The sequence below is a fragment of the Cibotium barometz genome, chromosome 54, assembly GCF_041138505.1.
Source record: "Cibotium barometz isolate CiBa-2024 chromosome 54, ASM4113850v1, whole genome shotgun sequence".
Taxonomy (NCBI): domain Eukaryota; kingdom Viridiplantae; phylum Streptophyta; class Polypodiopsida; order Cyatheales; family Cibotiaceae; genus Cibotium; species Cibotium barometz.
Window position 1 is genome coordinate 19,994,419 of NC_141099.1, and position 72,089 is coordinate 20,066,507.

Here is a 72,089-nt window from a genome sequence, read left to right on the forward strand (position 1 = left end):
ATGCTTGTGCATACTGACCCAGATAGCTCAATTTTGGGCCTCATGTGGGTCTTTTCTTTCTTCTAACTGGTGATCCCGTTGCATTGGCTTGTGTCACTGTCGGGGTCTCTTCGGCTTTCAAGTCAGAGGAAGCTAAGGTCGACATCTGTAACATTGAGAAGAAGGTCAGTCTACTGATTGGTGTGGGCATGGGCCATGCCTTGTTGTTTCCTCTTCTTCTTCTTCTTCTTCTTCTTTTTTGAAAGTGTCTCAAGGTTATATTTGATGAGAAGTGTATTAGTGGTGTGAGTAAATAAGGAGGTATGAATTTTAAATTGAGAAGGTGCACATCATGATAGTACTGTGAGATGACAAGGTCCAAAATCCATGAGATGGGTAAACACCAGGAAAAGTGCAGGTTTTAAAGCTGTGAAATGGCTAAAACTATGAAATGGTGTTTTCATGAAAGTGCAGGTTTTAAAGCCGTGAAAGATGTTTCTGTGAAATGGCTAAAATCGTGAAATGGTGTTTCCGTGAAAGTGCAGGTTTTAAAGCCATCAAAGGTGTTTCCGTAAAATGGCTAAAATCGTGAAATGGTATTTTCGTGAAAGTGCAAGTTTTAAAGCCGTGAAATGGTGTTTTCATGAAAGTGCAGGTTTTAAAGCCATGAAATGGCTAAAATCGTGAAATGGTGTTTTCGTGAAAGTGTAGGTTTTAAAGCCATGATGAAAGATGTTTCCATGAAATGGCTAAAACCGTGAAATGGTGTTTCCGTGAAAGTGCAGGTTGTTTTAAAGCCGTGAAGATGTTTTCGTGAAATGGCTAAAACTGTGAAATGGTGTTTCCGTGAAAGTGCAAGTTTTAAAGCCGTGAAAGATGTTTCCGTGAAATGGTGTTTCCGTGAAAGTGCAGGTTTTAAAGCCATGAAAGGTGTGAAATGGCTAAAACCATGAAATGGTGTTTTCGTGAAAGTGTAGGTTTTAAAGCCGTGAAAGGTGTTTCCGTGAAAGTGTAGGTTTTAAAACCATGAAATGGTGTTTTCGTGAAAGTGTAGGTTTTAAAGCCGTGAAAGGTGTTTCCGTGAAATGGCTAAAACCATGAACGTGTAGGTTTTAGTTCCGTGAAAGTGCAGGTTTTATACCTTGTTTGAAGAGTGAATGGGCGAGTGTAATTTATGAATTGGTAAGTCATGGTATAAAAGATTCGTATGAAATAAATAGTACCGTGAGAGTGCATGATGTGATTTACCAATAGATTGCGGGTGTTGTGAGATGATGAGAATGTATGTAATTGAAGACACGGGGAGAAATCAATCATGCCTATATAATCAACCACTTTCAATTATGCAACTTATGCTCAAGAAGAAAAGAACTGAAAACACGAAAAGAAAACGCAACGACAAGGTACAAGCTCCCACCTCAACCCGGATATGTCGATTTCGCAGATAGATACTCAGACGAGAATCGAAATCGTTAAGATGCAAAAGCTCGAGGGGGTTGCACACACGATGTAGACGACGAACACAAAATGCATGAAAAGGGAAAGAGAATCAATTTTATGGCACAATCATCGGACTGGGCGGCTGCCTTAATGAAAAATGCCACATGGCTTCCCATCATTGGTCGAAGAAAATGTGACCATTTCATGATGTGAACCTTTGAGGACTAGTTCACAACGTGAACTGTTTAGATTGTTTCACAATGTGAACCTTTTTGAACCAATTCATGGACGTGAACTGTTTAGACTGTTTCACAACGTCATGAACCTTTTTGAACTAGTTCAAGAGACGTGAACTGTTTAGACTATTTCACAATGTGAACCTTTTTGAACCAGTTCACGTCATGACCTGTTTTATGCCAAGTGTGTGTAAGGTTGATACCCTACGTTCCTTTCATACTCAAACACTCAATCGTGTATTCAAAGGTTAGATGAAATGAATGTTCCCAATTTTTACCTTGTATCCATTTTTGAGTAATGGATACCTTTATTTGTTTATTGCCATGGAAACCAAGGTGGTACTTGGGCACTTCTAAGCAGTTGTTGTTTTGCAAGCATTTTAACTCCGTGTGAGATTGCTTGATCTTTCCCTCCATCCAAAACTCAAGAGTGCTTCTACTGAGTCCTGTGGATTAGGGTTTGTATCTGTGTTCATTTGTTGCACCTTCTCCTTCTTCTTTTCAGTAACATTGCCCAGCTCCTCTATCGTGGTGGTTACAGGTAGCAGGTTTGTTATATTTAGCTCATCCTATTGGATTGGCTTCTTCCTCCATACCAATGTTTGTGCATTCCTAGCATTTGTTTTAGTTGGGATTTGGTTTTCTGAATGCCTTTACTGCCCTTTTCTTTGTATTTGTAAGGTATTTGCAAACAACAATAGGCTTTGAGTGGAATTGGGCACCCATATTGTTGTATTGCCCTGGTAATAGCGTTGTGCCACTAGCAATTCCTTTCAAACCCATTACTTGTACGAGGGACTTGTGGAGTGTTGTTTTGTTTGAAATACTGCCAGCTTACTTTTGAAGACCATTTTTGTCCCTTGTCTGCTCTTTGAATTTTTTTTCCTTGATTCCTTATTTACGCCCTTCTCATCTTTGAATTTTTTTCCTTGATTCCTTATTTACGCCCTTCTCATCTTTGTATAGCTAGTTTCCAAGTTGACCCTTAGGCACCCACTACTGAGTACCTTGTGACTTTGGCTGTTTTTGGTGTATGGATTGTGGGGTTGATGTCTTCTCTAGTATGTGAGCTGATGTTACCGTGCTTGGTGTTTCCATATCCTCAATCATGGCTTGCTTCCCTTTATTTATCGGGCTCCATAAGGGCACAAAAATGACGTTGTTACCCTCATTCAATTGTGCCATCCTCTTTTCCCATTGGATATTATAGTTACTGGTGCAAATCCAAGATCGTTGTCACGTGCATCCCGCACTTGGATGCCACGTAGACATTTTTGTACAGAAGGTGCAGGACCTGGGATGGTGAATTGGTCCCATGTGAGCCCAGTCCGGGACGAGTCAGCCAGGGATCCATCTCAGTCATCCGAGGTCAGGTGTGCATTGTCCTGCACATGAGTCCAAGGTCAGGTGTGCATTGTCCTGCACATGAAGCAGTGCCAGTCCGCGCTGTGAGTCTCCCTCTGGAATGATGTCAGATGTGCTGAGTATCTGGTTTGCAACTGGATGCCAGGCCTCTGTAGGCATGTAGTTTGCATGTAGAGATGGGGCCAGCCCATAGGGCTACCCCAGTGCAAGGATTTGCATTTGCATACTTAGTATGGGCATGGGGGAGGTATAGAACCATCCCCAAGGGGCCAGGAGGGCCCACATTGTGCCCACCAGCCATGGCTTGGGCTGGAAGGACAGTCGGCCAGTCCTAGGGCTGCTGGACAGGCAGCCGACAGGGGTAGAATCCCTGCCCAGCCAGTCGGCCAGGTGTGGGAGGCAGTCCCACACCCATGCGCATGGGGTCCAGTAGTTAGGAGGCTGTCCCAGAATATGTGCGCAGGCTGGACAGCAATTAAACAAGTGTGAAAACACTTTATTAAAGTGTGTGAGTATTTTATTAAAATACTCAGTCGTGCGCTGTCCTGAAGCCAGCCGACTGCATGAAGGGAGTAGTATAAAAGCCCAGCCCATAATTCATTGTAGTCATCTCATAATTCACCAAATAAGTGCTCCAAGCAACCAAGGGCCAGGACAACCAAGAACATTGCTAAAGCTAAGGGGGTGAAGGACTGAAGGTCAAGGGCAGGTTTTCCAGCCAAGAAAAGGTCAAGTACTTTGTATTTGTTTCAGATTTACATCATTCTAATAAAGCAAATACACCATCCGTGGTGGTGGGGGCCCTACAGAGGGTGATTGGGACCCAATACTGTGTCCTTCTCCATCTCCCCCTTCTCTCTCTATTTTTCTGCACATCGTCTTTCAGTTGTGCGTTAATTCCGTCGCGAAAAGAGTGCTGTTTTCTGAGTTTTGAAGTACCGATCCTTCTCCGAAGCTTCCGCATATTACAGTGGTATCAGAGCCTACTTCAAGGACAAAGATTCAGCAAAGAAAACCAGAAAATTTTTTCGCTCGTGTGGTTGGTTTTTAGACGCCGGTGGACTACCCCTTTCGGAGTGACTCCTGTCCCTCGAAGGACGGTTGGTTTTTAGCCTCCGGAAGCCTCTGAAAGTCTCCCACACAGATTAGTGGATGGTCAGATTGCGTTCCGGAAAGGAACTGCATTTTTCCGCTATGGCGAACTTCGGCGACGAGAGAGAACCAGAACCATGGGACCAGAGTGCACCAGGCAGCCCAGCTAGGGCACCCGGCTTGAGTGTACAAGACATGTTCCAGCAGATGATGCGAGCAATCGCAGACCAGACAACCAAGTTGGATGAGCAGAAGGCGCGGATTTTGGCTCTGGAGGAGCGTTCTCGCTCTCCAGCGTCGCGTTTTCCATCTCCTCCTCCCTCTCCTTCCGTACCCCAGATACCAGATCCTCGTCAGAGGGACCCTCTCGAGGGGTCACAGCCGCAGCCAAGCTCCTTGCTTGAGATGCAGTTGCGCGCATTGGAGATTCAACAACGAGAAGACGAAGCCATGCGACGAGTGGAACACGAGCGTTACCTCCGAGCTTTGGACGCCAGATTGACACCGGCGGCGCCCTCGAATCATTTTCTCGAGAAAATGAACTTCAGTAAGTATAATGGTAAACTCGATCCCACTACTCTGTATTCATGGTTACATCAATTTGAAGCTTACTTTGCCGCAATTAGGAAATCAGATATTGACAAAGTGATCTTAGCCAGTTGGTATTTGGAAGGTGAGGCCATTCCTTGGTGGACTCAGTGGGCTCATGCCCACACCAGATCAGGTATGGCAGCTTATGGGTGGGACGAGTTCGTCCGTGACCTTAAGCAGCGGTTTTTACCGCCCCACTACCTTGAGCGACTCGAAGACGAGTTCAGGGGTGCGCGTCAGAATGCGCAACCAGTCCTTCAGTTTGCCAATAGAATTTCGACCTTGTGTCTACAATTAGGCTTATCTGATGCGGACAAGAAAGGGCAGTTTTTGTATGGCCTGGACACGCAAATCCAATGGGAGGTGCGTATGTTTAGGCCAGCCACCTTTGAGGACGCACTCTCGCTTGCGCAGAGTGCAGAAATGAAACACAATGGTGGCAAGCCCAAGACTTCCCAGCCGGCTTCTCCTAAGGCTAACGCCTCGGGAGGCAAAAGCCAGAACCAGACGGGGTCTTCCCCAGGACAGAGCCCGGGAGCCTCTGGCTCCAAGAACTCGAACAATGCGTCTAAGCTTACTCCAGACCAGAAAGCGGAGGCAGGCAAGACAGGTGGCAAGTTGAGTGCTGAGGAGCTTTCTCAGTACAGGAAGGAGGGTAGATGTTACTTTTGTCACACAAAAGGACATACTTCTCGGGATTGTCCGAAGAAGCCTCCAAAGGCCGCCGCCGCCTCCACAGCTTCCGTGGTGAGCACAGCTCCCACACAGATCCCAGCGGCTACCCCTAGTTCTTCAACCCCCGGTGCTTCAGTTGGAGCAATTATTAGCCGGGAGCTCGAAGATAAGCAGAAGGGTGCCCATGACCAGGAGTATGAGCGCAACGAATTGCTCAAGTCCTTTGGCTACATAGGTGGCCAGAGAGTCGTTGTCTTGTTTGACAGCGGCAGCACGGAGGATGTGATCACGGAAGAGGCCGCTAGGCGTGCCCGTTTCGAGCTAACTCCGGTGGACAAACAAGTTGAGGGTTTTAGCACAGGTATGACAACGAGCGTCAAGTATGAAGCTCTAGGTGCTAAATTAGTTATTCAGGGCATAGAGTTTGTGCGTGACTTTATGGTTGCCCCTCTTGTAGGAGCAGACATAATTTTGGGTATCCAGTGGTTTCACAAGTTTCTTCCTGATGTCAAGTGGGACAAGCACACGTTCCAGATCGATCGGAATGTGTCAAACACCCCGGTGACCATTAAGTGTGAGCCAGGTATTCCAAACTTTCCGCTCATAAGCCACTTGCAGGCTAAGCGAGCAGTCAGGAAAGGCGCACAGTGTGCGATGATTTACATCCAGACAGCCCAGACGGTGGCCAGTGCTTCCGAGAAGTACTCGGTTCTCCATGAAAAGTTCCAGAAGATTTTTCTTCGGGACAGTCTCCCTCCCCAGCTTCCCCCGTCCAGACTGGAGGATCACAAGATTGACCTCCTCCCAGGCTCGGAACCCCCGAGCAAGTTTCCGTATCGCCTTTCTAAGGCAATGGAATCGGAGTTGGACCGCCAACTCCAAGAATTGTTGCAAGCTGGGTTCATCCGCCCCAGCGTGTCGCCATTTGCAGCACCGATCTTATTTGTCAAGAAGAAAGATGGGTCTTCTCGGTTGTGTGTCGATTATCGTGCACTCAACAAGCTGACTATCAAGAGCCGATTCCCGATGCCTCGAATTGACTATATTCTCGAGAGGCTGAATGGAGCTAAGGTGTTCTGTAAATTGGATTTAAAGAGTGGGTACCACCAGGTTCGGATTGTTGAGGGGGACATCCCCAAGACAGCTTTCCGTACAGAACGGGCCCACTATGAATTTGTGGTTATGCCATTTGGTTTGACGAACGCCCCAGCTACATTTAACCGCATGATGATGCGTATTTTCCGGGAGTTGATTGGAGTGTGTGTGTTCATATTTTTGGACGACGTACTCATATTTTCAGCTACAGTTGAGCAGCATGACATTGATGTGGAGAAAATCCTTAAGTTGCTGGAAAGCAACGAGCTCTATGTCAATGAAAAGAAGTCAGAATTTTATCTGTTCCAGGTACATTACTTGGGATATATAATCAGTGCTGAAGGCATTCGACTTGATCCGGCTAAAGTGGCCGAGATTGTTAACTGGGAAGTACCTCAGACTGCTTATGACATTAGATCATTTGTGGGTATATGCCAGGCATATTCCACCCACATTGACAAGTTTTCTGATCTCTCGGCAGACCTCACCGATCTTCTAAAGGGAGTGAAAACAAGGAGGCAAAAGATTCGAATGACTCCACGAGCGTTGGAGGCATTCCAGAACCTCAAGGTCAGAAGCGCCTTGTTTAGCCCTTGCCTCGTGGGACGAACCGTTTCAAGTGATCACCGATGCGAGTAACATCGCAATTGGAGGTGTATTGCAACATAATGGTCATCCAGTAGCTTACATGTCTCGTAAGTTATTGCCCGCCGAAAAGAACTACTCAGTCTATGATCGTGAACTCCTAGCAGTTATACAGGCCTTGAAACATTGGAAACATTTCCTGTATGGCCGTGACTTCGAGGTTCGCACTGACCATCAGGCATTGCGCTGGATTCAGACGATGCCAAGTGCACAGTGGAGTGATCGATAACACCGCTGGAGTCAGATATTCCAGCAGTTTGGTGGCATGATTGAGTACTTTCCAGGAAAGGCCAATCCAGTGGCCGATGCTTTGAGCAGGAAGGGACAAGTATCTGCGATTCAGACCACTAGACTTGACCTTGTTGGTACAGGACTGGAAGACATGAAGCACACGTACGCGGATTCCGAGGAATTCGGTACACAGTGGGAACAGGCATTGGATGCCACAGGACCATGCCATTTTCTGATACGCGATGGTTGGCTTTACTACAAAGGCCGACTATGTGTCATGAAATCATTCCGGGCAGCTCTTCTCCATGATGCCCATGACGCCATTACAGGTGGTCACAAGGGCATGAATTCGACTCTGGAGAAATTAGAACGGCAATACTATTGGCCAAAGATGAGGCGTGATGTGTTTACCTATGTACAATGCTGTGACATTTGTCAAAAGGTGAAAACTCCTCGTGGAAAGAAGATAGGGTTGTTACAGCCTTTGCCAATTCCTGAGGGTCCTTTCCAAGACATTTCGATGGACTTTGTCACAAATCTGCCTCCCAGTCCGAGTAAGCGTAATACACAGTGTTTGACTATTGTTGACAGGTTCAGCAAATTTGTGATGCTTATTCCTTGCAGGGCCAATGTGACCGCCGAGGATGTCGCCCAGCTATTTATTCGGCATTGGTACCCGATTGGTGGGATTCCTAAGACCATAGTGTCAGACCGAGATGCCAAGTTTACCAGTCATTTTTAGAGGGCATTGTTTGATAATTTTGGTACTAAGTTGAATTTTTCCAGTGCATTCCACCCACAGACAGATGGCCAGACAGAGATATACAACCAGTTGGCCTTTGATGTGCTGAAGTGTTATGTCCACGATCAGCAAGGTAAGTGGGAATCGTTTTTGCCTTTAGTTCAAGCTGTTTTGAATGACTCTTTTTCTTCAGCTATTGGCAGGACTCCATATGAGGCAGCGTTTGGAAGGCCTTTCCAGTCGTTGTTAACCAGGACGTCGTCTTCAGTACCGGAGGCGAACAAGAGTGACGGAGTCTTACCAGGAGATACTAGAGTCCGTCAAAGACAGATTGGCTAAAGCGCAAGAGGCCTACACTCGACGACAGGCCAATAAAGACCGAAGGGACATGAAGTTTTCGGAAGGCGATTGGGTATATCTTCGGATTATGAAGCAAAGATTAAAGCAGGTGGGCAAGCGATGCCCAAAGTTGTCTTTCAGGAGCTTCGGCCCATTCCCCATCCGGAAAAAGATTAATGAGGTGTCTATGCAATTAAAGCTACCTCCGAGTTGGACTATGCACGATGTATTTCATGTCAGTTGGTTAAAGCCATATGCAGGTCCACCCCCTTCAGAGGTCAAAGACGAAGCGGAACCAGACATCATTGATGAAGCAGAAGTAATGGTTCCAGAACAGATCCTTCTGCACCGTTTCAAGCATGGCTCAGGCCGAAGACTACGACAGTTCCTCACGAAGTTTCAAGACCGAGGCACTCATGAAGCGGTATGGCTCGACAAAGAATTTTTCGAAGACTATCCGGCATTATTGACGGATTATTTGGAGGCTATGCAGCTTCCGTCAAGTTAAGCAGAAGGGGATGTCACGTGCATCCCGCACTTGGATGCCACGTAGACATTTCTGTACAGAAGGTGCAGGACTTGGGATGGTGAACTGGTCCCATGTAAGCCCAGTCCGGGACGAGTCAGCCAGGGATCCATCTCAGTCATCCGAGGTCAGGTGTGCATTGTCCTGCACATGAGTCCAAGGTCAGGTGTGCATTGTCCTGCACATGAAGCAGTGCCAGTCCGCGCTGTGAGTCTCCCTCTGGAATGATGTCAGATGTGCTGAGTATCTGGTTTGCAACTGGATGCCAGGCCTCTGTAGGCATGTAGTTTGCATGTAGAGATGGGGCCAGCCCATAGGGCTACCCCAGTGCAAGGATTTGCATTTGCATACTTTTAGTATGGGCATGGGGGAGGTATAGAACCATCCCCAAGGGGCCAGGAGGGCCCACATTGTGCCCACCAGCCATGGCTTGGGCTGGAAGGACAGTCGGCCAGTCCTAGGGCTGCTGGATAGGCAGCCGACAGGGGTAGAATCCCTGCCCAGCCAGTCGGCCAGGTGTGGGAGGCAGTCCCACACCCATGCGCATGGGATCCAGTAGTTAGGAGGCTGTCCCAGAATATGTGCGCAGGCTGGACAGCAATTAAACAAGTGTGAAAACACTTTATTAAAGTGTGAGTATTTTATTAAAATACTCAGTCGTGGGCTGTCCTGAAGCCAGCCGACTGCATGAAGGGAGTAGTATAAAAGCCCAGCCCATAATTCATTGTAGTCATCTCATAATTCACCAAGTGCTCCAAGCAACCAAGGGCCAGGACAGCCAAGAACATTGCTAAAGCTAAGGGGGTGAAGGACTGAAGGTCAAGGGCAGGTTTTCCAGCCAAGAAAAGGTCAAGTACTTTGTATTTGTTTCAGATTTACATCATTCTAATAAAGCAAATACACCATCCGTGGTGGGGGCCCTACAGAGGGTAATTGGGACCCAATACTGTGTCCTTCTCCATCTCCCCCTTCTCTCTCTATTTTTCTGCACATCGTCTTTCAGTTGTGCGTTAATTCCGTCACAAAAAGAGTGCTGTTTTCTGAGTTTTGAAGTACCGATCCTTCTCCGAAGCTTCCGCATATTACAATCGTCCCATGATCATTTCCTCCTCCATCGATCCTGCGGGCATAACAAACACCTTCCCAACCAAGAGATCATTTATGATGGAAACATTAACACTTAGAAATCCCTCAGCTTTTGTAGTTGCCAAGTGCACACTTCGTACTTGTGCATTGGTGGCCTCAAGGTGTGGTCTGTCTCTAGAGCTACCCATGTCTCATATGAGATCAGGTTATGACTTGATCTCGTATCTATCAATGCAATGGTTATTGCATGACATTTTGCAGGCACACACCATAAGGTGGTAAGAGGCACATTGTTGGGGCTGACAAAGCAGGCAGCACCACACAAGCACACAGAAAGTAAGGACCGACCAACTACCAATAGTTACCCAGTCCGCCGGAGAGCAACGTCAAGTACCACGGGTGTCTCCATAGGAGACGAAAGAAATGTAGGCCTTATTTTCCTATTTCTACCCTTTTGTTCAACCTTGCAAAATAAGATATGGGATAAAAGAGAGCTGTGTGGTAGCTCTAAGTGAGCCCACGAGAAGAAGAAGAAGAAGAAGAAGAAGAAGAAGAGAGAGAGGAAGAAGAGGAAGAAGAGAGAGAGGAAGAAGAGAGAGAAGAAGAAGAAGAGAGAGAGGAAGAAGAGAAAGGAGAGAGAGAGGAAGAAGAAGAAGAAGAAGAAGAAGAAGAAGGTGAAGTAGAATAAGAAGAAGAAGAAGAAGAGAGGAGGAGGAGAAGAAGTACATATTGTTTAGAAGATATATCCTTTGAGTACTGATCAATTCCAAGAGGCACTATCCTTTGAGTACTGATCAATTCCAAGAGGCACTATCAATGGACGTAAAGACAATATCATGGTTGATGATGGTGCAATGCACAATTTGCTCAATTATGCATTATTTTTTTAAAAAATACTTAAGCTTTCTGAGATCATCGCTATATGGTATCTTTAGCAAGCGGTTATGACCAAACCATTTAGGATACAATGGTTATAGATGTACCCTTAGCTCTGCATGTATTCGAGACTCGGGTTATACCGATGATTTCTTCCATGGAGCTACATTGAGCTTTTACTGAGGATGCTATTGTGCAGTTGTTTAAGACCATCATTATATTGTGACAATTATCAACGCGACTTACTAACGATAAGTCCTCATCTTTACTTGATAAATTTTTTATTTTTCTTAACCATTCCATTTTGTAGCCAACAATTCATCAATGTAAGATTTATGCTTATTTTTCTAGTCTTAATTTATTTTTTGCCAGAATCTTGGGAAAATAAAGTTTATATTCCAAATCTATAATTCATGATGGATTTTACATTTTTGAACTAACTTATTAACATCTTGATCTTAGTTTTACAATTTATTAGAAACAAAGTGAATCTCGGATTTATTCGATTAGATTTGGGTATTACTCATTTGTCTCTGAGTCTGTCCAAGGTATTCCATGTCCATAAGAACCGCTAAGCCATACCCGATCAGCCTCTGAGACGTGTTCGGACATTTGAGTTTACTTCATAAACTATGCCAATTTTGGCCTAAACCAAGGTTAAGTGTGTGTTAACTAGCTATGTCTGCAGGTAAAATGTTAGGATTAATTATGTTAATTAGCTATATGCACTGACATATTTTAGTCTAAATCATGTGGTTAGTTGTGTGTTAACCTATTGTGTGCACTGGTATAATATTGTCAGGACTAACCATGTGTTAATCGGCTGTGTGCATTGACATTCACAACAGGGAATGTTAGTCATAACCTCTTTGGTCAAATAGAGACGCCTATGCGATCATTACTTACACATGGGAACGATTAATGTGTTTAATCACCCATATGGACTGATATTTACAATCAAGGATGGTTGTTTTCTTAACTGGGAAGGACTATCACGGGAATCACCCAATCTTTTTGTAAAAGAAAGCTTATAGGTGAAAGCTCAAGCAAAAATAGCCCTGTACCTAGTTTTGGAATTAATAAACCTATAAATACTCGAGTGGGGATGCTTTTGGCACACACTTGAGGGGGGCATTTGGAACCCAATCCTACATCTTTTCTCTGCCTTATGTGTTTTTCTTTTTTGCATGCTTTTCAAGCTCTGTTGTTTACGTTACAACTACACACAATATATCGCCACTGAAATATGCCAAAATTACAATTAATATACTTATGTACACACAATATGGTCTACTTCTATAACCCAAGAGGATGCCTTAATCTGAGATAATAGTGGCATCCCTGTCTGCCTATAGCTCTTATAGCTACCAAAGGTGTTGCTTTGAAATCAAAGAGGGAAAGAGAGGGAAATGCTCTTACCCATGTACTACTTCCTTGCTTGCCTCCCTAGCTCTCACTCAAACTGGAGCTCTAACACCATAAAGAGAATGCAAGGGAGAGGGAGAGCTTGAATTCCTTGCAAGCAAACACACACACACACACACACACACACACACACACACACACACACACACGAGACAGCAAGACACAAGAGAGAGATGGATGGCTGAATTTTCTTCTCTTCTCTATAACTATTAACTTAAAGAGATAATACATACTATAAGGGAAAGTATTTTCCTACTATAACATACAATGGTCAACCAAAGTGTGAAAATGACTATATGAGCTGGCACTATAACTATGTTATACTCTCATAATCCAATAATGCCACACAACCTATCATGCAATGGAGGCATATCAACCATAATCTCACAAACCATGACAGTGACATAAGTGTGGAAGCTATCACCAAGGCAAGTCTCATCAATGTCTACAACACTAGCTAAGCTCAATATCTCAACATTTCTTTATAAGAGGTTACATAGCTTTCTTCCAAGTGCCTATGAAGCTAAGAATCCACAAAGCATAGCTATGAAGGTTGTTTCAAAGTTCCCATCTCCAAATACAATGTTGGAACATTAAGAGTCATTGATATTGTTTCTCTTAATTAGACCATCAGAATACTAAAACACATCTAACTAATAAAGTAAGGGAAAATGGCCCCCCTAAGCACTCCTAAGTATGCGTAGCCAATGAGATGCGATTTAAATTTGAATGTGTGAGCCTGACCCCAATATTTATGGCCTAAAGAACATGGTAATATTGTAGGATCATTCACCAGCACTTAGGAGAGGATCTAACCCCATCATGTTATGGCCTTGAGAACATGGTGTTGTTGTAATTTAAAAACATTCACTAGTGGGTGAGCACATTGCGTTGACAAACTCAAGAGAGGGTCTTAGAATGTCTTGGCAATGCCCATATTTTTAAGACACGGCCATCTTAACTATTTTTACGTTGAAAATATAGCACTTAACCCAGGTTACAAACCATACAAGGGTTTGAGGCCTCTTGCTTTTTGCTTAAGTGATGCTGAGTATATAGTATTAAGAAATCCGAGGTAGTCATACATAGAGGTGGTGGACAAGCTACACGCATGGGAGTGTGTGTGAGTATGAGAGAGGCATTGAGAGGACAAGAGAAAAGCTTGCAAGAAAGAGAAAAGAAATTAAGAGAGAGCAAGACACAGAGACTGTATTAGGCCCAAGCTCAAGCTTTTGCAATGCCCGAAAGAGGTCGGCCTCCCCATCATCTTCACCAACACAAACCCCTCTTCCCCCAACATCTCCAACAACAATCTAGTATCTAAATCAAAGCCTCGGAGGAGCAAGCCACCGAGGAATCCCATAGTCAACAAATTATACATGTTGGCACATTCAAAACACCAACACATCTGATGCCGATAGGACCAACAACGCCTAACAACTAGCATCCTCAAGCCACCAACAAAGCTAAAGACTCCCGGTAAGAAGAATGACACACCAGTGCACCAACCCCAACACAAAACTAAGTGAAGCTAGTGGATTGGAAATATAAGTTAACCAAAAACATGTTCTCAATGCCCAAAGATCAAAATCCAATAGCATTACATGAAGCCATTTTTGGAGCTTCTGAATGTAATGGATATTTGTAATATTAGATGCTAGTGATGGCACAAACCTTTAGGGTATGCCCATTAATATGTCTAGGCCCATATTTTATAAATTAGGAGTTAGAAAATAAAGAGAGTTAAAGCATAACTAAGGAGTAAATGGGCTATGGAAAAGTATGAAAAACGTCCTATAGCGTTGACTTATAAACATGTATTTAAGTTAATTTCTCTACACTCAATAGACCTTTATGAGTTCTTCTACTCTAATTTCTATTTTTTAAGTGCTTCTAATTCTCTTCTATGTTGTATGCTTCTTTGAGATTCCTAGATTGATCATACTTAAAAGTGTTTTAAGATCTTACATTATGGTTTTGGATTGCAAAAGCAGTATCTATTTGAGGTTTGAGATTTGTGTGTGTAGAAAGCTCCCTTAAGTGGATGAGAACCCTCTTGGTTAAAATCTCATGTTGAACCAAAAGGATGCTAGAAGTGAATGAAGCTAGGGATGTGAGAAGAAGATTTGTATATAATGAGTAGATAGCAAAAGGAGGTTTATGTGGAAGAGTGTAATTGTAGATGGCTTGTGAGCACCAACAGATAAAAAATCCTTCCATTCTGTCTTTCCTTATGTAGCTTGGAGTGGGAATACTCTCAAGGAGGCATGGCTCTTGTAAGAGAAGAAAGTAGGAAAGCTAAGTAGGCTCCCTTTATAAGAGTTTGAGTGAGCATCATTCCCCACACTTTCCAAACCACTTCCTAAGCCACTTCTCAAGAAACTTTTTAATCCACTTTCCAAGCCATTTCTCAAGTTACACTTTCAAAAACATTACCAAGAAATCGCCACTTCACAATTCCCAAAAGTTGTTACCTTACATCCCACAACACAACCATCTCAACTTCACCTTGATTATTCACTTAAGGCATGGAACATGCATTGATTATGGAGCTTGGATCATAGATTCACCCAAGGGTAGTGAGAACTTAAGCTAAAATATTTTGAGCAGACAAATTAGCCTTAGTTATAGTAGGTAGGAGAAGAAGACGAGAAGAGAGAGAAAGACTAATAGTAGGTCACCGTATCTCTTTAAGTATGATACTTCTAGGTGATAGCTAGAAGAGGGAGAAATGAGCAAATGTGAAAGGGTGTCCAACCAACCATAGCAATGTAGCCACCCATGTAGCTAATGATTGACTAAAACCTTGAGAACTTAGACATTTGTGTGCTTATAATGATTAGCTTTACAAGGATACGAAGGAAGGATCAAATGGGTCCTCTAGGACTCTTTTCTTATAAGGAGGATGTAATATCTTGAGAAAGTCGTACCAATATTGTTATATCCCATGTCGACGAAAAACATAACAAGGCTATGAGAAAGTCGTACTAATATTACTTTTCTCAAGATATTATGTAATATCTTGAGAAAATCGTACCAATATTGTTATATCCCATGTCCACATACATAACAAGGCTAGCATAAAGCGCTTTGGACAGTTTACTCAGTGTGAATTGGATTATGGGCTATATAGTTGGGTTATAGTTAGTCAAGTTGTGGCTCATTATTATGGAGTTCCTCACTGGGACTCAAACCTAGAGTCTCATGGAATTCCTCCATGGGACTCAAACCTTGGGAGGGGACTCCCAATGTCTTAGCTACTCGTTAGCCCAATAGCTAATCACATAAGGGATAGTCATGTGAGGGGTGTCATGGTTATCACTTCAACTAACAAAATAACTAGAAAATAGAGATTGTTGGTGGGAGAGGTAGAGGGTTGTCTATTACTTTACAGGAAGATGCAGGTCGCCCCTATGATGCATCACGCATGGATCTGGCTCTAGACCCATGTGGTGCATTATGCACGGATCGTTCTGTAGACCCGTGTGATGCATCATGCAGGGATCGGCTTCGGCCCATGTTATGCATCGTGCTGCACGTATGTGATAATTGATTGCATCATGCTGTCCCTACGTCAGGGATCAGCTTCTAGGCCCATGTCATGCATCACTCTGCACCTAAGTGAACACTTCATGCTGTACCTGTTGGATGTATCATGCAGGGATCAGCTTCATGCATCACTCTGCACCTATGTGAACACATCATGCTGTGCCTGTTGGATGCATCATGCTGTACCTATGTGATGCATCATGCAGCATTGGCATTTGCCATTAGACCCCCTACCCCATGCCAAGAGAATTGATCCATTCTGGTTTATGATGCACTAGTGGCATCAAATGCCTTTGCTTCCACTGCTCCTTCGTGATTGATTGTTTTAAGGACTTTGCCTGAGGAGTTGTAGACCATCTGCTGTGTTCTTTAGCAAAGTATTAACGCCATGGATGGCTCCGATTTACGGAAAGGCTGGATCTGCAGATTTCGGTGCATGCCGTACAAGACAAAGCTGCCTGGCAGATGCTAAGGCCAGAGGAGTTACTCACTTGTTTGCAAAGGAGAGCTGAGCTGCCTTCAGTGGAAAACTTCATTTGCATTTTGCTTAAATGTAGAGAGCAGAAAGATTTCGCCTATGCGAGGCAGGTGCACATGCGCATCCGTGATAATGGCCTGGAGTCCCATACAGTACTTGGCAACTATCTGGTCCCAATGCTTGTGGAATGTGGATGCATGGTTGATGCGGAGCGGGTGTTCCATGGATTAGGTCATCGGAATGAATATTCTTGGACTTCCTTGATACAAGGGTATGTTGATTATGGAGAGTCTCAGCATGCTATCGACCTTTTCCGTGAATCTCAAGAAGACTATGTGCGCCTCAACAAGCGTACACTTCATGCCCTCTTGAAAGCTTGTGCTAAGCTGAAGTGTGGTGAAAGAGGCCAAGAAATACATGTGGAAATAACCAGAAAGGGGATTGAAGGGGATCTCTTTGTAGGTAGTGCATTGGTGGATATGTATGCTAAATGTGGCTGCCTTGCAGAAGCACAAGATGTGTTTGACAAGCTGCCAGTCCGAGACAAGGTTTTATGGACGGCGTTAATCTCAGGTTATAATGAACACGGGCTTGATGAGGAAGCACTTCATTGTTTGGAGCAGATGCAAGTAGCCGGTGTTTTGCCAGATGTTGTCACATTTATATGTAGTTTGAAAGCATGTGGAAAGCTAGGAGCCATTGACAAGGCACGAGAAATATACACTGAGATTGCTAAAGAGGGATTGGAAAGGCATCCTTTCTTTGGCAGTACTTTGGTTGACGTGTATGCCAAATGTGGCTCACTTGCAGAAGCTCAAGAAGTATTCAACATGCTGCCGGTTAGAAACATAGTCTCATGGACGGCACTAATTGACGGGTATACAGAACATGGTCTCGGTGACAAAGCGCTGCTTTGTTATGAAGAGATGCAAGGAGTGGTCCTAGATGCTGTTGTATTTGCTTGCCTTTTAAAAGCTTGTGCAAGCACGGGAGCCCTATGTAGGGGACAACAATTACACACTGAGGTAGCAAAACTGGAGTTTGAATCAGATCTCTCCGTTAGCACTACTTTGGTAGATATGTATTTAAAATGTGGTTCTCTTGCAGAAGCTCGGGAACTGTTTGATAACATGTCAGTCCGAAGCATAGTCTCTTGGAATGCATTGATTGCAGGGTACACAGAACTAGGGCTTGGTGAGGACGTCTTGACCTGTTTAAACCAGATGCAGCTAGAGGGGTTGTCTCCTGATGAGGTCACATACATTTGTAGCCTAAAAGCTTGTGGCAGCATGGGAGCCATAAATAGGGGCCAGGAGATACATGTAGAGATTGCCAAGCAAGAATATGAAGGAGATCCTTTTGTTGGCAATACTATGGTAGACATGTATGCAAAGTGCGGCGCACTTGCAGAAGCATGGGAAGTGTTTGAAGAACTAACGGTACATACTGTGGTCGCATGGAGCGCGCTGATCTCGGGTTATGCCTGTCAAGGAGAGATTGAACTGGTTTTCCAGTTGTTTGAGAGAATGAGGGAAGAGGGCGTTCAGCCCAATGAGCTCACATTTCTCAATGTTCTTATTGGATGCAACCATGCAGGTCTTGTGGATATGGGCCAGAAATATTTTGTGACTATTAGTCAAGAACATGGCATAAGTCCAACCATTGAACACTACAGTTGCATGGTTGATCTCGTTGGACGTGCAGGTCTGCTTAACGAGGCTGTGATGATTCTAGAGAATATGCCTATTCATCCCAGTTCGATTTCATGGGCTATTTTGTTGGATGCTTGTCGAAAGGGGGGTAATTTGGAGCTTGGGAGACATGCCTTTGAGTGTACAGTGGGATTGGATGAGAAACAAGCTGGAGCATTTATCTTGATGTCTAACATTTATGCAGATGCTCACATGTGGGAGGGATGTGAAAGTGGTTGAGCATTGAAGAAGTACACATGCAAAGTTAAAGGCTTCACCAATTTTTACTCTGTTGCGTGACGTGTGACAGCCCAAAAGACGTGGTCTCATGTAACTGCTAAAAGTGGCAGATACATTGTCATTATACCTAACAGGACAATCTTAGGTGTGACATATTCCACGATGACACTTGCATCCCATATGTAAAGCGTTTGAGAGACATTCTTTTAAGGGTGGGCATGAAAGAAAAAGGACAGGGATACCCCCAGGCAGGCCCGTTGTCAGATCTTGTCAGCTTTTTGAGCAGGAAGGGATTTAGATTTTGTCCTCCCCCACACTGATTGTTTCAATCTTTGTTCCACACTGGTATCCTGACTTGGATGATGCATATGATGGATCAGATCAAAGGACTGCAGATGCTAAAGACCCAGAAAAGGGGACTTTTCAATGATGGAAAAACATTCCTGATTTAAGTAGGTTGTGGCCTAGGGTCATATTAGTTATGGCATTCATAGTACATGCGTCGCCCATGTCCCAAAAAATGAACAGCCCATTTGTATAGTACCTCTCCCATCTGCATTCTGTCTCCTTCCCGTTGCGTTTCACTGCTACTTGCCGAGTTTGCATTCCATGACCTTCCTGCCATCTCTCTCTCTCTCCCCCTCCTCTATAGTGGTTTATGCTTGGCATCCTAACAAAGGCATCCCAAGTTGAAGTACCATTCCTTGTGCCTTTGTCTTGGCTATGATGGTAAAAGACTCCTCTCTCTCTCTCTCTCTCGGAATGTGAGAAATTTTGGCAGAACACCAAGCGCATGAAACATGAGGCATTGGGAGAGTTCACACTTGAGGAACCAACATTGTGACACAACTTTACTTCAAGGTGGATGCAGGATAAATGCCCAAGTATGAGCAGCCTTATGAGAATCTCCTTCATCAATGTGGAGACAGCAGGGAGGGGCTCTAAAAACGCTCAAGTCGTGAAGATTTGACTTGCAAGGTTTAAGGCTCGAATAGATGGGAGAGGACTAAGTGGTGGTTTTAGGATATGTTTAATTTGGTGGTGCCACACACAGCATAGGATGCCACTGGAATGGATTATTGTGAACTAGATAAAACCTCTTCACATAGAAGGGGACAAGGATCAAACAGGGAACTATTGAACCACCATGGTTAGTTCTGTCATGATCAACCTCTTTGAGATTGTGATGGAATGCAAACTTAGCAAGTGCAACCAAGGGGGCAAGCAGGTTTTTGACTTACATAGAGTACTATTGACCATATGGTTACATTAATGGTACTCAAACAGAGTAGAGTCAATGGTAATGGGTTGTATTATTGCTTTGTAGAATGACTCTGACACGGCTCCACGAGATGGCGTATGGAGCAGAAAGATAGTTGAACTAGTGGTTCAGAGAACAAATGCTTGCCATGCCAAATGTCAAAGTACAAGGATGCCCTCCCTTACCCACTCTATTTGGGTTCTGCATTGATAGACTCAAAGCCATGGAGCTTGACTATGCTAGGTAAGAGAACAAGCATGGACCATGCATTGGGATGACAATCATTTTACTCCTCCTTTATGTTGGTGTTTTCTCATGACTGTCCAAAGTTTTTCTTTCTTTCTTTTTTATGGAAGCAGGGTCACTAAAATTTCATGCCATCACTTTCCACTATGGGAGTGGAAAGTGATTGATGGTAGTCCAACAATAGTTTTGTATGTATAGTGGACTTATGGTCAATGTACACAACACAAAAACAATAGTAGTAAAGACCTTGAAAAAGTCTTCAAAAAAAGATAGTAGAAGTATTTAAAACTCTCAAATATCTAGTCATAGAAGTACCCTTAGGTCATAGATGGCAACAATGTGTGAGACCTCAGCCGGAAGGAAAACAAGTGTACATAGCTATGCATTTGAGAACACAGTCAAGATCCGACATGTTCTTGTAGCAAGGTTGCCTAAGATTTTGCATGGGAACTGCAAGGTTCAGAAACACACAAAAGCAAGCTTTTAAGCTTGGGATGGATGATAGATAACAAATGGTGGTTTGTTAGAGGGAATGTCCCACATTTCCTTACTAGTCCGAACAAAGAACACTTGTTAATGAAGCATTCATCTAGTGGCAATGCTTGATTATATGGGAAAGGCAAAACAAGTCCAAGTACCCAAATATACACATGACATAAACTAGAAAGAGCTTGTAGAGTGTCCCAATGGCACAATATGCAATCCCTACAATACTTGCCATCCAATAAACAGTTGACATGCAAGACAAGGTCATGGCATTGTTCTCTCTCTCTCTCTCTCTCTCTCTCCCCCCTTTTTCTTCTTCTTCATCTTCTCCCACAATTTTTTACAATATATCATAGCATATGTATATTTACTCATAATTTTATAGAAAAAAACAGCATTCTATACATAGCATATTTTTTTTCTCACTTTGTGTATTCATACTATAGATGTACCATACTTAATGAATGGTTCCACTATGTCTAGTGTTACACCAGCAACAAACACAAGTACATTTATGCATGGAAAAGTAGTACGTGATGTGTCCCATACCAAATTGTGCAACTATTAGGGGTTCAACAATCCACTATCTACCTTGAGAGCTAGACTAGATCCAAACCCAAACACTAAAAGTTCATGTGGCAGTAATATGCACACCCACTCAATTATATAGGCCCCGTGCTTTATTACTTTTAAATAAACTATTAGCTAACCTTTGAATAGCCCATTGCTAGCACACTTAAATCTTGCATGACCCTATAGCCAATCCATGCCAAGGATGTAACCTCTATGGTGGCTGGATAGCAAGATATTGTGTCTTATATAGGACAACATATGGTAGTTGTAAACTCACTTGAAAAATTCACATGCATGCTTGTTCTTTTTCTATGGATTAAACATCATGCATAGAGTAGCTACCATGGTGGCACTTGGCAAGTAAGGAGGAAGCTTCATTTAGGAAGCCTTGTACTATTTTCCTAGCTTTGGAGAGGTAATGAGATTTTCCACAAGTAGTTTATGGTATATTCTTGGAGAAGCATAAACAACAATTAAATGAGATTATAGAGATTAATCTTCTTGTACATCTAATATAATCATTGAGCATATACTTTTCATTTCTCTTGGTTGGGATGTATTGTGCTTTGATCTATGGAATGAGAGCCAAGTCTGATACCATCGGAACACCTACCATTTTTTCAAATGGTTTTTATATTACCCTTTAATTTGTGACTAGGCATGAAACATTCACTTGTTTGTAGACCATTTTGCCATGCAAGCTTTCCTCTACAGTCATCTAAATGGTTAGGAATGCCCCCTTTTTTAATATTTTGTATGTTTTTCCAATATATTTCATTGGGAAAAAATATTCATATTCTTGCTATTCCAACTTTAGCAACCTTGAAGGCTTTCTCATGTAAATATTGAATTGTTTTATCTTCTTCTTTCACAACTAAGTCTCATTGTTGGTGGGTTCTTCCCTCCCTAAGCGGTTAGCTCACAACCACCCTATACAAGAGGCCATAAATTCAAACCCCCAAACACTTTGTGAAAACAAAAAAATTAAGTCTCAATGCTCAAAGAACACTTGAGAGCTAGGATATGTATTGAGATGTCTTCCAAGAGTGTGAGTAAAGAATGTGTTAAATCAAGTCTCTGTGTGATTCACTCTCCTTTTTTCTTTCACCATTCTACTATGCCTTATTTTAACTTCTAGATTATCACTCAAGACAAGCTTGTTTGTAGGGGTTGAGTCAATTGAGTTGATGTTTCTTTTTCAAATCCAAAAGTTTATCTCTTTTGGAGTGAGGAAATCACAATGGAATGTGATTTCATTTACTATCTAGTCATAGATTTGTTAGGGGCTTGTGAAGATGGCTTTTCTACACAAGGACACGTAGGGGACTGCTAAAGATGACTACTAAAAAGAGTTGGAAGCTCAATTTGCTTCTTTTTGACAATTTTGTTTCTAAGCAACAAGAAATGTCCAAGTAGCAGCTCATATTGCATGCTTAGCTCACAACTCTGATTGCTTTTGACCTTTATAACAACCTCATCTAGCTTGCTTTTTTTTTCTTGTTGATGCATGGGGGATATCCACTCTCATAGTAAATATACCGTTTGATTTTCTTATGAAAGTACTAGCACATTAGTTTCCTTCCAAGTAGCATCCCCTACAATGCCTCCTCTTGTGGTATTAGCATAGATCTTTAATTAGCTTGCACATCCCCTACTGTTCTTTTTTTACATTAGCATAGATGTGTGATTAGCATAGATCTTTAATTAGCTTGCACATCCCTTTCAGTTCTTGTTCTTCCTCCATGATACACAAACAATTTATTAGAAGAGCCTTTATGTGGCGCCTACACATGTGCAATGTTAAGTATGCCATTAGGGAGAGATTGATTTTATTGAGTCAAATTAAGCACAATCACTTAAGAGTGGATAGAGGGATCAATTAAAAAAGGGGCTTTCACAATTACATCCATAAATAGCGAGATAAAATGATGTATTGTGCAATTAGGGCACGGTTGAACATTTTATGGAGGGACATTGCCTTGTTAGAGCTGAGAACAACTTGGTTGCTGAAGGCATCAGGCAAGATGAGTTATAAGCCTAGCAATGAATGTGAATTGAATGCAGTTTCCACAATGTCTGTTCTAGATGTCAATGCCAATCTAAGGGATGAATTAATGGAAATGTGAATCAATGATAAAACTGACTCTAGGATAAACTCAATTATAAACTCTAGGACAAATGCTGCAAGAGTTGGCCCCAACAAGGCTCACTGTGGTTGCTCCATTGCACAGATTTAGATAAGTAGCACCCATGACAAATGGTACTAATAGAACAACCTGCCTGACATTGTGGGGTTTCCTATCCTATGCATACTAAGACAATGGAGATTATAAAGAAGATATTATTTCGCTTGGCTGGAACCACCACCACACACATACATGATTATGTTGCTACCAGTCACAATATATGACGCATAGGTTCATGATTCTATAGAGATCTTACATGGTTTGGTTGCATACTTATGGGGCATGTCTCCACAGCTTGCCCAGTGCCTCCATTGGCAAACACTTGAAATAGTACTAACTCCTTGTGGTAACTCTTGCGGGTTACCTCTTAAAAAAAGGGGGTCATTTTTGGACATACATTTGATGCATCCTGATAAGAGGACCCTTATCAAAGCAACGAGGGTACAAAAGAATAACATGGATTAAATTGGCAATAATGTACAGTATACATTGATGTGCATTTCCTGGCGACTGAATCAAAGTCCATATGAATATAAGATTATACATTACTGCTGATATACAATTCTTGATGCCATGTTGGTATATTTGAAGTTGCCTAGTTAGCAACTAGAATTTTTCCATGGATGGTTTTTTGAGTACTGAAGGGCCCTCAAAGGATGCAATAAAGAAGCATCATTCTTGAAAGACTCTTTGTTGGTGAGCTTAGTCTCAAGCTAGGGAGACAGAGGTTACAGAATCCTCACCCGACATAGCCATGCTGCCCTCTTCAGAGAGTAGACTATGATTTATCCCATACAATAAATACACAGCTACACCAATGACCAACCAGATGCCTACTCGCAGCCATGTTGAAAGCCTGCACAGAGATCACAGTTATCAATGCAGAAAAATACATATTCAGTACAGCTCCCATTCAAAGGCACTTCTGTAATTCATCACGGATTAATTCACATCATTAACATGCAGAAGACCTATTTTGCTGTCAAAAAAAAAAGGTTATTTTTCTGTAATCGAATTAGCTATAAACTGTTAGCTTTATACACATATTCAGAGGGGGGGAGAGAGTGAGAGAGATACATTTACTTATATATGGCATGAGCCCATAGTTTCTAGAAAATAGTCAAGTGGCAACAAAGCCTAGTAAGAAAAAGCCAAAAAAAAAGTAAAAGATGAAGTACAACATATCAATTGTTCAGATCTGCAACTGAATCAACTATTCTGAATGAGCTCCCAGTCTCATGCCCTGGGAGGTGGAGGCGGAGGCGGAGGTGGAGGCTGAGCTTGAAACACTAATATGTGGATCCTTTTATGTAACTCCTTTTTCTTGGGTGGAATTGACTTACAGAACATGATATCATGGCCAGGCTCATGCATCAGATGAGCACCAATGCAATTGGCACCTCCCATCTTTGATTGCTTGCAATAGCGGCACTTCCATTTCATGGCACCTCCAGTGGAGCAAGTCTCATCTGTATCCACCTCATTCCAACCATGACCTTATGAGCTTCCTTTTGTGGAATGCTTGCTTCCTGAAGCACAAGGTGCCATTGGAGGAGGGGGGAACTTAGAAGTGGTCTGAGAGTGGTGAAAGCTGAATACATGGGCTGTAGCCTGCAAACTTCAAAAGAGAGAAGAGGGGAAATTTGGGCCTTCTGTAACCTGTTGAGCAATCTAGGAGGGAGGGGAGAGGAGCCACAAGCCGGAGCCCAGCCCTACACTTGAACCACTGCGCAGCCTTTTCGGTCAGGCATGAAGAGAGCATTGCACCTCTCTTTGTATCGTTTGAGAAAGCCGATTCTATGAAACATTCAATGTGAGATCTATTTCTATTTGCCTTGAGTTACTCATGATCAATGATTATGTTAGCCTTTCACTACTTCCACTTTTAAGTATATGAAAGTTATGTGTTATATATATATATATATATATAATTAATATATATATATATATATATATATATATATATATATATATATATATATATATATATATATATATATATATATATATATATATATATATATATATATATATATATATATATTAATATATATATATATATAATTTATATATATATATATATAGAGAGAGAGAGAGAGGGGGAGGGGGGGGGGAGGGGGGGGGGAGGAGAAAAAAAAAACACCCATGTGTGTATGCATCCAGAGCAGATGATGATCCTATGATCCTCCTCAGCCAATCAATACAAATCTCAGGGAAGAAAAGGGGTCAGGCCTCTGTGTTGGGACATGTCATGTCGGCATAGAACCTCCCAGATCTATCAAGTACATGCCCAAGCATCTCTGTTCCTCATACTGTACCACCCACCTGAACCCCTCTTGCAAAAGTTAGTTGAATCTCCCCCGTATCTTGTAGTAAGCCGAACAGCTTAACTATAATGGGCCTCATCCTCTACAGTTCCCGAGGTGCATACTCTGCAGATCCTCTCCTCCTCTAGGATATTGTCACCATTTGGCCACCCAAGTGGCCTTCCCCTATTTCATGCCAAGGTACGGGAGGCCAGGGAGCTTCGTGTCATCCGTACTGAGGCCAGGACTCACATCACCTAATGCAGGCCAGGACTCACGTCACGCGCAGTGTGGCCAAGACGTGGAACCCACTGTCAGGGATCCCAGTTTAGGCTTCCCACTAAGCCAGTTCTGTGCTCGGGAAGACCTGCTATTTACAGGTTCCATAAACAGGAGATATATCCATTGCATAATGGATATGCATGTATCTCTACTCGTGAACTGTCTGAATGCCTTGTATTCTGACATAATTTGTGGCATGCGAATAGGCGGTAAGTATTCATTTTTATCATTGAAATGGTGGGGAAAGGTTTATAACCTTTGGGCTATCCGACCTCATTAAAGTCTGGACTGCCCACTAGGTTATGCCCGTGGCCCAAGAGCCATCTGTGGGCAGCCCAAGCCTCGGGCACCCCACTTGATCATTTAAACTGTGGCCACTCTAATATGTGGACACCTTATGGAGGTGCCCACCATTATTCAAGGTGGCTTGTGCCACATGGCACGAGGGGGCTGGACCCCTCCACCACCTCTCCCAAAAATCTTCTCCATGACTCTCTCCTAATCTCTCTCCTGCAGGTAGGCGTGGGGTTCTTTTCTCCCCCTAGCTGGGAACCCTACTGTACCTGCTGTACCTGCTGAACTGCTTATACTACCTACTGTACCTACTGGAAACCCTACTGTATGTGCTGTACCGCTTGTGCTATACTACTACCTATTGTACATCTGTACAGCTTGTACTACCTACTGTACCTGCTGTATTTCTTGTACTAGTTACTTTACTTGCGGGAAACCTTGTACTTGCTGTATCGCTTGTACCAGCTGCTGTACTTGCTGCGTATACCTCTGTCTTCGCTGTACCAGCACCCGTATCAATTGTATTTGATGAAACAACCCTTGTACCTACTGTCCAGAGTGTACTCTTGAACCTGCTCGTGTGCTTGTGCCACTCGTATTTGGAGGATTTGAAACCTAGTCTCTGCGAGAGGATGAACCAGACTTAAGTATGAGAGCGCCTGTTTGTGCATGGTCACAAAACAACAATTTCGTGTTCATCCCTCTCCAGTGTAGGAGACTGGTGGTCAAGTCACGGTGACTCTTACGACGAGTCTTGCATCGACATTCTACTCCGACACACTTGCATTGCATTGGATTATCGGGATGGCAAGCCCTTGGAACTTTGTGCAGATTCAAATACTCCAATATTGAGAGAGGGGGGGGGGGGGGGGGGGGGCAGTGATGGTGTACTGTGAGGTGCTTGTCTCTTTTGCAGATTATCTTGTGCAATGATGTATCATCCAGTTGTTTATGAGCAATGTGGCTTTTAAGTGTCACGTGTGTATTGTTCACGAGATAGCGCCCAATGACGTTCACGCCTAGTCAGTGTAGTTTCAGTGCTATTAGAGCACGATTGTTTCCCTCTTTTCAGTGGGGAAACAGTCAATTGGGCACTGGGCTCCGTGTGGACAGCAGTCGAACACTACGGACAGCCATGCACAAAGTGGTCAAGGGATTAGTTCTGAAGCTTTGGGCAAAAAGCATATGCATGCATGTTATATAGAGGAGCAAATACACATGGGGCAGCCTTTTCGAGGTAAAGAGAAGATGCAAGAGGATGACCCAAATGTATTGAAAGCATAGATTAAGCATGTCAAAAGGCAGTTGTATGCCAAGGAAGAAGAGCTCAAGATGCTCTATGATAACCCGCAGGTTCACAAGCTTATGGAGGCCACAAAGGCCGAGTCTATGGTGGCACACACTATGGATTCTATGGCGAAGGAATTGGGTATGAATCCCCAAGAGATATCCCTCAACTACCTTATACACACTGGAGATTTGGTGAAAGGCAATGAAGGGGAACTTTGTGTGAAAGACCCCCCGCATGGGGAGACAGGTAATGCTATGTCTCGTAGCGTCAAGTCTTATGTCCACAAAGATGAGGCTTCCGTGACTTCCAATCAGGCCTCCACCTTGCATGGGTTGAGAAAAGAAAAGGATGTATATGGCAAAGAGAGCAACAAAGAGGATGTTAATGTACATGTGATTCATGCTCCCCGTGGGGAAAGTGATAGGCATCTTAGCCGCCATGTTTGCCTATGGAATTGGCTAGAGATGAGCCCCGTCATGGGCTGGACGTTGTGCAAAATGTTGGGACAGCCAAAGCTGATTGTGTATCACGTGCCACTCATGCCACCAAGTATACCCATGGTGAACGAGTCTCATGCAAGGATCCTTATGTGAATGTGAGTATTGGAAGGCCGCCTTTGCACAGGTCACCATTGCATAGAGCACGTGCCTCCGTGCCCGATGTTTCTCATCAAGGCCTGGTGCGTGCACCTACTGCTGTCCCATTGGATAAGGGGAAGAGAAAGCTGGAAGTTAAGGGTCACCATGCCAAGAGGCTTAAAGAATTTAAAGCAGGTGATCATGGTGATTATGATACAGCAAGGCAATGGCTTTTATAGCCCAATTTGACATTGCCTTCAGTGATGAGGAATCCTCTGAGAAATCCAAGATTCTCCATGTAAGAATGTTTCTAAAGGGCTCGGCTGCCCATTGGTGGATCCCGAAAAAACTCTCTAGCAACCCCGTTCAGACATTTTGACAAGCAAAAGGCTCCTGGTTTGCTTCAGCCTTTGCCTGTTCCCTTACAACCATGGGAAAGTATTGCAATGGATTTTATAATGGATTCGCCTTGTACTCAGCAAGGCAGTGATGCTATTTGGACCATTGTTGATAGGTTTAGGAAGCAAGCACACTTCTTGCAGGTCAGGAAGACCGTTAAGCCTGAGCATATGGTCAAGATATTTGTGGCACAAGTGTTAAAACACCATGGTATGCCTAAATCCATTGTGGGGGACAGAGATCCCAAGACTACAAGCCTCTTTTGGAGAGCTCTGTTTGACAACATGAACACTAAGCTGGACATCTCATCGGCTTTATTGCCAAACAGATGGGCAAAGTAAGGCTGCAAATTCAGCTCTGTTGGATCTTCTCAAATGCTATGTTGCAGACCAAAAAACAGCTTGGGAAAAGTATCTACCGCTTGTAGAGTTTGCATACAACAACATAGTGCATACCTCCACACGGGAAAGGCCCCATTTGAAATTGTTTATGGCAAAGTGATATTGCCACCCATCCTACGCACTAAGGATGAGATCTTTGCAACTGATGGGTATGTCAGAGCTCTTGATGTTGCCTTTGCACAAGTGCGGACAGCCATTGCTTGTTCACATGATAAGCATAAGAGGGCTGCCGACAAGCATAGAAGAGAGGCAAACATCAAAGAAAATGATTGGGTATTGCTGAAATTTAAGAAAGCAAGACTTTGTAAGAGACCAAGAAAGGAGGGAGCATACCCTAAGCACTCTACCAGGTATTACGGACCTTTTAAGGTTATCAAGCATATCAATGATGTTTCTTTCCAGCGTGCATTGTCTAATCATTGGATGATTCGCAATACCTTACATGTGAGTCTATTGTGCAAGTGGGTGGGGCTAGAGCCAGAAGAGCTGTCATAGGTTGATGAGCTAGAGGAAGTTCTTCAACCTGAGCAGATGGTGTTTCATAAGGAGAGAAAGCTACCGACATGGTCGATAAGCTTTCCAAGAGATACCTTGTGAAGTTCAAGAACTTTTTGCCTATCAATGCAAAATGGGCTAATGAAGACTACTTCAAAGATTACCCACAACTTCTTCAGGCATATTTGGAGGCTTTTCAGTCGAGGTCAACTGTTTACAAGCCAAGGGGCGATGTCACCATTTGGCTGCCCAAGTGGTCTTTCCCTATTTCCTGCCAAGGTACGAGAGGCCAGGGAGCTTCGTGTCGCACGTACTAAGGCCAGGACTCGTGTCACCTATGGGAGGCCAAGACTCGTGTCGCTCGCAGTGTGGCCAGGACGTGGAACCTACTGTCAGGGATCCCAGTTTAGGCTTCCCACTAGGCCAGTTCCGTGCTCGGGAAGACCTGCTATTTACAAGTTCCAAGAACAGGAGATATATCCATTGCATAATGCATATGCATGCATCTCTGCCTACTTGAAACTGTTTTTGTGACTTGTTTTCGTGTGACTGCCTACTATGACATGTTCAGCTCACGGGCAGGGGACGCCCACTCGTGAACCGTCCAAATGCCTTGTATTCTAACGTAATTTGTGGCATGTGAATAGGTAGTAAGTATTCATTTCAATCATTGAAATGGTGGGAAAATTTTTATAACCTTCGGGCGTTCAGACTTCATTAAAGTTTGGACCGCCCACTAGGTTATGCCCGGGGGCTAAGAGCCATCTGTGCCCCACTTGGTCATTTAAACCCACCATGTGGCCACTCAAATATGTGGCCACCATTATTCAAGGTGGGCTGTGCCACATTGCACAAGGGGGCTGGACCCCTCCGCCACCTCTCCCAAAAATGCTCTCCACGACTCTCTCCTAATCTCTCACTTGCAGGTGATCGTGGGGTTCCTTTCTCTCCCTAGCTGAAAGTCAACTCTCTCTCTCTCTCTCTCTGCTGGTCGACTGCTTCCCTCGTGCAGGCTTGCTGTATCTGCGGTACTCCTGGGAACCCTACTGTACCTGCTGTACCTGCTGGAAACCCTATTGTCCCTGCTGGGAACACTGCTGTACCTACTGTACCTGCTGTACTGCTGGGAACTCTACTGTACCTTCTGTACCTGCTGAGAACCCTACTGTACCTGCTAAACTGCTTGTACTACCTACTGTACCTGCTGGAAACCCTACTGTACCTGCTGTATTGCTTGTACTAGTTACTGTACTTGCTGTACCACATGTACCGGCTACTGTACTTGCTGAGTACACCTCTGTGTTTGCTGTACCAGCACCCGTATCGATTGTATTTGCCGAAACAACCCTTGTACCTGCTTTCCGGAGTGTACTCTTGAACCTGCTCGTGTGCCTGTTTGTGCACTCATATTTGGAGGATTTGAACCCTAGTCTCTGCGAGAGAATGAGCCAGGCTCCAGTATGAGAGCGCCTGCTTGTGTGCGTGGTCACAGAATGACAGTTTCGTGTTCATCCCTCTCCAGGTGTATGGTGGCCAAGTCACGGTGACTCTTACGACGAGTCCTGCATCGACATTCTACTCCGACACACTTTTGTTTGGGTAACTTGTCTTCATACTTGCATTGCATTGGATTATCTCGCTAGCAAGCCCTTGGAACTTTGTATAGATTTAAATACTCCAATAATATACTCCAGTATTGAGGGAGGTCAACCGCTCATGGCCCCAGTGATGGTGTACTGTGCAGTGCTTGTCTCTTTTGCAGATTATCTTGTGCAATGATATATACCTAGATGAATCCAGGAACATGCCCAAATGCACATTTTAGGAACGTGCATGTTATATACTCATGGTAGTCAACCCACAAGACTATATAACTATCAACTCCATTATGCGTAGTATGGACTAGATACTACGACATCCCCACTAACGTCATCAGTGCCCAATAGTGGCTGTAGAACACTGTATCAAGACATGCTCTCACACACGCACTCCACACACACACACACACACATAAGAGCATATATTCACAAAGCCCTTCATACTGAGTTTCTTTCAAACCTCCGGAGATGCAGGGCAAACTCAGCCATAATGAAGCCTAGCACTAAGGGAAGTAATGATGTATCATTTAGTTATGTGCAATGTGGCTTTTACATATTAAGTGTCACCTGCGTATTGTTCACAAGACGGTGCCCAAGGACATTCACACCTAGCCAGTGTAGTTTCAAATATTCTTGGATCTGCCCCTCTCTCTCTACCATGGGCGCATACCCTGAGCTAGCCAATTGTGAATCACGATACTCATAGCATGTGACATGTGTACCTGTATGTATCCTATGATCTCAATGAAACCATCCTAGGAGAGTCTCAAGACATGATCTCTGTCACCATTTGGCCACCCAATTGGTCCACCCGTGCTTTCTTATCATGTATGTACATTGGACTGGTGTCCATGGCAGTTGTAAATGCCGGGGATTGATGCCACTCATGTGATACTGTGGACTTGGCTTTTCGTTGGGACTTGTGCCTCCGTGTACATGCCCGAAAATGTTTGGTGGATTGGTGTTCCATTGGGTCTGGTACCTCGTGTACTTGCCTGGTGCACGTCTAATTTTGGTATAGTCTCATGAACGGGGATTGTCCATACTAATGTTGCATTGCATAGCATCTTTATGTGCTTGCCTGCAAATGAAATTGCATGCTGTTTTCATGCCTACATGACCTATGTGTAGTTCCGGGCTAGGGAACGCCCGCCCGTGAACCGTGCGTGTAAAACTGTCTGCTGACATGGTTGTGTGGCATGTGAATAGGTGGTAAGTATTACCCAATCTAGGCTCAAATAGCCCTTAGGACTTGGCCAATATTTATAAGTGAGTGAGTTCCCACTTCATTAAAGTTTGGGCGCCCAAAAGTCACTTATAAATTATGACCGCTTCTAAATTCACACTCACTGAAGTCCCGAGGTGAACAAGACTCAATGTCCAGGACCTGATCCTCCCCTTTTACTCATAAATGGGCATCTCCCCATGTCCCTTCACCTGATTGGACCCCAATTCACTTACTTATTAAGAGAAAATTCGTGTTTTCTCTTCATGAAGATTTTTGGAGACTGAAAACTCTGTTTTTCCACCATTTCTCTCCATTTCCAAGCTCTCCATAGCCATACCCAACTTGCTAGGGTATTTTCCAAGCTTCCAAGTGCTAATCACTCTCCTACTCACTCCCAATGACAAAAATTCAACAAAACAGCTCTCATTTTTGCTGTAATTTTTGGTCTTTTTGTTGATGAAAACCCTAATTTCAGCCTTTCTTTCTCAAGTTGAACCTTGTAGAATTTTCCTTGTGGTTAATAGTGTGTCTAACTAAGTTAATGGTTGAGTGCTCCAAGATGCATCCTCTCCAATTACAATGTGTGGTGTACGTGTAAGTGTGTGTGCACGCGCATGTGTATGCACGTGCACATATAGGTGTTAACAATGAATTTCAATCTATGGTATTTTCATGTAACATGGACCAATACCTAAGTGCTAATATTATGATTTGAATAGAGTATGCATATTCACACAGCAAGCAAAGGAAATACTACTTCTTCTAAAGTGGCTATTCTCCTTGTCGAGCTCATTTAATACGTGTCAAGCCGCGTACGTCGTACATAGCCATATTCAGAGTTTTTGCTAGCTACTACATGTAAGGAGGAGCAGATAGATTACCCAAGATCAGCGAGCAGATATACGTTAATCAAGATGCTCACCACAGGAAGCCAAGGAACAAAGGGACATATGAAACCTGCACAAATGCTTCCCAAATGAGAATAAGCTAGCGATGATATCCAATTAGGAGCCTAGATATTCGTTGAGTACCTCCAGATTGTCCAAAGGTATGACGACCCTCATCTTGCTCCAAGAGACCCAGCACAATTGCACCGATTATATACACAGAAGCGCCCACCAATCCTAGGATCCACCGTAACCAGCTATCACACACAAGTCAAGAAAATTGATGTGTTATTTAGTAGCAGCCCAGTGGATAATACATATTTCAAGTTTTTGCGCACAGACATATACCCAATGAGCCGTTCTTTTCAAGGGAAATTATCATGAGTTGGAAAATCACACTACCATTTAGATGGAACAGCTTTTTGCATAACAAGGGCAAAGAGAGTCGTGGGTAGAGGGGAAGGCTGAAGGGGAGTAGCGGAGGCCAGATGGAGAGAGGAGGCACCTTGATGCCACAGAGAGGAGGCCTTGGAGCTTCTCTATTGAAAGAGGGATGGGAGCTGCAAAGGGGTGGAAGCAACACAAGATGGGCAGGTTGAGAAGACGAGCCTAGGGAGAACCCAGTTAGGAAAAGCAGCAGACAGAAATGAGGTGTAGCAAGGAGGGGGGAAAGGGCTACACAGCCAAGGAGCATAGGTTGTAATTTTGATAACCAATGCTTTGACCTTGGGCAAAGTGAGTTTAAATAATTTTGTGCAGTTTGATAATTGATTGTGTCTTAATTAAATATAAACTTCTATAAAATAAAAATAATAGATATATTCAAGCAAATATGACACAAGATATTATTGATAATTATCTTGCCATTTTAGAATATATATATATATATATATGAGTAGTAATAATTATCTTGCCATTTTAGAATATATATATATATATGAGTAGTAATAATTAATAAGCATAAATAAACTGTATTAAAACATGTAATATACCCTATAATATAATATCATTAACATGTACTAGTATAATGATATGTAATCAATGCAAAGTATTACTTTGCTATTGATATTGATGTAACACGATTGTAGTTATAGAGCATCCAGCTGGTGAATATCAAACCCAGTACCTTACCCTGGAAGGCAAAATCCTTCACCACCAGGCTGCACACCCATGGTCATACATACATACATAGCGTCGATCAATAGAAACAGCCTAGAGTCCACACACACAGGAAGATAAACAAAAGTCACCAAGGTCATTCAAAGACCATAAGGCTCAAAAGAGATCCTCTTTTTATGTCAACAGTATTGAGTAAGGAGTTCATGTCCTCTTTGCAACACATGCATCACTTCACTTGGTCGACTTCTGTTCAGTCTAGATTTAGTGTTATCTTTCATGTGGCATAACGTTTTGCTTTATGGATATTTTGACTCCATGTGAATGACTTCACGCCTTGACATGTGTATACATGCGCACGGACAATCAATGTGAGAAATAGGCTATATAACAGAGCTTGATAAGTGTGTTTACATTGGAAGCAGCTCCCCACATGCACCTAAGGCAATAGAAACAGCTCCAATACATGAGGCCAAAATGCTCATTGCTGCTGCCCAACGCCTGTTACTGTCACTCTTACCTGCAATGATCATACAAAATTCTAAGTCACTTTGTGACTGACAAAGGCTAGTTTTCCATAATAATAACCACAAACTTACTTAAGAATCCCTGTTCTTTATCAACCAGAGTCGTGTTTTCACAAGAATCAAGGTGCAGCTCGTGATCTTCCTCGAGCAATGGAACAGTTCCATCTTGTTGAACAACTGGAGAAGCTTGAGGATCAGCTTGAGTAAGAGTTGGAAAAAAATGGCTGGTTGAAGACGTGATGTAGGCAGGAACGAAATTGGTATCAGCAGGAGGCATGAATCTAAGAATGAGAATTGAAACGCCGACCACTGCAAACGCAAGTAATGTACCCACACTGACCTGTACATGCAAATGACAGCCAATTGTGATTAAAACAGTGATGAGCTTACAAAGAGGACAAGCCTGGAAGCAAAGTATTGTGCCATTTCTTGTCTTACCATGCCAGACAACTCATCTACATCCATAAAGAAAGCCATGAGCATAGCAATCAATCCGGTTAGTATGGTTCCATTGATGGGAACCAGTGTGCGTTTGCTGACATCTAAGAAAAAACATGGTAGCAGGCCGTCTCGTGCCATTGCCATCAAAATTCTCGGCTGCAAAGATATAGAAACAGCATTAACCACAACATACACTACTCAAACCACCACCCTGGAAGGAGGGGTGGTGGTGAAAGTGGGGGGGGGGGGGGGGGGGTTTGAATCTACACTAAAAATTAGGATGAAATTTCAGTGTATGCCTATATTTGAGAGGTAACAACATGTCACCCTACCTGTGGAAGGAGAGACCCCATGAGTGTGGATGACAATGCAGCAACTGCACCAGCTGACACCAAATACCTGCGAAGGCAGATTGAGGACAAGTAAGCTACAAGGATTTCGCCAAGGAAAGGAGCACATTCTTGTATATCCATGCAAGAAGCTTTACATGAGATTCATTCTAATGACAAGCACCTAGAATAAACTCCACATCTTAAAACAACAAGCTTACATGAGATTCATTCTAACGATAAACACCTAGAATAAACTCCACAGCTCAAAACGATGTGAAGTGCTATAAAGGGTCAGAGTGCATCGTGATTACATTGCCCACTGCACTCCATAACGTGAGAAAGCAGCTGAAATGGGGGTGTTCACATCCATTTCATCATAAGGTACAATGCCCACGATGACAGCAGAAACAAGCATATAAAGGCATCCACATATGGATAGCGCGATACCAATTCCAAGAGGTAAATCCCTCTGGGGATGCTTCACCTGTACATATGGATGACATTAGCTGTTTGAGATTATCTCTGCTCTAAGATATACAACATAATCAAGATCCATGGCATTAAAAATTACCGATCTTAGCTTTGACAAACTGGTAAAGCTTTACCTCTTCGGCAGTGCTGGCCACGGTATCAAAACCTATGTACGCAAAAAAGACAGTAGCTGCTCCTCCAAGCATCCCATTAATTCCGAATGGCAAATACCTACAACAAATATCAAAGGAAGAAAGTTCATACATTTACAGAGGGGGGAGGGGGTGGGGCCAGGGGAGAATTCACAAGTGAGCCGTACAATTGTCATCGCGAAAGGCATGAATGCAACATGTTCCACAAACAGGCAGAAAGGCACTATCCTGGAAGAAAACTAAATGCTCTAAATGAAGGGTAAAGAGGCTTGAAACAGAGGTCCTCACTGATTTCCATCAACTACCTCACCCATCCTGGGGTAAGTTCTGGAAATGGTCATGGTTGTCCTTGAGGAGATTCAGAGAGCATGCACTAGAGCGATATCAAAAAGCAGATAGCTCCATATCCATTTCAAGTGTGAAGCCATGCCACCAATGAGGTCCCAAATGGCAATGGAGCTCCTCCCGAAGACCACTTTTGCAGCCACAATAGAATCCATCTCAATGCTACAAGCAATGACCCATTGATTCAATGGCTATAAATGTGTCCCACCTGCATGTTGTGTTCATTACACTTCCATTTCAAAAGCTGCACAATCTCTTCCTTAGCTTGATCGAGGTGCAAGGTTACATGAATGCTCCCCAAAGGAAGGTCGTATTATCCAAGATCATTAGTTGAATGCTTTTGCTGTGTGCAGGCATATTTTATCCCTAGAATAGACAGGGGGCTTTTAGCCTTTAGAACCCTAAGCCTAAGGAAATGAAATGTCTGGTATAATACATAATTCTTAAGAAAAGTTATTGAGAAACTCTGAAATCTTAAGATCAAGATTTGGCTTGCAAGATCCCTAACCAGCGCTACCATGACTGCAAGGTAGACCAGTGTGGACAGAGTTTAGTTATAGCTCAAGGACTCACAACCACTTAAGAGATGGTTAGAGCTTTAGGGCACCAGCAGAAGGCCCAGCCCGTTGAGTCTAGCTAACTAAATTCTTTTTGCACAAACATACACAAATCATGTCCCCAATGAAAGTTGATCTAGTGGTAAATAACTCATGATCAGTGAAAAGTTCAAATCCAGCCACTGGCAAAATGGAGAACGTGTCTTGTGAGAAAGACTACTATCCACCGGTTACACCATGCAACATTGCATGTGGTGATCTGACAGGGAATGGCATCCCTGCCTACGAGGCAGATGCTGCTAATTGGTCGTGGCTGTAAGAGAACTATCTGCAGCATGGATGGATGACTTTGATGACCGAATTGATGCTCCTTGCCCGTGGCCCCTTAGGCTGAATGGGAATCGATGAAAAATGATGCAATAAACAGTGGATCCGCCACTCAAAAATATATACAGATCACCTAGGCATCTCCCATACAGAAAAAAAAAAGCTCCTTAAAATCCTTACCCATCAGCTTGCCTGTAACCAGCCCAATCAGTTTTGAAGCCAATTGCAGCTCCAGCAGCAATCACAAATATAAGGACACAAACGTTGGCAGAGGTAACAATTGCTTGCACTATGGCACTCTGTCATTCAAAACCGTAATGTCAGGATTGGAAGACCTCAAGCTATGTCAAGAAAAAAGAAAAGATTAAAGAAACATTACTTGGAGATGCTTTTTATGAAAGGCAGCAGAAATCAAAAAATTCAAGCTTTGTCAGAAAGCTTCTTTTTTTTTTTACGAAAGAAATAACCTTCTTACAAATGCTTCATGTGAAGTATCTACTATATGACAAGGTAAGAAGCAATGCTCTTCCCCCACCCCACCCCCCCCCCCCCAACTCCCCCAGTACTACACACATTTACCCCTTCTTGCTTTGTTCTCCACCCCACCCACCCACATGAAAGAGAGAAAGATAGATAGATGTATGTAATTAACGTCTACGAAAGACCCAAAGGGTCTACAAGACCAAAAAGGTGTTCCATGTGATCCATAAGTAAACTCACTGTCAAGACCATGAAAAATGCAAAAAACTTGCTACTGAAAGATGAGGCACAACCAACATACTACGTAACTGTGTATGTACAATAGAGTAGGCAGCAAAAGAACCTCATGTGCCAGAACTCATAATGTGTTGTCCTCCTCATGGACCGAGTAAATGGCCTCAATATCCACTACCTGTGGTGGAGCCTCTTTGTGTCTTGAAAGCAGGTCCCAAGACCAAAAAAGTGATACATGATCCATGAGTAAACTCGATGTCAAGACCATGAAAATGTAAAAAACTAGCTGCCGAAAGAAAAGACGGGGCCAGCGTACTATGTCAACCCTGTGTGTACACAATAGAGTAGGCAGAAAAAGAAGCTCATGTGTCAGAACTCATAATGTGTTGTCCTACTCATGGACTGAGTACATCGCCTCAATATCCATTACATGTGGTGGAACCTCTATGTGTCCTTAAGTCTGGATCTAGAGCTGACGGGTAGCATGTATCAGTCTCCACGAGAGAGGGAGAGTTATACTAACGTCTACAAAAGACATCAAGGGTCTATGAGACCAAATGCAGTACAAAGTATCCATGATGATAATGAACTATAGACCCTCGAGATGATATATAAGATACATAGGACATTCTCATTTGTTAGGATTCTATTCAAGTTTTTAATGTATGGACATTACAAGTGGCTTTAGAACATTTGAACACTTTCATAAACTTTCAACCATGAAGAGGTACATGCATCAACCTCTCTTCTAACACATGTGGTTGTAATCGATTCATTCAATGCAATGCAATGTATGTTGCTTCCTCTCTGCCAATAGTCCAATTGCAGGATTGAAGGTTTCATGGAGTTAATTGTTCAATCATTCCTCTGATTATTTAAACATTAAATTGGTATCTATCGGGGCCTGTGGGAGAAGACCAGAAGAGGGTTTTAGGAATAGCAAAATAGCTTCACAATGTAGGAGAGCAGCGAATAGGGATCCTATTCAATGTTTGTAAGTACCAAAAATACCTCTTTCACACCAGCAGATAGTAGCACTGTGACCAATATCACTAGAAGGGCAGCACAAGGGTCGATCTCTATGTCGGTTCCAGTGATAGCTCTTCTAGATAGCCACACGGGAAGGTTGTTTTCTCCTCCCAATAGCAAGGCCTGATAAAATCCATTAGAACAATTACATTAACGTGTTATCAAGAATTCACCAGACAAACTTCAGTCTCCAGTTCCCAATCAAATCAAGACCATGCTGTCAAATGTAAGCATACAGTTTGATTCCAACTTTTTGTGAGACCTGCCATTCAATTAACACACTAAGGTGCCTTAATGTACAAACAAAAATAGCGATAAGCTATGGCCAACCCGACATGTGTTTTTCAATCTAAAGACACAAAAATCCTGCAATTTAAGGTCCAAATTTACATGGAACTATTAACCATGAGTTTTCCACAATAATATACGAGTAGGCTAGGTTCATGGTGGCAGTCAAAGGCCCAAGGATTTACATGCCATTCGATTATCCAGTTGGCATTAGGCAAACTTCAATGAAAAAGTGAATCCGTGCCACTAATGTGTTCTCCTTGATGAGAAGTTTTGTCGAGCAATAAATTTGCAGGTTCTTGTGTTGACAAGATGAGGGTGCAATGTCAGTTTCAGAACAGGACTCAAAGCTTCATCAAAGTTCTCAGGGCATCCAATATTTCCACATTACTTATGTTGAGTAACCATCTAAAAGCTATACCACTGACTGAGAATGTCACACCTCTGCATACCTCAGTTCATCCTGCCAAGAACAGCCATTTGACCAGCAGGTTCTGAGGCGGGCAATAGGGCACTTGGATGCTATTGTCAATTCTAAATCAGGAAAAATCAGGTTGGAGCAAGTTTGGACATGTTTCCAACAGTTTTAGACCAGTTTTGTGAAGCCTGCTTGTGTTCAGAACAGAACTGGCCATGGCAGGGACCTTTTAAGCCCAGGGCAGACATGGTAAGTCATTATTTTTTACAACATGCGAATGGTCATACGACTTAGAGTACGTGGGGGATTTTCCCTATAAATAGTGAGATCTCTAACAGGGGGACTAACTGATTATGCCACACAGGCAGTCAAGGGCCATCCCCTTAATTTGGTTCCTTCAGTCACCTTTTAGGACATTTCACCCTACAGTGGACCCTTATTGGGAGCTTGACCATTTGGTGCATTTGAGATCTCCCAGTAGAGGCCAATGAGGGAACCCAAGCCTTCCACATTCAAGCTTTATCAATGATATCTGAAATGAAAGGGATTCTCAACAGCACTCCCAAGCCAGGACTGAGGAAACCCCTCACCATCTGTAATTTACGACCTCACCTGCTGTCAGGGGTACAGCTGAAGCCAAATGAGGATAAAAAGGCCGACTAGTTCTTCTTCCGTAGCACCGAAAGAGGATCAGGTGTCACGTGCATCACCACACTTGGATGCCACGGACATACAAAGTGCAAGGTCCCAAGGCTGGACACCGGGCATATTCAGCGTGAGCCCTTGTCCAAGGATGAGTTGCTGGTGTCCAGCTTAGGGGTAATCAGCATCATGCACGTCCTGCACAAGTCAGTGTGATGCCCATCATGCACACATGTGAAAATGGCATTTTCCCAGCCCTAAAAAGAGGATTTTACTGGGTTTAGTTGGTTTTCTTTTGTATTTTTGGGTCTTGCTGCTGGCCGACAGTCCCTTTACTGGGCCGACCAGCAGCCCACCTACTATATATAGCATAGCTTCGTCATTCAGCATCTGTACCACGTCGGTGATCACATCAGTCACCACCACATCATACACCTGCTGCTGCTGCCTGCACTACATCAGATCATCATATACGCTGTTCAGCACCAGCACTTCTTGCAGCATATCTTGGGACAGCAGCCCTCTCTGCTACAGTAGAGCACTTCAGTGTTATAAATCAGCTCATATCTTGGGACATCAGCCCTTTCTGCTACAGTAGAGCACTTCAGCGTTTTACATCAGCTCACACCTTAGGACCGCAGCCCACTCTCTGCTACAGTAGAGCACTTCAGCGTTTTATATCAGCTCATATCTTGGGACAGCAGCCCTCTCTACTACAGTAGAGCACTTCAGCGTTTTACATCAGCTCACCTTGGGAAAGCAGCCCACTCTCTGCTACAAAACAACAGCACATCAGCGTTTTCTCATCAGTTCATATCTTGGGACAGAAGCCCACTCTCTGCTACAGCACGTCTGCGTTTTCCTCGGGACAGCAGCCCTCTCTGCTCACCATCTCACATCATCCGGACAGCAGCCCTCTCTGCTTATCTTCATCGACACCACTCAAGACGCGGCAAAAAAGCCGCCAGCCAGATCAGGTTGTATCACAACATATAGAAGTCTCTTAAGGCATCTGTTGCAACAAAGAATGTCAAGCTTACTATGGCCGTATCCACCTCTTTCTTCTTCTTGGCGTCCCAACTACCCTCGAGAGTACTTTGCCGGCGTTGATTTGTTTGGCATTTGGCTTGTCCAGGCTGGATGGGATTCTCAAAAGTCCGATAATCCTCCCCAATCGGTACCCAGGTTGGCAAGGTTATCCAATCTGCCTTGAGTCGCATACTCAGCACCTCATTTTTCCAAGGCCACATCCCAACCACTAATGCAGTTCTGAGGCACCCCTAGAAGTGTGTGCCAGCAACAGGGCCTCGCCAATGCCCTCAGCTGATAAAACTTTAGTCCTCCTGAAAGTCCTAAACCCGTGTTGAGAACGGCCGAGTCAAGTCTAATCAACTGGACATTTTCACTTTCATCATCGTGCATGTGTTCTGTTGGTATTGTGCAGCATATACACGTGCAAAAATAGGTAGAAGCCTTGCGAAGATCTAGGCATGGTTACCTGAGGACCAAAAGGCAATCACAGTTGGGCATGGGTAATCCCAAATCTACAGCATAGTACATATGCCATACATGTATGCAGCATGGGTAGAGGGCTCGCCACCTTGGAGGCTTAATGGCATGTATTAAGTGTGCTACGTTGAACCTAACCCTTGGTACGAGAAGAAGACTAATAGAAAACTGCATTACTGAAAGAGAGCACTTAACATGCTTAAACTTGGTCAAAAATAAGCCCACCTTGTATGAGGGATTAGTAAAGAAATGGAGCATGTCCTAGGGGAGTACCTTGTACACCTTAGTACAAGCTTACCACGCACCAGATTTGGAGATATGCCCCGTGCTACCGCAGCTCCGCCCACCGTATACTCTAGTATCAAAGCCCAGCCAATCAGCCATGCAACCCTGCCAAAAAAAATTAATCAAAAGAGAGTGTTGTAGCACCCAAAAAACACAAACTTTTTGGTCTTCCAATTGCTTGCCCACTTGTTATCAAATAAGATATGATCAAACTTGGTTCCAAAAAGCTGCACAAAGGCCATATTTAGCTCTCCTACTTACCCTTCTCCTACACAAATGTAGGAGTAATGGTAGGCGCTGCCTGCAGATGGACACCGGCTCGCAAGCTCTGCATAGCAAAAGGCAGAGAGAGCTGCAGCTATGCCAGCAATGAGGAAAGATACAGTCAATGCTGGACCAGACCTTTCTCTAGCAACCGTGCCTACAAGAACATATACACCCGCCCCGATTGTTGACCCCACTCCTGCATTTGAATGTCAAACCCATCAGAACAACAAACATGAAAAGTTATGGTAAATATACCACCACTATCCCCTTTTGTTTTTAAGAGATTAGTTACATTTTATGTGCCCGGGTTTGAACCGTAGACCTGCACGTTAGCAGGCCAAGGTGTTACCACTCAGGCTAGAGCTCACTGGCACCACCACCATGTTCTAGTGTGATAAATACACCCATCACAAAATGTCCTGCAAAGTCTTTTGCTTCTGTGTTTTTATAATTTTGGCAGTAAATGCTCAAAATGGCTTAAAACGCTCCTTAATCTGGGTGAGTATATGCAAAATATAATAGAATACCCTAGGAAAGTTTTGGAAGTAAATGTCCAAAATGGCTTTTAGAAATCCTCTTGATGGGTGAAAAATATTAGTGAAAATCTGAATATATATTGAACTTTTAAGAAGCAAATGCAAAAAAAAATGGCTCACAAAAATTCAAGTAGAAATTAAGGTACGAGGGGCATACCGATGGGAATAAGCTGCAGGACTGAGAGATTCTTAGCAAGCCGGTGGCTTTTCCGGCCAGTGGCATCCACATGCTTACGCCGCTGCAGTCGCTGAATCACAGATTCTGAAGGCTTGGGCTTCTCCATCTCACAGGCAGCAAATCCCATATCATCCGCTGATTAATCACACCCTTTTTATTATATACAGCAGGGAAATCTTGTTAATGACGGAACTGCGCCCCAAATTATTGACTGGTTTAATTTTTAAAATGGATGCACCAGACAAGAAGAATGATGAAATGGGTTGCTTGAAAAGCGATCTGGGACAAGACCCAATTGCTGGATAGTGAAGAAAGGCACTGTTGGGCGATGACACGAGGGGAGAGAGGGGGGAAGCATGTAGACAAATGTTGATGAAGAAAAGCACTATCTACACTAGAGACGCTATTTATATGCCCCTTCAGTAGTACGAAGGGGGGAGAGAGAGAGAGAGAGAGTGAGTGTGTGTGTGTGTGTGTGTGTGAGAGAGAAAGAGAGAGAGAGATTGTCTGTGTGTGAAAGAGAAAGAGAGATTGTCTGTGTGTGAAAGAGAGAGAGAGATGGTGTGCGTGTGTGTGAGTGAGAGTCTGTGAGTGTGTGTGAAAGAGAGACAGAGATTGTGTGTGTGTGTGTGAAAGAGATTGTGTGTGTGCGTGTGTGTGACTGAGAGTCTGTGTGTGTGAGTGTGCGCGCGCGCGCGCGTGTGAGAGAGAGAGAGGGGAAATTGAGAAAGGGCCCAGATTTTTCTCGGGATTAGTTCCTTAAAAGCGTGCTTTGTAACTGCAGAAAATTCTCGTGTTGGTGGTGAAGTGAGGTTCACGTTGGTTAGGTCATAAGTACAAACTTCAAATTATATTTTATGCTTAATCAAAATATATTTCATGATTTTGACTCAATTATTGTTTTTGTGGAAGCACAATAGATTATAGTGATATGTGTACCTCTTGCTTTGCCTTTCTTGGCTTCAATTAATTATTGGTGTATATTCTTGTAGAAGATTAACTACTATTCAATGGTTTTGGACTATCTTGTGGTATCTTCCATGCTTGGAAGCTAGTACCAATGTCTTTTCAACAACAAAAAAAAAGGTTTATGTATTTGTTCTACTCTCTAATATAATTCTAGTCTTTTCAAAAAAAAAAAAAGGTGCACACTTACGTCCTCTCTCTATGCTGAGGATCTCGATGCCTAGCAAGGAGCTCTCTCTCTCTCTCTCTCTCTCTCTCTCTCTCTCTCTCTCTCTCTCTCTCGTGGGAGAGTTCTATCTCTCCAGTTCTCAGGGATCATCCACATGCATAGTAGGTGGGGTAGTTGCAAGAGAGGAGGAGCATAGCAGCAAAGGAAGCTGACCGAGGAGGCCATTGAGGAGGATGGCGAAGGGGGGGCATATGCCATACATTCAAGTGAGGAGGCTATCAAGTGAATACATGCATATTCACTCTAGACTAAAGATCCTCAAAAGCCTTCCACAACTTTTAGTTTAGAGTGAATATGTAACTTAGGAGCCCTAATGAATCCAACTATGCCATCAACACACAACAAGAAGGATCTATAGTAGGTGGAGTTAGTCATGTCACTTGAGACACGTAGCCCCAAGAGATGCAGGAACTAAGTTTTAAAAAAGCGAAACAATGTGGGCTTTAGTTTTTCAATTGAGGGCATGCGTAAAAGGAATCTCCTTATGCACTATGTTAGTACTACTTTGGTAATTTTAGCATTTCAACCCAAATTTGTGTATAAGTGGCCTTGATTCATGGTTGAGAACATCCAAAACATGGTGATATTGATCACTTCTTATTGGAACATGGATTATGTGAGTACTAATTTGATCAATCATCATAAAAGGAATCTCATTATGCACTATGTTAGTATTACTTTGGTGACTTTAGCATTTTAGCGCAAATTTGTGTATAAGTGGCCTTGCTCTTAAGTCATGGTTGAGAACATCCAAAGCATAGGGGTGATGATTAGACACACCACTTGTATGCAACACACTTCAAACCCTATGACTCCCCATTAAACAAGGAAAGTAGAATGACATTAATCACTCATTACATGGGTTTTGTGAGTACTTATTTGACTAATCGTCATAAAGGAATCTCCTTATGAGTGCTTATTTGATCAATCATAATAAAAGGAAAGTAGAATGACATTAATCACTCATTACATGGGTTTTGTGAGTACTTATTTGACTAATTGTCATAAAGGAATCTCCTTATGAGTGCTTATTTGATCAATCATAATAAAAGGAATATCCTTATGCACTATGTTAGTGCTACTTTGGTTATTGTATTATTGAAGCATGGGCCAAGAAGAGCTGTGTCAAAATTGCACGACTTTAGTTTTTATTCAACCGAACCAGTCAACTTCTTCACAAAGAGCAAAGTTATAAAAAGAATTCAATCACCACGTTAATTAGAGGATGCTGATGTAAAATTTGTCATGTTTTTTAAAGGAACATGACAAAATCAATCACTACTTGAATTAGAGGATGCTTATTTAAAAATTGTCATGTTTTTCAAAAGAACATATAGTGTGCACATAGTGGTCATTTTATGATCGAAGTATGGACAAAGAAGTGTCATGTTAAAAGTGTACCATGACTTTAGTTTTAGACCTATTCAACCAATCACATTTTTACAAACATGAAAAAATACTTAGTCGCTGCTTGAATTAGGGTTCTATTTGAATCTTATCATTTTTTTCAAACAAACATGTAGAGTACTCATTTTGGTACACAATAAGCATTTTATATAAATGTTGTTTGTAAAGCAAGTAGGTTCACACTAGATTTCCTTTCTTTTTGTGTGCCACCTAGCAGTTTGACAATTCACAAGGAACACCGCTCAAAAGGGAATTAGGAAAGTTGGTGTTAAAGTGGGTATATTCACAACCAACAATGAGAAGGGCTTTGCAAGATGGGGCTTAGAAATATTCCAAACTTTTAGGTATGAAAAGAACTACTCTTGAAAGGGTGAGGTTGGTTTTTCTTGGACGTAAGTAAAGTCTAGTAGATTGAGTAGGCTCTACTTCTCATCATAGCTCGCATCATATCAACTCTCTCTCTCTCTCTCTCTCTCTCTCTCTCTCTCTCTCTCTCTCTCTCTCTCTCTCTCTCTCTCTCTCTCTCTCTCCTTTATAATTGCAGTATTTAAATAAATAAAGGTGGAAACTATGAGAACCCTTATCTTGTTCTTTAAGGATCGACATCTAAGCTAGCAAGCCCATTCCATCTTGTTGAAAGTTTACGTCATGCATGGCTCAAGAAAGTACAAGCAAAAGAAAGCTTAATATTTCCACTTGTTTATTAGTACTTACTACTCACATTATATACGATTATGTATTTGTTTCCATCATTGGTGTCTTGTGTATGGTATAGATGCCAAAAGAGGGCTAGTTAAAGAAATTATAAGCATACTCACTAATAACCTTAAAGTTGAAGTGGCCAAATTCACAATTGTTTACGTCATGCATGGCTCAAGAAAGTACAAGCAAAAGAAAGCTTAATATTTCCACTTGTTTATTAGTACTTACTACTCACATTATATACGATTATGTATTTGTTTCCATCATTGGTGTCTTGTGTATGGTATAGATGCCAAAAGAGGGCTAGTTAAAGAAATTATAAGCATACTCACTAATAACCTTAAAGTTGAAGTGGCCAAATTCACAATTGAATTGGCCTTATTAGGTGTTTAGAATCCTCTTTACTTTTCAATTTGATATAGAATGAAAAGTTTGGACACAAAAAAGAAGCAAGGTCTAGTATCCATGATAGGCCTCTATTAGATAGTGAAAATGGAGAGGGGCATAATGCACCACTGTTCACCTTCATATTACACCTAAAAGGGGATATTTTTCCTTAATTTCTACCATTAAAAAACACATGGTCCTTCATAACACCCTCATTAATACTATTAGTTACCTAGAATGCAAAAGAAGGTGATAAACAAGGCAATTGTAAAGAGCATTATATTAAGCATTGCAAAAATATCATTGAATTATTTGGAAATTCAAAGTGGAAAAAGTAAAATTACATACAACACAAAAAAAGTGGATGCTAAGAGCAACTGATTTCAATGGAGTAGAATGAGTTATAATGAGAGGATATTCCACACCTTAGAAGGTTTTTGCATGAGAGCTCTATGCATAAAGGGCTCTTACCTTATGTATAGAGCTCTCTTTAAGCTCTATGCTCTACCTTCTTGCTCTATACATGAGGTAGAGCCTTTATTACTCAAATTCTTGCAATATATTTTCGAGAATAAATAAAGGAAGCACATTTTTCATAAAAACAAAAGTGTATGTGGAGAAAGCATTAATATCCATACTTGATTGAAAAAAGGGGAAAAAGAATTAAGCTCCTTTGTAAGGACAAAGGTGGGCATCAAAAACTTTAAAACAACATTTTTTATGCCCACCTTTGAAAGGATAAAGGTAGGCATCAAAAACTTTTAAAACAACATTTTGAACCCCTTTAATGTACAAATAATCTCATGAGTTAAACTTCACATGACCTAGTTTTAGGCTCATTTCTTCAAGACATATTTATTAATTAAAAAAAAGCTTTTAAATGTAGTTATGTTTCTTTCCATATGGTAGAATCAAACATTTTAGTGTTAAGTAAAATAGAGATCTTTGAGATCAATTGAACTCTTTCCTTAAATATCTTTACTTATTATCATAAAGAATAGTTAAGTACAAAACTACTCTAGTAGGTAGAATCAAACATCTAAACATATTAAGTAAAATAGAGTTATTTAAGCATCAATTGAATTCTTTTCTTAATTATCTTGACTTATACATTGATACATTATTACATGCAATTTATATTCTACATGCATTTTGGCCCTTTTTATAACTCACACAATTTGCACAATTTGAAGTGCTTATGAAATGTGTAGATACAAACATAAACGTTGGCACTCAAGAGGTTGAATTACTCCCACAAAATTCTTTTACTATTTATTCTTCCTTGTTCCACCATGTTTCTTTTTTTATTGCAATATACTTAGCCCTACAAATTATGCATGCATCCTCCACTATCTTGGAAAGAATATAGATAAGTACCTAGCCTCACCTTGCCCATGGCCTTGAAGTTAAGGTGTAAAAACTTGTAGTGAATCATCATGAATTTTAAAACTAACTCTTATATTATATTTGGCAAAATGAGAGCCTAGATCACTTATCAATTCAATTGGGTAGCCAAACCACACAAACACATTCTTATACATGATGGTTGTAGTGGATGTCATCTTCTCTTCTCAACGCCTTGGCTTTTACTTACATGGTGAAGAAGTCTCTTGTAATAACAATGTATCCAACTTGTGGTCCTTTAATTGGTAGGATGGTTGATCCCTCAAGTCAATACCCCATTTTTCAAAAGTCTCTTAGGCTAATAGTAGCTTCAAAACACATTGTTGAATTTGCAATTGAATCTTTTCCTCTTTGTGGTAGAATAGTTTTGTTAGGTAGAACTCTTTATTGATCTCAAAGAAAAATAATGAAAGTTTCACTCTATTAGTTTAGTTATAACACAACAAATGGCAAATTTAGATGCATCAATGTGCACATGGGTCTTAAAATCCCAAGTAGGTACATTTTATTGTTACAATGGCTAAGACATTCCCTAGCTTGTAATATGACTCTTTGCACTTCTTGGTCTACCCAAACATATGCTTTTGACTATTTTGGCAAACTCTAAGTTAAATGTATAGTACTTTCCGCAACTATAAGAAAACACAATAGCAGGATCTTCACAATACAAAGCACTGAATTGCAGAAAGAAGTTGAGAGTAAACAATATTATTGCTTGTAAACTTTGATTACATACCGATGGTTGTGTCCGCCCACTTGTGTGCTCTGGGTAAGAAGATTTGATGGCAATCTAGACAAACTTCGAAAAAAGAATGGCTTGCTTATAAGAGTTCTTGGAGTTCTTCGATGTAATAAACGCGATGATGAATAAAGGCTACTAAACTAGTCTATATATAATGCCCATGGTCGACATGGATATAGGTTAACCGCATTTCGGCCAACACACGGCCCAAAATGACCAACTGACCATATCATCTGACTGAGACCATGCTAAAATACAACAAAATCTCATAGGAACATTGTGCAGCTCCCATAGCCATTTGAGACTGTCTGGACCCTCAAATTGGCCCTACAACTTGAGAACAATGTGTCCTATCGGTTTGTTGTCCCAACACTAATGTTGTCATGTAGCCCGCACTAATGTGGTCACATAGCCCGAACAAGTATGGTCACATAGCCCGCACTAATGTGGTCACATAGCCCGAACAAGTATGCATCCTACTTGTTATAGTGTCAACTCTAAATAAACCATCTCTTTTAACCAATAGCCATCTCTTCCAACCATCTGGCCACATTTAGCTATCATTTAGTGTCTAAATTGGGAATTGTTAGGGTACTGGTGAATGACTACTCCTCATATAGGAGGCCTTACAAAATAGAGCACATCTATCACCTGTAGTAACATTACAAGCATTGAGAAAATGCTTTTTCAACACCAACATGGCCCACAAAGATTTGAACACCTATGAAGTTCCTTGGTGGAAACTGTTGAGATATCGAGCCCAACTCATGCTATGGCAGACATTGATGACTCACTTGGGTGACAGCTTCCGCACTGGCATGGTTGGTGAGATTATGGCACTGGCTGATATGCCGCTAGTGGATGACAAACAGTGTGACAACCAATTTGGAGTACTAGAGTTATGGCATAGTTATAGCCAGCTCATATAGTCGGGTTCACACTATAGACCGACCACTTTTATATGTTGTTGTAGGAGAGTACTTTCCCTTTATGTATGTACTCTTATCTTTTAGTTATATGGTTGTAGAGAGAAGAGAAGAAGATAGAATAAAATTCAGCCATCCATCTCTCTCGTGTCTTGTACTCTCTTGTGTGTGTGTGTGTTTGCTTGCAAAGAACTCAAGCTCTCTCTCTCTCTCTCCCCCACATTCTCTTTATGGTATCAGAGCTCCGGCTCGTGTGAGAGTTAAGGAGGCAAGAACAAGGAAGCAAGGAAGTGGTACACGGGTAAGAGCATTGTCATCGCTTTCCCTTCTTGATTTAGATACAACACCCCTCAGTAGCTCCGGGAGCTACACATCTCCGATTGAGGAGCTGTCTTCGCAGGCTTGGAGGTGCATGTGTGGTACTCAGTACTTTGTACTGAATTTGGTGGCCTAAATCACGTTCCAGGTGCATCTCGATCACTGCAAGGTATTTCGACAGTTTCGGTCGGGAAGTTCTGGTTGAGAGCTGTCTCTGGTCAAAATTTGGTTATTGTAATGTAGTAGTGCATTTTGGGAGTGCAGACACTATTTGCACATGTATTATTGACATTGGGTGTATGTACATGTACTTTGGTCAGATTTGGTGACCTACAGGTTACGCCTGAAGTACCATTGTAGTAGTTACAGAAGATACTACTATGTTACTGTTAGTTTTTTGATTGTCGCAGGAAAACATGTCTGGTGACGGAATTAATCAGATTGTTAGTGAGAAGCTGGACAAGAACAACTTCCATGCGAGTGTGATTTTTAGGGGAGCTTGGTGGAGGGAGCTTTTCTTGGCTATCCTCTCTGAACTATCTTTCTCTAACTAGTGCCTCTGCCCACCACCGCTGAGCCCAGCCCAACCCAACCTAATCCAGCCCACACCACCCTCTCTCTCTCTCTCTCCTTCTTGCACCCTCTTCCCTCCCCTTCTCTCTCTTCCCCCCCTTTCAATCTCCCTTTCTCACTCTCTATTCTCGTCTCTCTTTGCTAACTCTCTATATCCTCCCCATGTCACTCTCTCTATCCTTATCGTTTCTCACTCTCTGTGTCCTCCCTATCTTACTCTCTCTATCCTTCTCTTTCCTAACTCTCTCTATCTCTCCCACCCTCCCTCTCTCTCCCTCCCTTTCACTCTCCCACCCTTCCTCTCTCTCCTCTCCACCCTCTTCCCTCTCTCTCTCTCTCTCTCTCTCTCCTTGTCCCACCACTGCGTAGCCGTACTACCCTCTCTCTCCTTCTCCCACCCTCTTCCCTTCCCCTCTCTCTTCCCTCCCTTTCACTCTCCCATCCTCCCTCTCTCTCCTTCTCTCACCCTCCCTCTCTCTCCTCTCCCTCCCTCCCATTCTCTCTCCCGACCTCCCTCTCTCTCCTTCTCCCACCCAGCCACCCTCCCTCTCCTCTCTCTCCCTCCCTTTCGCTCTCCCACCCTCCCTCCTCTCCTTCTCCCACCCTCTTCCCTCTCTCTCTCTCCTTATCCCACCACAGCCCAGCCCACACTACCCTCTCTCTCCTTCTCCCACCTCTTCCCTTACCCTCTCTCTTCCCTCCCTTTCACTCTCCCACCCTCCCTCCCTCTCTCTCCTCTCACCCTCCCTCCCTCTCTCTCCTCTCACCCTCCCTCCCTCTCCTCTCCTTCCCTCCCTTTCACTCTCTCACCCTCCCTCTCTCTCCTTCTCCCATCCTCCTCTCTCTCCCTCCCTTTCGCTCTCCCACCCTCCATTTCACCCTCCCTCTCTCTCTCTCCTTGTCCCATCCTCCCTATACATAATCTCTTCATCTAGATGTTATTATATATGGATGTTATTGCATCTAGATGTTATTATATGTGCATGTCATTTCATGGTACTCCATGCTCTTTGCACGTGATTTCATATCATTTAAAGCCTTTGCATGTGACGACATATCATTGCATGTGACGACATATCATTGCATGTGAGTACAATTAACAAGGTGAATATTTCCAGATTTATATATACAAGATATCTACTATGCCTTGCGTAAGAAGCAATGAAGAATGAAAATTTATTAAGATCAATAATTTTTCAACTATGATTGAGATCATGGCCTAATTATTTGTGAGGAAGAGGGAGTGAGAGAGAGAGAGAGGGAGTGAGAGATAAGAACATGATGCTGCTATTCAAAACATAAAATAAACTAAGAATTTGACATAATTAATCAAAACAACAACAAACCCAAAATTTGCCAAGGCAATTAATACAAGGCGACAAGGCGACAAGGCGATCTATAGTTGAGACAACTTTATTCCAAAAAAAGGTTATGGGCTACTGCAATTCAACATTGTTTAAAATTGAAAACATACTATAACTACCTACGGATCCTACACCTATACACTTTTTTCGGGTACTCTATTCTTTAACTCCTCTTGTAGGGGTTCCTCCGTCTCTTGAGCAATATATCTGAAACTTCGCTAAGTGTTGATGGCTCTTCCAATCTTCATGTTCCACACACACGAACAAACCTCTAGAATCAATATGTCCAAAGATTACTACCCTCTATTGTGATTTTGAGATGTTCTGTTGTATCTCCGCCCGTTTTGTTGCGTAAATCTTTGCAAACCCTTTCCAGGGTTTCCTTTAGAGTATAGCTAGGGCCATTAGAGATGAACAAAGGTAGTTGATGGTCGTGAGGGTTGTAAGGAAGAGAATGATAGTGAGAGAGAAATACAATGAGAGGGAGAGGAAGGCAACAAGATTTGGAAGTGAGGATAAGAGTAAGAGGTAGGGGTCAAATTTATAGATACACAAAGCCAAAAGAAAAAAGCTACTTTGCATGGTTATCTACTAAATTTAGAAAAGTAGATGCATGGCTTTTCCTTAAATTTAGAAAAGTACATGCATGTCTATCCACTTTATTTAAAAAAGTAGATGAATGGAATGAACATATTCAAACCATTGACATATAACCATATTAATCGTCCTACTAAAACATTAAAAAAACAAAAAGTAAATAGTCCTTGTTAGAGAATCGAGACATCCGACATTTTATTATGAAGGATTTTTTTCAAAACTACAGTACAATGTCATCAACAGTACTAGGTCCTTTTCACATTGTTCTCCTGCCTGTTGAACATTCTCATTAGGTCCTCCTCTTTTAGAGTGGGTTGATTTATAAACATATTATGGTTCGCATCTAACCCGAAGATACGCAAATATACAAAGTAAAGGTGCTTGCATACACAATATGGTCATCCAGCACCTACCTTGATTTTGAAAATCAGGACATGTGCATGATGGATTCTTTCCCATAGTCACCCGGTATTTTTCATTGCGTACTAGTGATTCCTCAGTCTCAATTGCAAACACTTCTATCTGCCCGACCTTAATGAGACCAAATGCTCAAAGACCATAGCTATACTTGAAATTATCGAATCTATTCTCTTGGCTAACCATATTTGATAACCATATTCTCTTGGCTAACCATATCGAATCTATTCTCTTGGCTAACCATATTTGATATGCCACTTCTATACCTTGTTGACCGTTGACCTACATCATTTGCTTCCTAACGTTGTCCCTTTTGCAACACAAACCCACCAATCTCCAATTCTCAGATCTCATCCACAGTCAGGTTTGTACCTCGTCCACCACCACTGGCCAAACAACCGAGGGTCTAGCAGGTGATGTTACATACTCTCCAAGTATAATCCATGCTGCTGTTACAAAACCACATGAATTGATGCCTTCGCCCCCTAGACCATTCTCTCATACTATAGAAAGAAGGAGTGGGAACACCTTGCCCACAGTTCTTGATGCTCTTTTTGCATTTTCCATCTTAGCCACCTAACCATCACCTTGCTATGTAGAGATGTTCGATGTATAGCCCACATTGAATAGTGCATGTCACTCTCCACAATTTCCTGCACCTCTACTTTAGTTGTCTCTCCCTTTGCATTGTGTTGACCACTTGTAGTTAAAGGAATAGTGGGTGGAGAGCTTAATCTCCTACCTTGTTTCTTGTGTGGCTGGTTTTCTGTGACATACTCTGGACGATGTGATGAGTTATCTTCCTTAAGATTTATAGCTATGGGTTTTTGACGCCGGCTAATAGTAATGTTATCACCAAAAAAAATTGGTTGCACGTGCATTGGTGTGCCACTCACTGCTTCCCCCACTAATCTGGTAGTGCTTGATGGACTTGGAGCTTTTGATGTTTTGGCCTTCTCCATCAACTTTGTTATTGTAGGACCTCCTTCGTGATATTTACCTTGCATGAATGCATGCTTCTTTGTGGATTGCAAGAGGGAATTAGCGAGGTCTGAAAAAACAACTGCATCATATAAAGAGATGGTTCCCCTGAAACCCTCTCCTACTAACCAACTTGCATGTTTCATTTTTGCTAGATTGATGGTCGGCATGTGTGGAACACAAGTTGTTAACCTATGATGACGGACATTGAGACGTACTATGTTTTACGTCATGTAATTAATTTAAATATTCTGAGTCATGGGCCGGGCTTGTCGGCACCATATGTAAAGGATAAAGGGATTGGGTGATCGCTCTCGCCGATGAGAGGCGCACCTTGAATATCAGCAGGGTAAGGGTTAGGATCGATCGGCCATGTATGGGCGCCCATGTGTGAACGGCTAAGTCACCTATAAGAGTCAAATGTAACCCTAAAACTCTCATTCTCATGTGTTGAATGCAAAGTGTGCTCTTGCCTTATCTTCTTCTCGGTCCCCTTCTCCTGCGTATGTGAGAGAGAGAGAGAGAGAGAGAGAGAGAGAGCGATCGAGCACTGTGTGGTGGCACAGCGGTGGCGAGGCGGTAGAGCGGCGACGGCGGCTCCTTCTTCACTGCAATGCGAGAATCCTTCACGACGGCTTGAGCAGTGAGTGACACACCTTTGTTTTCTGTTTGAGCTTGCCTTCCTGGTTGTATGCTTGCAGCCATTCGTGGCTCGCATACAGTGTTCGGCAAGTCCCTAGCTCCGACTCGTGCGATAAAAGCGCACATTTTTGGCGCCGCTGCTACCGGGGAAATGCCCCGCACCAAGCTCCAGTTTGCAGCTCGGTCTGCTGTGCGAAGTGAAATTTGTACTGTAGGAAAGGCGATTCTGTGTATGTTGTTGATGCTGTTGCGTGTCTGTAATTTGTTTCTGTAATTCTGGTTTTCCTGGTTATTTTCTTGCTCTCTGCTCTGTTTTTCTGGTTTTCTGTACTACGACGCGGCAAGAGGGGGGATTTCTGAATCCCTAGGCCCGCGGTTGTGTGCGAGCAGCGCAACGGCCAAGTCCAAACCCTAGAAAGAAACCCTAGAAAACTTCTTTAAAAAAACGAAAAAAGGTGAAAAGAAAAAATTAAATTTGAAAAAAAATAAAAAAAATAAAATTTTTAAAGAAAAAAACCAAACGTGTGGAGAGGAAAGATTTTTTATTTGGAGAAAATTTTTTTGAAAAGAAAAACCCCCAATTGACCCCGACCCCGGCCTAAGTCTTTTTGATATATATATACATAGGAGAGTGAGCCTCCATAGCTTTCTTTCAAGTGATAGCTTAAGGGAAGTGGAGCTCTATATGTAGCCCACCCCCCAAGGAGTGAAGTGAGCATGTGGGATAAAGCCTTTACACTTCCCTCCACAAGCAACAAGGAAACAGACTGTTTTGAGGACCACATGAGCTCTGTATAGGCAAACACGGTGCTGTAAAGCACGCTAGGACCCTTTAAGCGATACGCTTGTCTCGAGCTATCACATGCCCTAGTCCAAGTTTGACCATAAGTAAGGGGGTTAAAAACGAGTTAAAAACAATATAAAAAACGAGTTAAAAACAATATAAAAAACGAGTTAAAAACGAGTCCAAGTTCGACCATAAGTAAGGGGGTTAAAAACGAGTTCGACCATAAGTAAGGGGATTAAAAACGAGTTAAAAACGGGTTAAAAACAATATAAAAATAAGTAAAAACGGGGTGCAAAACACATAAGAAACCACTTGTGTGGGCTTCAAGGGTAGTTACCAATGCACGTAGGGTACCCACGTCACATGCATCTACGCTCTGGTCGGGTGCTAGAGCCTGAGCCACTAGAAAGCGTTTCAGTTTACGCAGGCTCACACCATCCCTCCACGTTAGCATCTTGGCCTTCGGCTGGAACCCAAGGGAGTGCAACCCAAGATCCACGAATAGCGGATAGTGATTCGTCCTCTGACTCAGAAGCCATGGAAGGGCACCCTACCAAGAAGAACCCTGAGGAGACAAGCCAAAACATGCCAGTTTGGGCCCCACAACCCGGATCTAGCATGTTTAGTCGTCTAATAGAGACCTTTAGTAGAGCTACACGACGCTCTGAACATGCGACAAGCGAAGTAAATGAAGAAGGAGGGGTAGTGGATTCGCCATTCACATCTCATGTAGACCCTACCCTCCCAAAGAGTGTCCATGTGGATATTCTACCCACTTCGTTTAATGAGGGCCCTACTGAGCTACCACCTTCCGATGCTCTTCCTAAAGTAGAGGTCCCTAGAAGCCAATCCATATAAGAAGTGACATTGTGTCCACTTCAAGAGAGCCGTTTGGCACACCAAGTCTGGATGGGATATTTCTCAATGAAAATTGGGAATATGATCTACACACAGAGACTCTAACTAACCTATACACGGGTTACACATACCATGTAGATTGGTTAGAAGTCATACGATCTACATCAAGCGCCACTAATCTAGAGGAGCAACAACAAATGATATGTGAGGTTATTTATAGAATTATCCAATTTGAGAGGCAAAATAGGGGAGTGAACCTAGTTTCCACTGGCCCTATGAGATTTTTGGATACGGACAAGGCCAAACAACCAACCCTATCACAATTGGAGACTCCCTCGGTGAGTCCCATAGACCCTTCATATGTTGTTTCACCTGGAGTCTCAATGCAGGTTGAGCCTACGAGCAGTAACTTTAGCTTTCCAACCTTGGCTCAACTTTCCATTAGGGAATCCACAATGCCTACCCCAATGATGAGCATGACAGAAAGTGCACTTGTTACCGCTGTAGTTAGTACGACGCCGCTACCTAGTGGAACAGTACCTACAACAGTGCGTGCCAGTGCTTATCGACCATATGTACCTATCACTACTCATGCTCATGTAGCTCCTATGCCTCTTAGTATGCCAATGGCGTATGCTCCATGACCGCCTTATCACAACCCTTATCCAAGAGGAGCTAGGCCTAGTCACATATCATATCCTACGTCAGTTGCCTACATACCCAGACCAACGCCAACTCTTATCAGCCAGGCTATCCCAGAAGTGCCACCACCAGCTATGCCTGCTCACCTAGGTGATCTCACAGCGTTTGCTCAGACGATCGGACGATCTATTGTGAAAAACATGCAGGGCATGCCTGAGAGAGAACCTAGAAGCAAGGCAGTACAAGTGGCTAAGCTCACTCAAAACTTCAGTGGTAACGAGGATGTCAGGAAGCACATTGAAGTTTTTGAACACGTGTGTGATTCCTTGGAAGAGCACAATGAGCTACATAAATGCAAAGCCTTAGGCTTAACCTTGAGTGGAAAAGCCGGAGATTGGTATCGAACCTTAAGGGTTGAAGAGCGTACTCACTACCCCACTCTCAAGAGATTGTTCTTGAAAGAATACATACGTGAGGGTGTGCTTTGGTGGAGAGTAGCATCTCAACTCCAAAAAGCTGAACGCAAGGAAGGGGAGTCAGTGAGAGACTTTATTAGTCGATTGAAGCATCTAAATTCTCGCTGCACTCCCGATGAGCGCTTCAATAACAACCAACTGCTCGATAGATTCATCCAAGGATTGCGCCCAATGGCCTAGTCATTAGAGGTCTTACAACGTGGGAAGCAGTCACTACTAATGCAATCCAGTTAGAAGACAACTTGATGATTGCAGGTAAAAAGGTGTCTTCAGAGACAAAATCCGTTAGTTTGCAAGTATCCGAGCACGAGCCAATGACGGTAAAATCTATTGCCAAGGAGCCCAAGATATCCGAAATGTCTCTCTAAGAATACTTTAGGGGTAATCGAGCTCCTCAGAATAGCCATATGTACCCAAGGAGAGAGCAACAATGGTGTTCGGTTTGCTTAGGACCACATAGTACGAGTGAATGTCCCACATTCAGAGTTAAATTCAATGGGAATTACAATGCATGTGGTAAGTATGGCCATCAATCCAAGGATTGCCTAGTCACCTTAAATGTATGTTGGCAAATCAAGCACCACTAGCCTGGTCAAACACACCTCAAGTACCCGCGTTGATGCCTACACCACCTGTCGAGTAACTGTCACAGCACATAGTTCCAAGGAACCCGAATAATGTAGTCCAGTCTGTGCCGTACCACCGCCAGTACAGTAGGACCACAACCTCCACATCTAAGGATTATCCCTATAAACCAGATGGGTTGTGAGTCACATAGTGCATGTGGGGATTATGAAGAGGAGATAGACCCCATTGTTCCATATGGGATTGATACGTTTGAAATGATTCCCCAGTACTACATGGAGGATCATTTCGGGCAAGTCAAGCCTATATATCAAGCGGCTGCTCTCGCCACAAGAGGGCAAAACCTTAATACCTTGGCAAGGAGACCCTCTTCTCAATGCTACGATTGTGGTGGACCGTATCGTGTAGCGGAGTGCCCTAATAGGCTACAGAAGATCGCTACTCAACAAGTGCAACCAAATCAAGGAAGCACATCGGGAATGCCGGTACTTACATGTAATCGTTGTGGCATAGATCATTTGATCGCTCAATGTCCACATAATCCTAGTGCACCCAAGATTACGCCATTGAATTTGGTAGAGGTCACCAACGAGGCACGAGGAACCACACCTGTTGTACCCGCGAATGTAGTTACACGGTCAATGCTTCAAAATCAAAACTACATTCTTGAAGAGAGGGATACTGCATCAATTGCTCGAGCAAAGAAAAAGAAAACGCGACGGAAGAGATCGCTTAATGCCATGAGCTCCAAGCCTAGTTCAAAGACTAACATAGGAACATGAGACGACCCCGTGTATATGAATGATCCGGAAGATGATTCTGATTCAATAGAAACCATGGGGACCAAAGCCACTACCTTAAGGGAGGAACCCACTTGGGAGCTCAACGAAGGAGAATCAAGCGAACACATAAATCAAGGGAAACAGAAGGAAACTTCCTCGACCCCACAACCAAGTCAGCTAATGCCCTCTCGGCCACCCAAACTGATTGAGACCCCCAAGACAAGCCACGTGGGCCAAAATCCCTCAAGAAAAAGATTGGAACTTACCCAAACCCAGTTGAGGAGATTGAACAAGTGCAACACTTAAGGGGTTTGGTGGAAGAAACACAAAGAGAACTGGAGCCAGCAAACCCTAGAAGAGTCAAAATTCCAGACACAGTGTTTTCCTACACAAGTTCAGCCTCACAGGAGCCATAAACCGTTAGCTATACCTAGTATCATTCGGGAAGAAAGTGAGGATAGGACATCAGGAAGTGGGCAAACACCCTTCTTGCTGGAAAGAATGTTTAGTGAGGGAATGCCTGACCCCATCGAAGAGGAAGTGATTCCATCTTCACCAGTCCCTAGTCAAGGGGCGATATCTCGAAAAGTACCATTGAATGTGTCCAAGTTAATGGATTTCATGTCCTCTGAAATCAGAACCACGATCATATCCAAATTATATGGAGATCTTGAGCTATTCTTAGCTCTTCGCGCATTTCTCAATGGAGAACTAAAGGCGGGTTTACCACAATTTGCAAATATGGATAGACCCGACACGCTTCAAGATGAAGGGGAACATTGGGATCTACAACCCAACCTAGAGGAAGACTCGGTCGTTGAAATACCTGTTAACAAGTTGGGACAGTACTTTGAAGGTGACGAATCTTATGCAACCCTCCCCATTACTACCAAGGGATTAACTCTAAAGGGAATCCTTGATGGTGGTGCTGGAGTGAGCATTGTGACTAAAAACTGTTGGGAATCTATGGGGAGACCTCACCTCGAAGTCACAAACATAGTGGTTAAGATGGCAAATGGAACTATTGCTAAACCTATTGGAATGTTAAGGGACCTTAAGATCAAGGTCCTGGGATACAAGGTAAGACATACCTTCATTGTAATGGATTTCTCCAAGCATCCTATGTCATATCAAATGATCTTAGGACGTCCTTTCATGAGGGAAGCACAAATGGTGCATGACTGGTCAAAAAACCATGTCTACCTACAATTCTAGGACTCCGTCATTCGAGTTGATCTTGAGAATGGTCACGCGCATCCTTTAGGAAGCAAGGTTATCATCGATAATAATCGATCGGATACCACTATTCACTCCGCCCCATTAAGGTATTGCTATACATGCAAAAAAGAGACTGATGTTGGGAAAGATTCTCCTTATATGGATGTCCTACCGGGTATGACTGAGTCGGATAACGTGGATTGGGTACACCTAGCGGCGGCAACCATAGACACATAGGGAAATAGAGGCACAAGTTGGGTAACACCTAAGGGGCAAGATATGCCACCGTTAGTGCCAATAAACATGATAGGTGTTATGCACTTGATAGGTGTTATGCACTTGACTCCTGATGGCGAGAAAGCGGCAAACTCCACTGACACTAAAAGTAGCGAAGACTCTGACCAATGCAACTCTGAGTATGAATCTCAAAAAGAAACTGACTCTGAGCCTGATGGGGGGGGATGACTCAAATATTCACCCAAAAGTGGAAGCAAGGTGCTCAAGGCCTAGGACGGTGACCTCCTGCAGTTCATCCGAAAGTGAGGGGGACACAAGTGAAGATCGACCAAGTGAGTTCGAATCTGACAGAAACAAAAATAAAAAACTTGGTAAGAAAAACGAGACATAAGCGACAATGCTATCGAGCTAATGTACGAACTGCAATAAACAAAAAGAGATCTACTGCAGAATGGCTTAGTTATGTAGGAGCTATTGACGCTCATCGGAAGTTAGCGGCAGATAATTGGGGACAATACCTCCAAAGTGTCATGTGGTGTATTCCGCGACCTCATGACGTCGTCCAATTAGAAATCGAAGAGAAGCCGAAACTAAGTCGTATTACAAGAAGGTGGCAAAACCAAGAGTTAGCTCAGCAACAAAAGGAGGCGGAATTGAAAGAAAAAAGCCTGGCACAACAAGAACCAGTAGACTTACACCCCGCACCCGAACATTTCAAATCATTTACCACAGGGGAATGTAAAGTGGCCTACACAAAAGCCCAACGAATGCCTACCAATGGGAGTAGCGGTGTCTACGTTGGCCCTTGCAATAGTTAAGGAGATAGACTTAGCAGATCTGGGTGAGGAGTCTAAACCAGTTTTTATTGCTCAAGACCTCACCAAGGCGGAAGAAGCTGCACTTACGAAGCTTCTTTAAGGAATTCAAGGACATATCTGCCTGGACATATCATGATATGAAGGGTGTTCCACCCTCTGTGGTGCAACACACGATTCCAATGATTAGCACTGCTAAACCAGTCCAGCAACGTCCCTACCCAATGAATCCCAAGTATGCAAAGATTGTACAAGAGGAAATTGAAAAGCTTATAAAATGTGGATTCATATACCCAATTGAGCACTCAAAATGGGTTTCTCCGATAGTCATCGTACCAAAGAAGAATGGGAAACTCAGAGTGTGCGTTGATCTCAAAAAGGTTAATGCAGCCACCAGAAGGGATCATTACCCCTTGCCATATTTTGAACATGTGCTTGAAAGAGTTGCAGGCAAGGAGGCATATAGCTTTTTAGATGGGTACTCTGGTTACAATCAGATCACAATTGTAGTAGAGGACCAAGCTAAAACAACATTTATCACGGAGTTTGGAGTGTTTGCCTTTCGCGTCATGGCTTTTGGCTTGTTGACCAATGCACCTTCAACATTCCAACGATTGATAAACACAGCCTTTTGTGAAGCTTTCTTAGATGATCTTTGTGTTCATTTCTCTTGGGACGAGCACTTGATGTATTTACGAAAAATATTTGAAAGGTGTAGATTATATCGCATCTCATTGAATCCTTTCAAATGCCAATTTTGGGTTAAACACGGAGTTATCTTAGGGCATATAGTGTCCAAAAATGGGATTTCCACGGACGAGAGTAAAATCAAGGTCATTCTGGAATCGCCCCCACCCACCAACTATAAGGGAGTCCAACGCTTTATGGGCCATGTTGGTTATTATCGAATTATCGAAGGTTTATTCTATTCTTCGCGGAGATAGCTCGACCATTGTATAAGCTTCTCATCGAGTTTATTTGGACTGAAGATTGTGACCATGCATATTAAAGAAGGCCTTGGCGAGTGCTCCAATCTTACGAATGCCTAACTGGGATTTAATCTTCCATGTGTATATTGATGCATCAAACTTTGCTATTGGGTGTGTGTTAACTCAACCTGGAGAACACAAATTAGACTACCCCATTAGCTTTGCCAGTCATCACCAGTTGAACGATGCTGAGATGAACGACACCACTACGGAGCGAGAAGGGTTGGCAATGATATATGCAGTAAGGAAATTTCGTTATTACCTCCTTGCCACCAAGTTTGTTTTCTATGTGGATCATCAAGCATTGTTGTATCTGGTAAACAAACCATGCTCCACAGGAAGAAGAATCACACGATGGCTATTGATTCTTCTTGAGTTTGATTTCACTGTTGTTGTGAGATCTGGCAAAAAACATGTTATGGCTGATCATTTGTCTCGCATACCTAATGGTGAGGCTCCTACAGGAGTTGATGATGACTTACCTAACACTTCCCTGTTCATGGTGGAGACAATGCCTGAATGGAGTGAGAAGATTGTTAACTTTTTGGTTAATGGCTTTCTACCCAAGGAGCTTCGTAAAGATCTAGCTCGAAAGCTGATCAAAGAATGCGAACCCTATTGCCTGATAGCCGGGACTCTTTATAAAAGAGGAAAGGATGATGTTCTTAGGCGTTGTGCCCGAGGGGATGAGTATCTATACATTTTGCAAGAGGCACATATGGGCATAGCCGGTGGTCACTTCTTAGGAGACTTAACTGCGCAAAAGAAATGACCAAATGGGCTGAAGCGAAAGCGACACGTAAGGCAGATGCAAGGACAACAACCAAATTCCTCTTTGAAAATATAATCACACGCTTCGGTTGTCCTTTTGAACTTGTGAGCGACAATGGTACGCATTTTATAAATGAAGTGATTAAGGAGCTCACAACAAATTTCATGATATCCCATCATAAATCTACCCCTTATTATCTGCAAGCGAATGGCCAAGCCGAGAGTACCAACAAGACTTTAATCTCTGTTTTGACAAAGACAGTTGAAGCTCATCGCGCGGATTGGGATCTAAAGCTTACGGACAGCTTTATGGGCCTATCGTACTGCGTACAAAGTGGCTATTAATTGCACACCATTCAAAATGGTATATGGCCAAGAAGCAGTCATGCCGTGGGAATTTGTCATTCCTAGTCTTCGTGTTGCTACTCAAGAGGGTTGGAATGGTAACCCCTTAGTAGAGCGTCTATATATCCTTGAGCGGCTAAACGTGAGCGGCTAAATGAAGAAAGACAATTGGTTGTGTACAATGCCCTTGTGGAGAAGGATAGAAGGAAAAAATGGTTTGATCGCCACTTGAAAGACAAGGACATCAAGGTTGGGGATAAAGTCCTGATGTATGGAGTGCGTAACGAAAAGAAGAAGCTCAAATATGCTAGTAAGGGACCGTATAGAGTATGTGAAATTACCCCGCAAGGTACCATCAGAGTGGAGACTCTCGACGGAGTTGAAACCATTGGATTCCTTAATGGGAGTAAATTCAAAAGATATTATGACCCCCTGAGCCAAGAGGAGTTACATGCAATCCATCAGAAGAAGGCAGCTAAAGAACAAGCTGAGCTTAAAAAGATACAAGCAAGAATTGAATCCAAAGAACGTCAACAGCGTGCTAGGCGCCAACAAGAAGCTAACTTGGGGATTACGCAAGCATTTTTCAAGGAGGCAGAGGAGGATTCATTGGAATTTGACCCGCCTCTAAGATACCTAATTGAGTTATAGAGTCCTTACGGGGAGGTGCTGTATAATGCATTATTAGATACAGGAGCTCAACACAATTTGCTATCATATGGCGTGTGGTGTCAACTTGGGAAACCACCTTTATCCAAGAGTGCTATCCAAGTTAAAGGAATCAACAAGAAGAAAACCCCTGTCTCAGGAATTCTGCACACTCCGGTTGCCTATGTGACAAGGGGACCGTAATTCAAAGCTTTTTGGTTATGCCTGCTGGTACCATGGAAGGGGCTGTAAACTTAGGGCGCAAATGGATGTTGGCCACCAAGTGCAATATCGATTGGGCAACCAGATGAGTCACAACGCAAGAACCAACACTCAGTATGACCGCTCGAAATCCCGCCCCTAAGCCATCGACTCTGGACAAAATGCTGGATAATGAAAAATCACAAAGTCCAGTGGCAAAACCATCTTTGATTGTTTGCCACCCCTCTAACGCTTCAACGCCAAGAGTGGAAACAAGTAGTGTGGTCTCCAAGGCTCTGCTTACTATGCCAAAGAGTACATACAAATGGGTCCCAAGAGCTTCGATAACAGCTAGCTCCCCTGCTCAATCTCATTCAGGCAAGAAGCCTTGTAGAAGGAAAGCAGCTACCCAACCGAGAAAAGGCAATGTAACATCACGATGGATCCCTAAAAAATTATTAGTAGCCCAAGGGTGCTACGAGGGGAATGACCAGATTTGGGTCCCTAAACATAAGCTGAAACCCTCTATATCACCTATAAAACCTTGCAAACCAAATGTTGCCACCCCAACGACAATTCAAGACCGTGGTAAGGGAAAGGTAACAGAGTGCTCTGCATCACTTCTTCCAGAGCTAGTTTGGATTCCCAAACGATATCGATCAATACCACCTAGCTCAGGAAGGGGGGAGCCACATGAAGCTTCTAGCTCCTTATGCCAGGTACACGTTGATATAGAAGTTTCTTCATGCTCTACACCTACTCTTGTCAACACCCAACAAGAGACCAATGAGTCTATGTCTCCCTTTGTAAAAGTATCGTCAGCGGAAACCATTTCCTCCATTCGTCAATGGGAGCGTACACTACCATCTTTGCAATTTGATGTGGCCACAAGGGTCATAAAAAGCTATCTGCCCACATCACCACCTATGACCCGCTGGACAAATTGGTTCCAAGAGGCTGCAACATCATTGCAAAAAATATGATCTACCCAAGGAAAGGGGGAGCATGTATTCACGCTTGCATTCTAATGCTTCCTCCCTAACCTTCTCCCCTAACCATGTAATTGACAAATTCAAGGGAATGTATATATATAGCTTCATACATAAAAAAAGAAAAGAAAAGAAAAACAAAAAATAGTAAAAAGAGCAAGAACACATTAAGAGCAAAAATATCCGTATACAATCAGGAACTAGATTGACCTATCATAAACCTACTGATGCTATATCTGTGTTTGTAGATATGGCAAATGCATGAGCATCACACACTTCATCCACTCCCACCTTTGGTGAGAGGTATCATCTGTACCTTTCTCAGATATTTCACGTGCTATCCTGTAATTGAAACTGAATGGGATCATATAGATGTATTAGCCAGAGAGGAAAATGTTGAGGAATTAGAATGGCTAATTCACCTATTGACCATGACTGACCCCCTACTCTGTAGAGGACATATCCCCGATAGCCCAATGCTTTCCTTTTCCACAAGATGACTATCCTCGCATGGTTACATTCTTGATGAGTTTATGTGGATGGAAAAACGAGAACGATATATCTGACGACGATGAATGGATGGATGAAACTCATGGCACTATTGAGGCTGACTTTATTTATGTGGATGATGCGGATAGAAGGCTTAGCCTTAGGGCTAGAGCCAGGACTCTACAACATCCTCTTACCATATCCTCAGTAGTAGTGTGGTGACTGGTATGTAGGTTAGTGTTTTTAAGTTTTTTTTAGTTTGGATTCTTTAAATGAGTCTTTAATTTTTCACACTAATGTGCGTCTCGAGGTATAGTGCTTGTTAGTTGGTTGTACAGGTTGAAAAGTTTGAGGTGGGTTCGCTTTCAAGTCCTGAGATAGCCGCAACGCTCATACATAAATATCTCATCAAATTGCGGGCATTTCTCTCATCGAATCAAGGAGATCTCCAAAATACAGGTGTAATTCTTCCATACCCACTCTCTTTCATTTTTACTGTTCAATTAATTGCATGAACTGAAGACATGACCACATGGAACTTGTCAAAGTACTACTTAGTTTTGAAGTTGCCTGATGTGCTAGTGTAAATCATTAATGAGCTTAACCTTATTGGCTATATTCTTGAGAATGCATGAAGTCTTTAGTTAACCTGGAATATAGTTGTCTTAAGTCTAGGGTTATAACCATCTTAATGTTTGAACAACCTGGCTGTGTGTGTGTTGACAGCTTTTACCCCTTAGTGGAAAGGATGCAAGAACACATTATAGTTCAGGAGCGAAGATCAAAAGAAATTAAAAAAAAAAAGCCTACAATAAATGGCAATGCAAGTCTATTATGTGCTCTAATGTTGGCCTATCGCCTTATTGACACTTGGTAGGCGAGGAGTATTCTACTCCAGACGGATGCCTTGGTTGGTAGGGGGTAGCCTTGCCTAAGGTGAACTAATAGATTCCTGGATAATACTTTGTGTTAAACATGGTACCAGGATCGATGTTAGTTTTGCCTTAGGGAGGTCGCCATTGTGTGTAAAAATTGTCACATGCATAAAGAAATAAAGGCAAAAGGCTCCTGTAACTCTGATGTTTCTTGTGTCCCTAGGCTCGTGGTATTAACTTGTTCTTAGAGTAGACACAGTGTGGTCATCTGTTTATTTATTAAGCTTGGTTATTTTCCTTGACTTAGGCCAGTTATTATAATCCTTGATTTAACCTTTGACACCTTGCTAACTGTTGTTTCAATAATTTTAAACTCCTGTTAATTTGCTACACTAGCTCATTCATGTGACTCCTTAAACTAAGTTCTCATAGCAACATCCATTGTAGTCTAACATGCTTGAATTTATTACACTTTATATCTTTTGAATTCCAGCATACTTTCACTCTACTTCCCTGTTTTGCAGACGGTCTACCACAACAAACCCTATCGAGCTTACCATACCATAGCTTCCGAGGACGGAATCTACATCAGGAAGGGGGGCATGTTAACCTATGATGGACATTGAGACGTACTATGTTTTACGTCATGTAATTAATTTAAATATTCTGAGTCATGGGCCGGGCTTGTCGGCACCATATGTAAAGAATAAAGGGATTGGGTGATCGCCGATGAGAGGCGCACCTTGAATATCAGCAGGGTAAGGGTTAGGATCGGCCGGCCATGTATGGGCGCCCATGTGTGAATGGCTAAGTCACCTATAAGAGTCAAATGTAACCCTAAAACTCTCATTCTCATGTGTTGAATGCAAAGTGTGCTCTTGCCTTATCTTCTTCTCGGTCCCTTTCTCCTGCGTATGTGAGAGAAGAGAGAGAGAGAGAGAGAGAGAGAGAGAGAGAGAGAGAGAGAGAGAGAGAGAGAGAGAGAGAGAGAGAGCACTGTGTGGCAGCACGGCGGTGGCGAGGCGGTAGAGTGGCACGACGGTGGCTCCTTCTTCACTGCAACGCGAGAATCTTTCATGGCGGCGGTTTGAGCGGTGAGTGACACACCTTTGTTTTCTGTTTGAGCTTGCCTTCCTGGTTGTATGCTTGCAACCATTCGTGGCTCGCATACGATGTTCGGCAAGTCCCCAGCTCCGACTCGTGCGATAAAAGTGCACACAAGCATCGTCGACATCCTACAATAGGAAATTAAGTTAATTGTAAGCTCTAACCGTATTCTATAACCAGATAGTTAAGTTGACAATTTAGACTCAAAATACGCCTACAAGATGATTCCTCCAATGGGGATATCTAGTATGCCACCAACTAAGTCAATAATCCATGGTTGGTAAGTTTACATCAGCGACTTTATCATTCATCCACCATGATCTAACGTGTCTGTATTTTAAAAGTGCCTCTTCCTCACTCAATGCACAACACCACTATGACGACATAATCGCTTGTGCTCTGTCTGAAAATTCCTAACTACATACTGTATTGTATGAATGTTCAAGATTTTTTCCTAATGAAAAAGATATGAACACTCACAACCTTCCAATATATTCTCTGGTCCATTATTATAGACTGTCCTAACTGCCCTCTAGTTGGCTCCAGCCTCATCAGCCACCATGAAACCAAAAAAATCTAGCTTGGAGAAGCCTTTTTGGACCAGAACATTGTTAATCATCTCCCAGAAAAGCACTTGTGTCACTGTGTCCTCCTCTTTCATTTCACAAGTTGCAATTGTCACATGAGCTTTTGTAGTAGGCTTCATGCCATCATAAGACAATTGGAAAAGTACTAAAAACAAAATCATTTTTTTTCACAAGACCAAACTCTACCTTGGATCGTATACATGTGCAGCCATTGTTGTCCATCCTTGCACACACCTGACGTGATCAAAACAAACCCAAGCCTTCCTCAAATCCCCGTCTCTTGATTAGCGTATAAGGTTCACTAGATCTAAACTCGATGTAGGCCTTGTGGTTAACATTTTAAACACATAACACCGGCCTTGCCTAGGAAAACGACTACCATGGAAGAACTCAAAAGCACATTGTCTCTTCAATTCTAGGATACTTGACTCTGGTCCTTGCATTGAACCGTTGATCCTAGAAGCACGCACCATCCTCCTAAATTTACAAAAGAATTGGACAACTTAATAAACCATGTAAACGTTCATTCACAAGAATTACCAAACAATTAAAATCAATATGAAAAGAACATTATCTTTGACATTGAATTAGGGGATGCATGTGTTCCAATAATAATGACAAATCCATGTTGCTAATCTTTGATTCATTATTTGTATGCTTCCTGACAACTGCATCCATTTGTACTTTCCTTGGACCATTTGTAGCAACCTCTAAAACTGCCTCTTGCACAAGTTCTCTTATCTTTTGCAATTCCTCCCTTGATGTGCCCCTTTGCACCTCATGCAAATGTTTCCCTTGATGTATCATCAATCTTGAAATATTGGATCAGTAGGCATACAATAGTACACCGTAGCACTACACATTCTTCTATATACAGGTTTGTTCTTGCAATAGAAACAAGTTAGTGATCTATATGCATCCGCCATTGTTAAGACCAAAGAGGGAAGTTTCAATGTGAGCTTGCCTATTATGTGAAAAATTACAAAGTTCCGATAAATACTCTTATAAATCAAAGTTTACTGAAACTAAGCCAAGACAATAAGCTTACCAATCCACGATGTTGTATTCGGTGTACCATTCATAGTTCTGCTTCCACACAAGGCATAAGTGCACTCAAATAAGCTTCCATAAGAACTCTTTCGTACAACTCCAGAAAACTTCACATGGCTCTCTACAGGTTTCACCTAACAATGGCAATCCTTTCTTTCCATGCATAGAAATCAAATTTAATAAGAATAACACTTTTGTAATAAAAAAAATTCCTTTATGCATCTTTCTATGCATAAAAAATCAAATTTAATAAGAATAACACTTTTGTAATAAAAAAATTCCTTTATGCATCTTTCTATGCGTAAAAAATCAAATTTAATAAGAATAACACTTTTGTAATAAAAAAATTCCTTTATGCATCTTTCTATGCATAGAAATCAATTTTAATAAGAATAACACTTTTGTAATAAAAAAAATCCTTTATGCATCTTTCTATGCATAGAAATTAATTTTAATAATTAATATCAGTGATATCCATGCATATTCATAGGTGAATATGTACATGGAGTAATTAGAATATTTCTTTTAGATGCAAAAATGGTGGGAATTACTCTTTTGGAATAACATAAAAACAAACTTTCTTTTTTCACAAAATTTCGAAAAATTTTACCATAACCTTCTTTGTATGGCTGACCATTTCTCATTTTTATCTTTCTTTATTTAACTTAATTAACCCAATTTAGAATTATAGAACTCTAATCTACACAATTTTCTAAATTCAAGAGAGTAAACAATAAGAAGAGTTTAATTTATCCCTTAGTTAATCTTTCTAGGATTAAGAAAGGTTGGAATGTAAAGAAGAGAAGGGGGTGGCTTTTCATCAAAGGCATAGCATTTGAATTTAATTCAAACATCTGCAAAACATAAAAATCAAGAAATCCATAGATTTTTCATTAAAAATTCGTAAACAAGTAAGAAAATTAGCTTACATGGAGCTTGTAAGCTCTCCTTTGGCTTGAGAGATTGAGGGTTCTACTCTTGTTTGAAGTAAGAGTGGCCACCAATTCACTTTGGAGAGGATTAGGCCAAAAACAATTGAATTATTAAAAAATTCAATGTAGATGGCTTAGGACGACAGGAGTAGAGTAACAGTGCATAAACACCATTAAGCTTTAACAAAGGGGGAGGCTTCTATTTATAGGAAAAAGTGAGCCTCTAACAAAGCAAACTGATTCTAGAATTTTCCAGATCAGTTTGGTTAATTTTTGACCATTTTTGGAGTTCAGCTTACTTTTTGGATCTAGTTTTGAAATAGGAGAGAGGAGAGATGAAAATATCTCATTTTATTGATTAAAAATTGGGGGTAATGATGAGAAAAAGGTGCCTACTTCATGAGGGGAGATCCCCACACCGAGGTGTCAAAATTTAATTTTTGTTTTCTTTGGTCCTTAGTCCACTCTTCATCTTATGTGAGCAAAAATTCTAAAAATGTGGACCCTTAGGCTAAAGTCCTTTATACCTATTTTCAATTAATTCCAATTGCACATTGGAAAGTTCTTTTTGAATTTTTGTTTCATGAGATTTTAGACACTAGGAGGTTTTTTATATCCAAAAATATCTCAATTTTGAATTACCTCCCTCTAGACATTTTCTCTCTCCAGAAGGGAAGGTTCTTACACCTGTACACCTCAAAAGCTAGAGGGAGGAATCTTACACCTGTACACCTCAAAAGCTAGAGGGAGGAATCTTACACCTTGGATATAGAGGGTTCTTCCCATGTAGGTGTCTCGTATTCTTCCATGGGGAAGGAATGGATGGTCCCCCCAACTCATTTTCCTCAAACATTCTAGACATTGTGTTTGTTTGGGAGTCCTTTTCTGTCCCCTTCGAAATCGGGGTTGGCATGTTCAAGACCCTATTTCGAGATAGTTCATCTCGTGGATAGATGGTATCCCTTACTCGACTGGCCCTTGGCTTAGTTTCATTTGTTGGTACTCTTCAACTAAGGCCTTGGCATCTTCTAGCTTCCTTATTTCTTCGTCGTCAGCATTGGGATATTCACCAACCCCCTTTGGAGTTGTTGGTTGTTCTCCTTGCTTTCCCATGTCTAATCATCCAAGATTTATACCTTGACCCCCTTCTTCCTTTGATTGTGTGGATCCGGTATCCATTGTATCTTCTTAGGATATATCTTGGATTGTAACCCATGTGTCCCCCTTTCCTAATTTCTTCACTCTTCTCCTGCGGCCAGATCTGGAAATAGTCGCATCTGCCCGTTCCTTCCCTTGTCTCTTAATTGAGCTTGAGCTCGTGTTTAGGACATTGAGTAGTGTGATCTTCCCAGATTGTACACTAATGGTACGGATGGTGGCCTGATTAGCAGTAGTAGAAGCAAAACCACTTGCTCGGTAGGGACAACTTTGATCAAATGATCAATTCCACATTTAGTGCAGGTGAGCACTGGCATGTCATTGGGCATGGTCGCCACTTGTTTGTGGTTGGTGTGTACGATTCATATTCTTGTTTGGGCACTCAGCTACTCGATGTGGCCCACCGCACCATAGCATTGTAAAGGTCCTCTTTTCAGATTTGAGTTTATTTCCTTGGCCTTCCACTGTACCGTGGTTTGAAACACAGGTACTAGTGTATTATTCTGTAGGACATAGTATTTTGGCATGACCTCACCCATGTCCTCGTAATATTCCCCACTAAGTTCTAATTCCCACACCAGCTCAACATCTTCTGATGGCTCTTCAATCACTACTTGATTGATCTTAGCCTATGCTGGTTGTGGCGATAGAACTGGTGGTGGCAAGGGCGAAGCATCTTGTACCCGGAACATTCCCCTAGGTAACTAGTGTATTATTCTGTAGGACATAGTATTTTGGCATGACCTCACCCATGTCCTCGTAATATTCCCCACTAAGTTCTAATTCCCACACCAGCTCAACATCTTCTGATGGCTCTTCAATCACTACTTGATTGATCTTAGCCTATGCTGGTTGTGGCGATAGAACTGGTGGTGGCAAGGGCGAAGCATCTTGTACCCGGAACATTCCCCTAGGTAAGTAGGAAGAGTTGGGTTGTCTAGCAGTTA

At 42.5% G+C, this 72,089-nt stretch overlaps 2 protein-coding genes across 2 annotated transcripts; one reads left to right on the forward strand and one right to left on the reverse strand.

Moving 5' to 3' along the window:
- Nucleotides 1-797: 797 nt before the first annotated feature.
- On the forward strand, nt 798-18,301 carry LOC147607924 (pentatricopeptide repeat-containing protein DOT4, chloroplastic-like). Its single transcript, XM_086790132.1, has 4 exons — nt 798-909; nt 995-1,059; nt 15,738-15,881; nt 16,319-18,301. Exons 1-4 carry the CDS (start codon nt 798-800, stop codon nt 18,299-18,301), a joined length of 2,304 nt encoding a protein of 767 aa, XP_086646258.1.
- A 5,192-nt stretch (nt 18,302-23,493) lies between these two features.
- LOC147607925 (cationic amino acid transporter 3, mitochondrial-like) lies at nt 23,494-43,625 on the reverse strand. Its single transcript, XM_086789790.1, has 14 exons — nt 42,926-43,625; nt 42,227-42,428; nt 41,986-42,070; nt 38,806-38,946; nt 37,261-37,379; nt 35,834-35,930; nt 35,540-35,712; nt 35,229-35,295; nt 34,894-35,052; nt 34,528-34,795; nt 34,343-34,448; nt 32,957-33,069; nt 32,807-32,882; nt 23,494-23,909 (listed from the first exon to the last, which is right to left on the reverse strand). Exons 1-14 carry the CDS (start codon nt 43,071-43,073, stop codon nt 23,762-23,764), a joined length of 1,902 nt encoding a protein of 633 aa, XP_086645916.1. The 5' UTR covers nt 43,074-43,625; the 3' UTR covers nt 23,494-23,761.
- Between the last annotated feature and the right edge of the window lie 28,464 nt (nt 43,626-72,089).

What these genes read in the sequence shown, in the direction of transcription:
- LOC147607925 (XM_086789790.1), bottom strand. Translation starts at nt 43,073, where the DNA reads ATGGGATTTGCTGCCTGTGAGATGGAGAAGCCCAAGCCTTCAGAATCT. An exon ending in TATGGAGTGCAGTGGGCAAT is followed by an intron (nt 35,296 to 35,539) that starts GTAATCACGATG and finishes CTGCCTTCGCAG; the next exon opens with GTATTTGGTGTCAGCTGGTG. An exon ending in TGGGGTCTCTCCTTCCACAG is followed by an intron (nt 35,053 to 35,228) that starts GTAGGGTGACAT and finishes ATATCTTTGCAG; the next exon opens with CCGAGAATTTTGATGGCAAT.
- LOC147607924 (XM_086790132.1), top strand. Translation starts at nt 798, where the DNA reads ATGGCTAAAACTGTGAAATGGTGTTTCCGTGAAAGTGCAAGTTTTAAA. An exon ending in AGGTTTTAAAGCCATGAAAG is followed by an intron (nt 910 to 994) that starts GTGTGAAATGGC and finishes GTGAAAGTGTAG; the next exon opens with GTTTTAAAACCATGAAATGG. An exon ending in AAGCCGTGAAAGGTGTTTCC is followed by an intron (nt 1,060 to 15,737) that starts GTGAAATGGCTA and finishes ATTACTTTACAG; the next exon opens with GAAGATGCAGGTCGCCCCTA.